The sequence below is a fragment of the Nicotiana attenuata genome, unplaced genomic scaffold (genome assembly GCF_001879085.1).
Source record: "Nicotiana attenuata strain UT unplaced genomic scaffold, NIATTr2, whole genome shotgun sequence".
In the NCBI taxonomy this organism is placed as follows: Eukaryota; Viridiplantae; Streptophyta; class Magnoliopsida; order Solanales; family Solanaceae; genus Nicotiana; species Nicotiana attenuata.
In genome coordinates this window covers 91,285-163,373 of record NW_017671982.1, presented here as the reverse complement: position 1 = coordinate 163,373, position 72,089 = coordinate 91,285, and the positions used below count along the sequence as shown (strand labels likewise).

General features: G+C 39.6%; 2 protein-coding genes across 2 annotated transcripts; one reads left to right on the top strand and one right to left on the bottom strand.

Moving 5' to 3' along the window:
* The first annotated feature begins 27,041 nt into the window (after positions 1-27,041).
* Positions 27,042-28,283, top strand: LOC109211161. Its single transcript, XM_019374664.1, has one exon. The coding sequence runs from the start codon at positions 27,042-27,044 to the stop codon at positions 28,281-28,283; it is 1,242 nt and encodes a 413-aa protein (XP_019230209.1).
* Positions 28,284-29,621: 1,338 nt separating this feature from the next.
* Positions 29,622-48,547, bottom strand: LOC109211162 (myosin-17-like). Its single transcript, XM_019374665.1, has 39 exons — positions 48,448-48,547; positions 43,826-43,951; positions 42,536-42,679; positions 42,270-42,415; positions 42,025-42,181; positions 41,857-41,915; positions 41,582-41,741; positions 41,331-41,480; positions 41,121-41,257; positions 40,885-41,031; positions 40,646-40,747; positions 40,505-40,562; positions 40,248-40,349; positions 40,037-40,074; positions 39,791-39,917; positions 39,538-39,708; positions 38,006-38,137; positions 37,802-37,911; positions 37,617-37,677; positions 37,249-37,426; positions 36,255-36,460; positions 36,008-36,127; positions 35,815-35,913; positions 35,511-35,732; positions 33,806-33,945; positions 33,338-33,455; positions 33,182-33,232; positions 33,011-33,091; positions 32,727-32,897; positions 32,469-32,624; positions 32,154-32,360; positions 31,403-31,540; positions 31,238-31,308; positions 31,021-31,120; positions 30,891-30,947; positions 30,744-30,800; positions 30,498-30,578; positions 30,293-30,375; positions 29,622-30,194 (listed from the first exon to the last, which is right to left on the bottom strand). The coding sequence occupies exons 1-39, from the start codon at positions 48,448-48,450 to the stop codon at positions 30,071-30,073; spliced, it is 4,590 nt and encodes a 1,529-aa protein (XP_019230210.1). The 5' UTR covers positions 48,451-48,547; the 3' UTR covers positions 29,622-30,070.
* Positions 48,548-72,089: the final 23,542 nt, after the last annotated feature.

Sequence of the window (72,089 nt, the reverse complement as noted above, 5' to 3'; positions counted from 1 at the left end):
ATAACAAACGGCAATAAGTGCACGGCATCACCCTTCGTGCTTTAACACTCTCTCACCAAAACAATGCACGGCATCACCCTTCGTGCTTTACACTCTTCCTCACCCAAGCAACAATCACAAAGCAATTAGGGCAAGGGAATCAATAACATCGCCATAAAGTCAAGTAACAACAGAAAATCAGTAAAATAAACGTAAAGAACAACACAACTCAATTATCAGCAAGAATCAGGGAAATCAAGGACAAGTGCACGACATCACCCTTCGTGCTTTTACTCTCGTCCTCACCATAAGAATCAATATAATAGGCACGGAATGGTACATCGTGCGGCACGGCATCACCCTTCGTGCTTTACACTTTTTCCTCACCATGAAATCAATATAATAGGCACGCAATGGTACATCGTGCGGCACGGCATCACCCTTCGTGCTTTACATTCTTTCCTCACAATAAACAAACAATGCACGGCATCACCCTTCGTGCTTTAACACTCTTCCTCACCCAAACAACAATTACAAACAAGGGGCAAGGGAATAAACAAAATAATAATTGAAATCCCGGCAAGGGAATACAATTAAACAATTAAATCCCGGCAAGGGTACAACATCAATAATCTCAACGTCCCGGCAAGGGAAAATAATCAATAAAGCATCAATATCCCGACAAGGGAACAATTTAATAATTATTTCTCTTTCTTTCACTTTTATTTCATAACTCACTTTACCACTTGAGCCAATGCTCCAAAAGGTTCAATCATCTCATAAGCTTTCCAAATTGTAATATAACTTGAGCCAATGCTCCTCGATGATCATGGGTCACAATTCTTTCCACAAACTTTACACAACAATTAGAAATCTTCACCAAGGCATGATTAATACAACGAAGTCATGAAAATCACAATATAAGACTCACGATCATGCTTGACACCAACGTATAGATACTCGTCACCATGCCTATACGTCGTACTCAACAATTACCACATAGCAAATAGGACTCAACTCCTAATCCCTCAAGCTAAGGTTAGACCAAACACTTACCTCGATGCCTTGAACACAACTCAAGTCTCAATGATAGCTTTACCCCTTGATTCCANAACCGTTTGAAAGAAATATAACACTGTTTGTCTCGAATACATGAGATAACAGAATGAAATATAAGATAGAGGAGACGCCAGGCCTACGGACGCCTGCAAGGCTACCTCGGTGTCTCGGTGGACTGAAGGCTGGCTCCTGAGCTACTGCAGTTGTCCGGTACCTGGATCTGTGCAGAAGAGCACAGAGTGTAGTATCAGCACAACCGACCCCATGTCCTGGTAAGTGCCTAGCCTAACCCCGGCGAAGTAGTGACGAAGCTAGACTGGACTACCACATAAACCTGTGCAGTTATATATACATATACAGTGGAATCGAGATACAGAGATAACCAATCAATATGGGAGGGGGAGCATGCTATGGGGAAAGTAACAATTCCAAGTAAAAGTCATCCAGTACGAAGGATGGCGCCTCTTGTGTAGACAAGGCCAGCCAACCAACCCATTTCGCCCTTTTTCAGAATAGTTAATATTAATAAACAGTTTTAGCATGATTAAATAACCACAGTCTAATCAAAAGATTTCTTTATAAAGTGCGGAATACATCCTAATACCGGGGTGTCATAAGTCACGAGCATCTATTAGAGTATAAATACAACTACAAGGTCTGAAATATACTAAACAGGACTGATAAATAAAAGGGAGAAAAGCGGTGCTGCGAACGCTGGCAGTTACCTTGCTAACTCCGATAACTCTGCCTCCGATCAGTCAAAACCCGCTATCGGGTGCAAAAATACCTGCATCTGCACACACGGTGTAGGGAGTAAAGTGAGTACTCCAACTCAATAAGTAATAAAGGTAAATAATAACTGAGCAGTAAGAAATCACGTAAAGCAAACCAACATGCTGTATAGAAGCAGTGTAAAACCCTTTGAGAAAAGCAGTGAAGTTGTGAAATCTTTAGAAATATCTTAGCTCAGTTTAAACTCTTTTGAAAATGACTTTTTCAACAGTTACGCAATGAATGCAAAACAGTTAGTGTCGATAAGCACCGCAAATCCGCCCCTCGGGCACAAATACCACAGTATAACAGGTAAAATAACAAGTAAATATGAAAGATGAACACATAAAGGTTCGCCCCTCGGGCTCACTCTCAGAATAGTATCAGCCCCTCGGGCTCACTCTCAGAACACTCTCAGCCCCTCAGGCCCACTCTCAGAACAATATCAGCCCCTCGGGCTCACTCTCAGAATAATGGGTACCCGCGCTCACTGTGGGTGTGCAGACTCCGGAGGGGCCCCTTACGGCCCAAGCGCTATATCAAGCCACCTCGTGGCATCATCTCTCGGCACTCGGCCTCGCATCACTCGGCACTCGACCTCACATCACTCAAGCCACCTCGTGGCGTATAAATGTATCTCAGGCCCTCGGCCTCATATCACTCAGTGTATCCTCACATATGGCCCTCGGCCGCACTCAGTCAGATATCATCACAAGCCCCTCGGGCATTAGTAAAATAGTAGTTCTCAGCCCAAAACATCATTTAGAAATATCATTTAAGTTTCAAATCTGAGTAAAAGCGGCTGAGTTTGTAAAGCAGTAGATATCAACAGGATAGAGTTCAAGTAATAAGTCGAAACAGTGAGGAAATAGTGATAAAAATCCCCGAAGGGTTCAAATAGTTGGCACGAAGCCCAAATATGGCAATCAGCCCAAATCATAACGATAACAAATAAGTTTTAGTCAAATACGCGGTAAAATCATCAATCGGGACGGACCGAGTCACAATCCCTAGTAGTAAAAGACCCTATGCTCATCATCCAGCGCGTGTCTCACCTCAATATAGCACTACGATGTGCAATCCGGGGTTTCAAACCCTCAGGATATCGTTTTCAATCATTACTCACCTCGAACCGGCGAAATCTCTAGCTCGCGACGCCTTTGCCCCTCAAATCGGCCTCCACGCGCGTCGAATCTATCCAAAATCAGAACGAATACATCACAATATGCTAAGGGAACAAAGCCCAAGCGAAAACAATCAATAACGAGCACAAACCCCAAAATTAACAAAACCCGAGCCCCGGGCCCACTTCTCAAAACTCAGAAATTTTCACATCAACGGGTTCCTGATCTCCTCACGAGTTCATACATACCAAAAGTTCTCAAATCCGACCCCAATTGGCCCTTCAAATCCCCAAATCAAATTTCAAAATCCCAAGCCCTATTTTCTTCCATTTTTAGCATAAGTCCCATGAATTTCTAGGTAGATTTCACAATAGAAACGAGTATTGAGTTCAAAAATATTACCTCCAGGTGATTCCCCTTGAATCCCTCTTCAATTAGCTCTCCCAAGCTCCAAAATCGCTCAACAATGGAGGTTCTTAACCTCAAAATGGCGGAACAACCTTTTTAAAACATTCTGCCCAGCACTTAAAAATCCTTCTTCGCGAAAGCGGTCAACCTCTCGCGAACGCGTAGCACAAAATTGCGTTGACAAACTTTTACCTTACGCGAACGCGACATGCCAGTCGCGAACGCAATGCTTCCACAGCCTTGACCTTCGCGAACGCGTTTGCTCCATCGCGAACGCGATGACTAACTGACCATCAGACCCAATTTCTCCTACGCGTTCGCGTATACACACTCGCGAACGCGATGTAGTCCTCTCAAAAACCTTCGCGAACGCGGAATGGACCCTCACGAACGCGAAGCTCACGAACCCCGGCCCTTCGTGAATGCGAGATCCCCTTCGCGAACGCGAAGGCCAAAATGCCTGCACTGAAACCTTCAATTTCTGAAGTTCTCAAAATATGAAATTGATCCGTTTAACCTCCCGAAACACGCCCGAGGCCCCCGGGACCTCAACCAAAAGCGCTAACACACCCTATAACCTCATTCAAACTTGTTCCAATCATCAAAACACCTCAAACAACATCAAATTACCCAAAACTCATCGAATTCAAGCCTAAGTTTTCAAAAAACTTCCGAAATACACTTTTAATCAAAAACCCAACCAAACCACGTCCGAATGACCTGAAATTTTACACACATGTCCCAAATGACACAACGGAGCTACTGCAATTTCCGAAATTTCATTCCGACCTCTATATCAAAATCTCACGTATCGACCGGAAGACGCCGAAATCTCAATTTCGCCAATTCAAGCCTAATTCTACTCCGGACCTCCAAAACTCATTCCGATCACGCTCCTGAGTCACAAATCACCTCCCGAAGCTAATCGAACCATCAGAACTCACATCCGAGCCCTCTAACTCATAAGTCAACATTCGGTTGACTTTTCCAACTTAAACCTTCTTAAAAGAGACTAAGTGTCTCATTTCTTACCAATTCCACTCCGAACGCAAACTAATCAACTTGATCACATGAAACACGGATAACGAAGCATAAAGAAGCAGAAATGGAAAAAACAAAGCGGTAACTCATGAGACAACTGGCCGGGTCGTCACATCCTCCCTATCTTAAACAAACGTTCGTCCTCGAACGCGCCCAGAGTTGTTCCAAAAGCCAACCAATCGCTGAATAACCTTACCATGCATATACCCGGGGGTGATCCCACGTCACCCTATCTCCATATAGGTCCGATAACACATTGTAACTGATATTTCACAACCCAATCTAGCCCATAAACCTTAGAACCACATTTCCTCTTCCGAAACCATTCACAAGATCAGAATCTCACATCTATACCCAGAATAAGCCCAAACACGCTGTAATCACCCATACTTGCAATCTCCGGTGCAATCACACGATATACCACATAACTCAAACACTCGTAGCGATAACTTCTATTCACAGCAGCTGCCCACAACAACCGAATACCGGTAGAAACCTTTTATCAACTAAATTTTCATTCCAACACTTTCATATACTGCCAACGATAGATGAAATATGCGATAAGCCACGACCATTTTCTCAGATCGACCATTCACGAAGCCACTTCTCTTTTGGCAAATTCCATAGCAATTTTCGAGCCGAACCTCGATATTATCCTTCCAATAAGCTGAAATCAAATCCGTTCGTATTCATTAATGACCCCAACGATCTCCCCCAATCCAATACACCACTCTGGTGACATGACACATCAATAGAGGCCTAAGCCGCAACCAGCATAATACGCGCACCAATAAGCAACGGTCCGAACATACTCAAATCATGAAAGTAACTCAAATGAAAGAGTTGTACCTCAAGCTCACCAGTACCATCACAACGCAAGGCTGAGAACCTGTCTCACATCATAGAAATAGAACACATGAATCTAACACGAAAGGTCATATCTTCACATAGCTTCGCTACAATGCGCGATCCTATCCAAACACTGCTCCACGCGAAACACCTCAAGTCACTATGCTTGAAATCGAAAGCCACGCACAATTTGATGTCTGGAACCCAAAACAAGTCATTACACCCACGGTGAAACAATTAACATACGCCACGCAACTCGATAGGACATAACTGATACGCCATTCACTAGGCAACGCCCAATTACTCTTCCCGCTTGAATTCCACTATGAGACCCCAAATGAACCGCACCATATGTGCCTATAACCAAACAATTCATAACACCTCGCAACATAGAAAGGTAACTCATAGACATCCCCAGATCACTGATAAACTCAACAACGGTCGAATCAATACCTCTCTCAACAATGCAATTCAGAGCCAGCCAAGCCGACTCAAGATAGAACACTCACCCACATTGGCCTGCCAACGAACTCCTTATCAAGGAACCTGAAGCTACTCCTTCCACCTCTATAACTTTGCCGGAGCCATACGATACGGTGCCCGGCACCAAATCAATACCGAAATCCACAACCTCGCCCGACGACATGCCCGGCCACAAGAAACACATCCAAAAAGTCCCTCAACGCCGGAACTGAATCAATGGTAGAAACTTCTGCACTGACATCCATCACGAAGGCCCAATTAAGAAAGGCAATCCTTCCCAGCCGTCCGCTGGGTCTTCGAAATATAAACCACTCTACTAGAACATAATCCGACGCACCTCGCCACTCAACCCGTGGCATTTCCGGCATAGCCCATAGCGCAATGGTCCAAAATAACCCAACACGGAGACAACCAATCTGAACCCGATATCACTTCCAAATCTAACATAAGCAACAAAAGATTTCTCGAGTCTCCAAACCCCCGATAGTCACTAAACAGTGTCGATACACACGATCTACAACCACATCATAGCTTGAATATGAGAACTTTCGTCTCCACATCCATACGGCACATGAATCACCATATCCGATCCCAATTTCGCCGTCCGAACACATGCCACACCTTTAATACTCAACCATTCCACGATAGATACTCTAAAATTTTCCCGTGCCACCAAGCAAACCCGAATATCGCCAGTCAATCTAGCCAGAAAAGGCCGCAATACTACCGAAGTGCCATCAACTTAATCACATTGCCCTTTTCTGAAACATATACTCTCGTCAAATCACTTCCAATCAACAATACCATTTCCTTAATCATCTGAGGCTACCCGCTGCCTAAGAGTTTTATGAACTTCCTTTTAGAACTGAACTGAACTGTAACCTTACACATGCAAGTCTCGATCCTCCGCGGCATACCGCATATACCATACCATCCTAGGATAACATGAGAACTTCATCTCCCTTCCGATCCACAGACATCAACGTACTCAACTAGTCAAGAACTTTCCATTGATCCCATCTAGAAGAAAAATCACTATACCTCCCATAATCCGCATGCCCATAGAAAATATACATCTCCAAACCACGGTAAAAACCATCAAGAACTCTCTGAGTTCCCTTTGCACAATTCATACCTGCCAGGGCTGAATCCTTCTAACTCGACCAAGCTAATCAAGCCATCAAAACCCAAGAGCATTGCTGCAAAATACCTGTAAGAACTCATTACCTCGAACACACACAAGGAGTTAATCATATCCCTACCATACCGATTCGGTCTACTATCAAGCTACTCCATCTATCTAAATTTCCTTCTGATTCATTTTCAACTTGATATTCCCTCTTACTGTAGCACCACAATTCCTCAACCCAAGCTCACCACACGAGACTCAAGCATAAAACCACACTGTCTAAGACCCATAAGCCGCTGAATACTCTCTCAAATATTCCCAGAAACACCACATTCCAGAATACTTTACTCTAAAGAACTTCCTACGAATCTAATCCGTTACCTTTACTTTCCTGATACTGATACATAGAATCCCATAATTAACATAGAAATACCACAAGTCTTGACCTCTTCCAATGAAAATACAGTTTCTAACCGCACATGTAACTTTAGAATACTTAATTGATGTATGCAGACTCTTGAACACATTAGAACCATTCTCGCAAGTCATTTACTCTTATTCAAACTGCAATTTACCTGATAGAACGAACAGAACCACCCGTGCCTCATTAGCACTCTGACACCGCAGGATGTGACCTCATCCCAATACAACCAAGCAACTTCCTGCTCTATGCACCGAGTATTCTTTACCAACAATAACTTAAGACATCCCATGATTCTCTTACCCTATGAAGAATAATACAACCTTTGTCAAAATCTTCCTTCACTCGAGCCATCCTCGACCTCAATCTCCGTAAGCCATAACTGACTCACCAACACGCCTCAAACTAGAACCAACATAGCACCTAGTCGTGCAATCAACTTAATCAATAGCAGACTCCCCCACTTGGCTCGAAGCCATAGATCAAAACACACCCAATAACTCATAACGCATATACTTTATTGCTGCCATAATACCATAGTGAGATTAAACTCAATCCTTCATAAGCTTGTGGAAACACAAATCATCTAGAATTTTAACTCTTCTGCAAATCTCGCATTCACTCACACAACAGTTTAGCCCACTCTCTAGGCGACCCAATTTAGATTTCAACACATATTCTTCACTTGTAAATGAGATCTTCTAATAGACAACATAAGGATCACACAACCTTAAAACACTCCGCAGGAGATAACCCACCTTCTCTGCCTCCAACTAAAATTTCTGCATACCTTCCACCGTCACAAACATTATGCAGTCACTTGATCTTCCTGAGTCTGGACTCATACCGCAACATGAAATTTACTTCACTCTCAACTGGGATACATGAAAAGATCCTTCATACGCCCATAACTCGGGGCTATACCTCGAATCAAGATGGAAATCCAGCACCTAATAGTTCCTCTATCCTTCAGCAGGCCTTTCTTGTCACTCCCACATCATATAGATACATCTCGCAGTACTAACATACTTATCACATAGCCACGACTGTCACTTCCACTAACAGGGACACTACCGAACATATAAGTTCAAAAACACTTGTTCACACAATCAGCACCTCGGTGCACAAGCTATAGGCAAAGATCCGGCCTCAAGTCCTCCAGACTGGCCCAACATCAACTCACAGAGATCACATCTCGCCCCTCGATCGGGGAATCACAATCCATCAAGGCACATCTAATACTGAGCGCTCATGCGCGCATACAAATGCGTGGAAGGAATTTCAAGAGTTACTCTTCAAGCTGAATTAAAGGACGCACGATAAGAATTCAAGAATATGAAGTTTTCCTAAAGTTCTGCAGCCCCTCGAGGATAAAAACAAACGTCTCCGTACCGATCCGCGAGACTCTACTAAACCTGCTCATGACTCGTGAGACCTATGTAACCTAGGCTCTGATACCAACTTGTCACGACCCAACCCCGATCCAGTCGTGATGGCGCCTCTCGTGAAGACAAGGCCAGCCAACCAACCCATTTTGCCCTTTTTCAGAATAGTTAATATTAATAAACAGTTTTAGCATGATTAAATAACCACAGTCTAATCAAAAGATTTCTATATAAAGTGCGGAATACAGCCCAATAACGGGGTATCACAAGTCACGAGCATCTATTAGAGTATAAATACAACTACAACGTCTGAAATATACTAAACAGGACTGATAAACAAAAGGGAGAAAAGCGATGCTGCGAACGCTGGCAGTCACCTTCCTAACTCCGATAACTCTGCCCCCGATCAGTCAAAACCCGCTATCGGGTGCAAAAATACCTGCATCTGCACACACGATGCAGGGAGTAAAGTGAGTACTCCAACTCAGTGAGTAATAAAGGTAAATAACAACTGAGAAGTAAGAAATCACGTAAAGCAAACCAACATGCTGTATAGAAGCAGTGTAAAACCCTTTGAGAAAAGCAGTAAAGCTATGAAATCTTTAGAAATATCTTAGCTCAGTTTAAACTCTTTTGAAAATGACTTTTTCAACAGTTACGCAATGAATGCAAAACAGTTAGTGTCGATAAGCACCAAAAATCCGCCCCTCGGGCACAAATACCACAGTATAACAGGTAAAATGACAAGTAAATATGAAAGATGAACACATAAAGGTTCGCCCCTCAGGCAATATCTCAGAACAGTACTAGCCCCTCGGGCTCACTCTCAGAATAGTATCAGCCCCTCGGGCTCACTCTCAGAACACTCTCAGCCCCTCGGGCCCACTCTCAGAACAATATCAGCCCCTCGGGCTCACTCTCAGAACAATGGGTACCCGCGCTCACTATGGGTGTGCAGACTCTGGAGGTGCCCCTTACGGCCTAAGCGCTATATTAAGCCACCTCGTGGCATCATCTCTCGGCACCCGGCCTCACATCACTCGGCACTCGGCCTCACATCACTCAAGCCACCTCGTGGCGTATAAATGTATCTCAGGCCCTCGGCCTCATATCACTCAGTGTATCCTCACATATGGCCCTCGGGCGCACTCAGTCAGATATCATCACAAGCCCCTCGGGCATTAGTAAAAGCAGTAGTTCTCAGCCCAAAACATCATTTAGAAATATCATTTAAGTTTCAAATCTGAGTAAAAGTGGCTGAGTTTGTAAAGCAGTAGATATCAACGGGACTGAGTTCAAGTAATAAGTCAAAACAGTGAGGAAATAGTGATAAAAATCCCCAAAGGGTTCAAATAGTTGGCACGAAGCCCAAATATGGCAATCTGCCCAAATCATAATGATAACAAATAAGTTTCAGTCAAATACGCGGTAAAATCATCAATCGGGACGGACCGAGTCACAATCCCCAGTAGTAAAAGACCCCATGCTCATTATCTAGTGCGTGTCTCACCTCAATATAGCACTACGATGTGCAATCCGGGGTTTCAAACCCTCAGGATATCATTTACAATCATTACTCACCTCGAACCGGCGAAATCTCTAGCTCGCGACGCCTTTGCCCCTCAAATCGGACTCCACGCGCGTCGAATCTATCCAAAATCAGAATGAATACATCACAATATGCTAAGGGAACAAAGCCCAAGCGAAAACAATCAATAACGGGCACAAACCCCAAAACTACCAAAACCCGAGCCCCGGGCCCACTTCTCGAAACTCAAAATTTTTCACATCAACGGGTTCCTCATCTCCTCACGAGTTCATACATACAAAAAGTTCTCAAATCCGACCCCAATTGGCCCTTCAAATCCCCAAATCAAATTTTAAAATCCCAAGCCCTAGTTTCTTCCATTTTTAGCTTAAGTCCCATGAATTTCTAGGTTGATTTCACAATAGAAATGAGTATTGAGTTCAAAAATATTACCTCGAGGTGATTCCCCTTGAATCCCTCTTCAATTAGCTCTCCCAAGCTCCAAAATCGCTCAACAATGGAGGTTCTTAACCTCAAAATGGCGGAATAGCCTTTTTAAAACATTCTGCCCAACACTTAAAAATCCTTCTTCGCGAAAGCGGTCAACCTCTCGCAAACGCGTAGCACAAAATTGCGTTGACCAGCTTTTACCTTACGCGAACACGACATGCCAGTCGCGAACGCAATGCTTCCACAGCCTTGACCTTCGCGAATGCGTTTGCTCCATCGCGAACGCGATGACTAACTGACCATCAGACCCAATTTCTCCTACGCGTTCGCGTATACACACTCGCGAATGCGATGCAGTCCTCTCACAAACCTTCGCGAACGCGGCATGGACCCTCGCGAACGCGAAGCTCACGAACCCCGTCCCTTCGCGAACGCGAAGGCCAAAACGCCTGCACTGAAACCTGCAATTTCTGAAGTTCTCAAAACATGAAATTGATCCGTTTAACCTCCCGAAACACGCCCGAGGCCCCCGGGACCTCAACCAAAAGCACCAACACACCCTATAACCTCATTCAAACTTGTTCCAATCATCAAAATACCTCAAACAACATCAAATTACCCAAAACTCCTCGAATTCAAGCCTAAGTTTTTCAAAAACATCCGAAATACACTTTTAATCAAAAATCCAACAAAACCACATCCGAATGACCTGAAATTTTATACACACATCCCAAATGACACAACGGAGCTACTGCAATTTTCGGAATTTCATTCCAACCTCTATATCAAAATCTCACCTATCGACCGCAAGACGCCGAAATCTCAATTTCGCCAATTCAAGCCTATTTCTACTCCGGACCTCCAAAACTCATTCCGATCACGCTCCTGACTCAGGGGTGTTCATGGTTCGGTTTGGGTCGGTTTTTCCCTAAAAAGAAACCAAACCAAGTAAGTCGGTTTTTCAAATATTAGAACCAAACCAAACCAACTAAGTCGGTTTTTTATCGATTCGGTTTTTGTCGATTTTTTTTTCGGTTTTTCGGTTTTTTCGGTTATTTATCGGTTTTTTTCTTAAATATGATAGATACACTACCAAATGCATATTCCGGCGACCACATTTTCAACGTAACACTGTCAAATCAATTGGTCTTTGAGAAATCTATCATTTACCAAGATATATTGATGATATTTGAATCAAATAGTGATGAATAATTTAAGTACTCAATTAAAAATCGGTTATTTTTAACACGAAATAAATTCTTGTACTTAGTAAAAGAAAACTACCAAGCAAACTAGAATGTAAAGGCAAAGAATTAGATGATTATAATAGCAAAGAACTAGACTAAAAATATAAATGACTAATATGTACCATAAAATTTTAGAAACTTTATATAAAAATATACATATATATAGGTGTAATAATAAATTTAAATAGCTACTTTTATAGTCGGTTTGGTTCGGTTTTTTTCGGTTATTTTTTGATTAAAACCAAAACCAAACCAATTTTTATCGGTTTTTAAAATTCAAAACCAAAACCAAACCAAACCTAAAAAGTATCGGTTTTTTTCGTCGGTTTGGTTCGGTTTTCGGTTTGATTCGATTTTTCGGGTTTTTATGAACACCCCTACTCCTGAGTCACAAATCACCTCCCGAAGCTAACCGAACCATCAGAACTCACATCCGCGCCCTCTAACTCATAAGTCAACATCCGATTGACTTTTCCAACTTAAACCTTCTTAAAAGAGACTAAGTGTCTCACTTCTTACCAATTCCACTCCGAACGCAAACTAATCAACTTGATCACATGAAACACGGATAACGAAGCATAAAGAAGCAGAAATGGGGAAAACGGAGCGGTAACTCATGAGACGACTGGCTGGGTCGTCACAGCTAGTTAGGTTCATTTTATACAAATGACTATTGTCACACCTCCTTTTTTCGCTACTACACCCCGGGAAGGGGTATAATAAAAGGAGTTTTTCCAATTAAAGGACAATCAAAACGGGATTCGTTTATTAAGAGATTCAGAGTCGACACTTGGGAGATTTATGGTGTCCCAAGTCACCGGTTTGAATCCCGAATCGAGGAAAAGGTTTGACTCTGTTTAACAGTCGCGAACCAGAAATCCGGGTAAGGAATTCTGTTAACCCGGGAGAAGGGGTTAGGCACTCCCGAGTTCCGTGGTTCTAGCACGGTCGCTCAACTGCTATATTTGGCTAAATTTTGATTTTAATACATGTTAAACCTACAATGCAATTTAAAAGTTATTTATCCGCTTTTTGTCAATTATTATTTTATTTAAGAAAGTGAACGTCGTTTAAGAACGTGTTTTCGGATCACGTCACATGAAATGCACCCGGATCCTCGACACATTCTTATTCAACGTTTTCGGATTTGGATTCGGGTCGCATGAAATGCACACCCGAATTTAGGAATGTAATTTTATTAAAATCGCGTCTAAAGAGACTAACGTGTTGTTATCTTTTGGGAAAGCCGTGAAATTTGCTAAACGGACCGTCTCGAATTTCTAAGTATTTTAAGTAATTAATGAGGGCCCCGCAATTGTATATTTGATTTGGCGAGGCTCGTCTCATTTTTATTATTAAAAGGCCAACCTAAAGCAAACTAAAATTTTCTATTTATCATTTGTCTCTAAAAGGTCAATTAATTCACAAATATAAATTCGGGCCTCGAATTCAAGTCCGAATTCAAACAAAAGGGAAAGCCCTTTTAGCTTGAACCCGCTACCTAATTCAAAACCCAATTTTATATTTATGATTTAATTCCCTATATGCTTAATATAATTTTAATAAATTCTGATTTATGGAAATTTGGGGCCTTAAAGGTCTGGCCCAATGACATGATTTGGAGATGCAAAAACTCATGGGTCTGATTAATTAATATTGTTTATGACCCATGCGTAACTATTCGACTGGATTCAGTCCAGTTTGACAATGTCAGTCTGCCATGGGCCCTTGCCCAGGCCCAATCAGAATCAAAGAGTCTAAATAGAAACTTAATGGTCTCAATGTAGGCTGTCAATCCTGGGCTCATGAACAAGCCCAAACGGAATTATAGACAAGGTTCATGCAACTGGACTTGTTAATTGAAATAACACAAAAAGAAAATTTCAACTTCAAACTCCACTATCAATTTGATTCTAAATTACTAAACTCCTACAAGCATGTGATATATTCAAATGACGAAATTAACAGGATTGGGATTCAATTATCAGTCCATTTCGATTCTATCAGGAGCTACTTAGAAGTGGACGAAAAATGGCAAATCATTCTGAACCTGTTTTCTTAAACTTCATATTAACGAGATAATTAAACGCTATCAGCATTACTAACAGTACGTGTAAATCTAACATAAAATTTCCTACAGTCCAGGCAACATCTCAATCTAAAAGCAAACCTGAGATTGACATAATAACCAAACTATAATTGTGAAGCCCTAACCAATATTGTATTGTATCATTCATATAATTCTGAAGTGGATTTGCAACATTCATACCAACTATGACAACGTTATTTCATACAAATATTTATAGTGCCAATAGTCATGATACTAATGAACAGTCCTCAGTCAATTACACATTGATATATACTAAAGTACTGAAGTTAATTACACTTATGTAGGGAATTCAACAGGAAAAACGAGCATCACTTCATTCCATTCCAAAATCCAAGGGATATAGGATATGTACCTGGAAAATAGAATGTAAAACAAATGAGGAATCAACAGCAAGAGCCAGAGAATCAACAGCAGCTCAAAATCGAAATCACAGCCCAGGAGAATGTTATCAAACTCAGTCCAGAAATGAACAGCACCAACAACCAACTCAATGAACTTGAATTAACCAAAATGAAGTCGAAATCAAACCTAAAACAAACTCGGAGATTTCAATCAACCAAACATAAGGATTTTCAAGCTGTTTTCCTCATTAAACTAGCTAGAGATTCNGAAGTACCCAGGCCATGGCCTTTTTTAATCAAATTGGGCCCAAAGGTAATAACAACAAGCAAAACCAGGCGGATTCAAAAATTAACCCAACTGGGCTCGCTGGTTGCTTCAATCTACACTGAAGCCCAGAATTAGCTGAATTAGGAGTAAATGCAAGACTCACTATTAATGTTAAAAATTTACAGCATGATTAATTAATTAGGTTTTGTCTTCTGTTACTTTATTTTAGAGACAAAGTGAGTAGAAAATTGTAGCCACCTTAAGAGTAGCCTTTAAATAAAAATGATGAGATGAGCCTCACCCAAATAAAAATGCAAATTGCGGGGCCCTCAATAAATGCTACGTACATTTAGAATTCGGGAGGACCGTTTAGCAAATTTCACGGCCTTCCCTAAAGTTGAAAATGCGTAGATGCTTTAGGCGCGTATTTTAATAAATTTACCTTCCTAAATACGGGTGCACATTTATGTGACCCAAATCAAAATCTCGACGAAGTCGAAATGAGTTAACAATCACGGGTGCACTGGTGCGACGTGGTTCAAGACGCATTTTCACGACGTTGCAAGTCTCATAATAAAAAATATAATAAAAGCGGTTTAGAACAAAGGGCACATAGGTTAGAATATGTTTTAAAATCAGATAAAAGCAAATACAACAGTTGAGCGACCGTGCTAGAACCACGGAACCCGAGAATGCCTAACACCTTCTCCCGGGTTAACAGAATTCCTTACTCGGATTTCTGGTTCGCAGGCTGTTAACAGAGTCATAACTTCCTCGGTTCGGGATTCAACCGGTGACTTGGGACACCATTAATCTCCCAAGTGGCGACTCTAAATTTTAATAATAAATCCCGTTCCGATTGTCCTTTAAGTGGAAAAACTCCTATACACCCTTTGCGGGGTGTAGTAAATAAAAAGGAGGTGTGACATTACCCAAAAGTCAAAATCGCCCCGGGGCCCACGTGGTCAAAACCCGAGGTTCGAACCAAAACCCGATTACCCATTCCCCCACGAACTCAAATATATAATTTATTTTGAAATCGGACCTCAAATTGAGGTCCAAATCCCCAATTTTTGAAAAACCTAGGTCCTACCCAAAACACCCAATTTCCCCATGAAAATCTTTGATTTTAGGTTGAAATCCTGTTAAAAGATGTAAATGATTGAAAGAAATGAGTAAAAACTAACTTACAATTGATTTGGAAGAAGACTTGTTCTTAGAAAATCGCCTAAGTGTGTTTAGGTTTGTGAAGCATTGTTCGCATTTGCGAACGCTTCAAAAATTTCGGACCTTCGCATTTGCGAGACCTTGGTCGCATTTGCGACATATTGATCGCATTTGCGATCCATGGCCATCATGGACACCTTCGTATTTGCAAAGTAAATTATCGCATTTGCGATGAAGGATCAGGTCTGGGCAGTCTCGCATTTGCGAGGCAGCCTTCGCATTTGCGAGCCGCAGGTCAGTTCATACCAGCTAACTTTTAAGTTCAAAAATGCAACCCGTGGCCTATCCAAAACTCACCCGAGCCCTCGAGGCTCCAAACCAAATATACACACAACCTCAAAAACATCCTACTGACTTATTAGAGCGATTAGATCGCCAAACTAACATCATAAACATCGAATTAAACCTCAAAATCCAAGAATTCTTTCAAACTTCATAAAACATCAAATTTTCCAATTTAGGTCTGAATCACGTCAAACGACGTCCGTTTTCAACCAAATTTCACAGGAATGACTTAAACCATATATAAGACATGTACCCGAAACCAAAATACGGGCCCGATACCAACACGTTCTAATTAATTTTCATTTCAAATTTCCTTAAACAATTTCAGAAAATAATTTTACAAAAAAATTCATTTCTCGGGCTTGGGACCTCGGAATTCGATTCCAGGCATATGCCCAAGTCCCACATTTTCCTACGGGCCCTCCGGGACCGTCAAATCACCGGTCCGGGTCCGTTTACCCAAAATGTTGACCAAGGTCAAATTTTTTCATTTTAACATCACAACTTAGCATTGTTTTCACAGAATTTCATATTTAAGCTTTTCGGCTACGCACTCGGACTGCGCACGCAAATCGAGGCGACTCCAAATGAGGTTTTCAAGGCCTCGGAGATGCAGAATTAAATTAAAAACAGGTGATGACCCTTTGGGTCGTCACATTCTCCACCTCTAAAACAACCGTTCGCCCTCGAACAGACAAAAGAAGGAAGTACCCGAGTCGGGAAAAAGTTGGGGATAACGGTTCCGCATATCAGACTCGGACTCCCAGGTCGATGCCTCAGGAGGCCGACCTCTCCACTGAACACGAACAGAAGGAAAACTCTTCGACCTCAACTAACTAACCTGCCGGTCTAGAATAGCCACCGGCTCCTCCTCATAAGACAAGTCCTTATCCAACTGGACAGTGCTGAAATCTAACACGTGGGCTGGATCGTCGTGATACCTCCGAAGCATGGACACTCGAAATACTGGATGCACGGCTGATAAGCTCGGCGGCAAGGCAAGTCTGTAAGCCACCTCTCCCATTCCATCAAGAATCTCAAACGGACCAATGAACCTAGGGCTAAGCTCGCCCTTCTTCCCAAATCTCATCACGCCCTTCATAGGCGACACTCGGAGCGATACCCGCTCACCGACCATAAAAGCCACATCTCGAACCTTGCGGTCTGCATAACTCTTTTGCCTGGACTGAGCTGAACGAAGCCTATCCTAAATGATCCTGACCTTGTCCAAGGCCTCCTGAACCAGATCTGTAACCAACATCCGAGCCTCTCCCGGCTCAAACCATCCAACCGGAGATCGACACTGCCTACCATATAAAGCCTCATAAGGAGCAATCTGAATGCTCGACTAGTAACTGTTGTTGTAGGCAAACTCCGCTAAAGGCAAGAACTGATCCCACGATCCTCTAAAGTCAATAACACAAGCTCGGAGCATATCCTCCAAAATCTGAATAGTCCGCTCGGACTGACCGTTCGTCTGGGGATGAAATGTTGTGCTCAACTCAACCCGTGTGCCCAACTCTCGCTGAACTGCTCTCCAGAAGCGTGAGGTAAACTGCATGCCCCGGTCCGAAATGAGAGATACGGGCACACCATGAAGGCGAACAATCTCCCGAATATAGATCTTAGCTAACCTCTCGGATGAATAGGAGACTGCCACAGGAATGAAATGCGCTGACTTGGTCAGCCTATCAACAATGACCCATACTGCGTCGAACTTCTTCCGAGTCAGCGGAAGTCTAGTAACAAAGTCCATAGTGATCCGCTCCCACTTCCACTCGGGAATCTCAATCCTCTGAAATAAACCACCAATCCTCCGATGCTCGGACTTAACCTGCTGGCAATTACGAGCCACATATGCTACGATATCCTTCTTCATTCTACGCCACCAATAATGCTATCGCAAATCCTAATACATCTTCGCGACGCCCGGATGAATAGAGTATCGGGAGCTATGTGCCTCCTCCAAAGTCAACTCTCGGAGCCCATCCACATTAGACACACATACTCGACCCTGCAATCTCAAAACTCCATCATCATGTAAGGTAACCTGCCTGGCATCTCCGCGCTGCACCATGTCTCTAAGGACAGCCAAATGGGGATCATCATACTACCGATCACAGATACGATCCAATAATGAAGATCGAGCGACCGTGCAAGCTAACACACGACTGGGCTCAGAAACATCCAGTCTCACAAACTGATTGGCTAAAGCCTGAACATCCAAAGCAAGCGGCCTCTCACCGATCGGAATATAAGCAGACTGCCATATCGGCTATCTTCCTACTCAAAGCATCGGCCACCACATTGGCCTTTCCCGGATGATATAAAATGGTGATATCATAATCCTTTAACAACTCCAACCACCTCCTCTGCCTCAAATTCAGCTCCTTTTGCTTGAACAAATACTAAAGACTCTTGTGATCCGTGAACACCTCACATGCCACGCCATACAGATAATGCCTCCAAATCTTCAATGCGTGAACTATGGCTGCCAACTCCAAATCATGAACTGGATAGTTCTTCTCATGAATCTTCAACTGCCTCGAAGCATAGGCAATGACTTTGCCATCCTGCATCAACACTGCTCCAAGCCCAACACGGGAAGCATCACAATAAACTATATAAGGCCCTGAACCTGTGGGCAAAACACACACCGGTGCCGTAGTTAGAGCTATCTTGAGCTTATGAAAGCTCGCCTCACACTCATCTGACCATCTGAACTGGGTACCCTTCTGGGTCAATCTGGTCATCGGGGCTGCAATAGATGAAAACCTCTCCACGAACCGACGATAGTAGCCTGCCAATCCCAAGAAACTCTGAATCTCTGTAGCTGATGCTGGTCTAGGCCAGTTCTTGACTGCCTCAATCTTCTTTGGGTCCACCTGAGTACCCTCTGCTGATACGACATGACCTAGAAATGCAACTGAACTCAACCAGAATTCACACTTCGAGAACTTAGCATATAACCGACTATCCCTCAGAGTCTGAAGAACCACTCTAAGGTGCTGCTCGTGCTCCTCCTGGTTGCGAGAATATATCAATATATCATCAATGAAGACTATCACGAACGAGTCCAAATAAGGCCTGAACACTCGGTTCATCAAGTCCATAAAAGTTGTTGGGGCATTTGTCAACCCGAATGACATAACCAAGAACTCATAATGCCCGTACCGAGTGAAAAAAGCTGTCTTAGGGACATCAGATGCCCTAATCCTCAACTGATGGTAGCCAGATTGCAAGTCAATCTTGGAAAATACCCTAGCACCCAGAAGTTGGTCGAACAAATCATCAATCCTCAGCAGTGGATACTTATTCTTGATCGTTACGTTACTCAATTGCCGGTAATCAATACACATTCTCATTGACCCATCCTTCTTCTTGACAAATAACACTGGCGCACCCCAAGGTGAAACACTGGGTCTAATGAAACCTTTGTCAAGCAAACCCTGCAACTGTTCCTTTAACTCCTTCAACTCCGGCGGGGCCATACGATATGGCGAGATAGAAATGGGTTGAGTGCCCGGAACCAGATCAATGAAGCAGTCAATATCCCTGTCGGGTGGCATACCTGGCAGGTCTGAAGGGAAAACATCAGGAAACTCACAAACAACAGGCACAGAATCAATAGAGGGAACCTCAGCACTAGAATCACGAACATAGGCTAAATAGGTCAAACACCCCTTCTCGACCATACGCCGAGCCTTCACATACGATAAAACACTGCGGGTAGAATGACCAGGAGTCCCTCTCCACTCTAAAGGAGGCAAATCCGGTAAAGCTAAGGTCACAGTCTTGGCATGACAGATACGGCGCAAAATAAAACCGAAGCTTCTCTACCACAAACCAGAACGGTACCTGCACCTCCACCTCTAATACCTTCACCTCCACAAATCCTCCGAAGATGTAGCTGATCTATCACTGGTCTGTGTTGATGCTCAGCTGAAGAAGCGGTACATGACCTTGCCATTCGCGAAAAGGACAAGAGTAGAGGTTTCAATTTAACATTGAGAGAACAAAATCGCACAACAGGGAAGAATATAAGTGAAACTTTTCCTAACTCTGTAGCCTCTGGGGATAAATACAAACGTCTCCGTACCGATCCCTCAGACTCTACTGAGCTTGTCCGTGAGTTGTGAGACCTATGTAACCTAGAGCTCTGATATCAACTTGTCACGACCCAGATTTCCCATCCTCGGGGGTCGTGATGGCGCCTACTCGTAGAAGCTAGGCAAGCCACAAATCATAAACTCCTAACTCTTTTTATTTTAAATCCTTTTATCAATCATAACAACAAGCGCTAAATATTTAAATAACAGCGGAATATGAAAATAAAGCGAAAGACTTAAATTAAATAAGCTGAACAATAATGCGAAAATCAACATATGCCTCTACCCAAGAACTGATGTCACATCACTCACGGACTACTAAGAGTACTAAATACAACCGTTTGAAGGAAATATAACATTGTCTGTCTCGAATACAAGAGATAACAGAACATGAATAAAGATAGAGGAGACGTCGGGCCTGCGGACGCCTGCAAGGCTACCTCGGAGTCTTGGTGGACTGAAGGCTGGCTCCCGAGCTACTGTTGTTGTCCGGTACCTAGATCTGTGCAAAAGAGCACAAAGTGTAGTATCAGCACAACCGACCCCATATGCTGGTAAGTGCCTAGCCTAACCCCGGCGAAGTAGTGACTAGGCTAGGACCAGACCACCAAATAAACCTGTGCAGTTGCATAATATACAACGGAAAGTAAAGCAGAAATAAACAAATAAAGATGGGAGGGGGAAAACATGCTTCGGGAAATAACAGATAAAGCAGAATCTCAAGAGAATTATCAGGAAACCAAAAATTTAACTTCTAACAAGGATAAGGAAAACAAAGGCAGATTTCAACTCTCGAATTCACGACTCGTTGCAGGCGTGCAACCCGATCCCATTTCTCATATCTTGTGGTAGGCGTACCACCCGCTCCCATTTTATTATATCAACAGTTCTTCCAAATGAAATTTACTCTAACAAACGCAACAATTAATACGAATTCATAAGACAACAAGTACACAATAATTATGATTCACTAAGGAAAATAAATAATGACAAGTAGCAATAAATTATGGACTTTAAGGAGCAATTAGGCAATTTAATATTAAGTATGCTAAAGGTCAAGTAGCAATTAAGTCACATAAACATGTAGCAATTATAGCATAAATTCAAGGCATATTGTTGCGCAAGAACACCTTGATCCAATAATAACAAGTAACACAATAAAGGAAAATATCAACATAAGGAATCATAGTAATAGTAGAATAAGACAATTAATTCACTTGAACTGATAACAACAAGAAATCATAACAAACGGCAATAAGTGCACGGCATCACCCTTCGTGCTTTAACACTCTCTCACCAAAACAATGCACGGCATCACCTTTCGTGCTTTACACTCTTCCTCACCCAAGCAACAATTACAACGCAATTTGGGCAAGGGAATCAATGACATCACCATAAAGTCAAGTAACAACAGAAAATCAATAAAATAAACGTAAAGAACAACACAACTCAATTATCAGCATGAATCCGGGAAATCAAGGACAAGTGCACGGCATCACCCTTCGTGCTTTTACTCTCGTCCTCACCATAAGAATCAATATAATAGGTACGGAATGGTACATCGTGCGGCACGACATCACCCTTCGTGATTTACACTCTTTCCGCACCATGAATTCAATATAATAGGCACGGAATGGTACATCGTGGGACACGGCATCACCCTTCGTCTTTACACTCTTTCCTCACAATAGCAAACAATGCACTGCATCACCCTTCGTGCTTTAACGCTCTTCCTTACCCAAACAACAATCACAAACAATAGGGCAAGGAAATAAAGGAAATTTGCAATAAGAATCCTGGCAAGGGAGCAAAAAGTCAACAATTAAATACCGGCAAGGGAACAACATCAATAATATTCACATCCCGGCAAGGGAGATAAAAAATAAATCAACAATAGCCTGGCAAGGGTGACAATATAATACTTTCTTCTCCTTCTCACTTTTACTTCACAATTCACTTCACAACTCGAGTCAATGCTCTAGAGGTTCAATTATCGCTTACACTTTCACAATTCGGTATACAACTTGAGCCAACGCTCCTCGATGATCATGGGTCACAATTCTTTCCACAAACTTTATACAACAATTAGAAATCTTCACCAAGGCATGATTAATACAACGAAGTCATGAAAATCACAATATAAGACTCACGGTCATGCTTGACACCAACGTATAGATACTCGTCACCATGCCTATACGTCGTACTCAACAATTACCACATAGCAAATAGGACTCAACTCCTAATCCCTCAAGCTAAGGTTAGACCAAACACTTACCTCGATGCCTTGAACACAACTCAAGTCTCAATGATAGCTTTACCCCTTGATTCCACCGCCAATTCGCTCGTATTTAATCACAAATTACTTAATTACATCAATAAACGCTAAATGAATCAACCCCAATGCATAAAAATGAGTTTTCCAAAGTTTTACCCAAAAGTCAAAAATCGCCCCCGGGCCCACGTGGTCAAAACCTGAGGTTCGAACCAAAACCCAATTACCCATTCCCCCACGAACTCAAATATATAATTTGTTTTGAAATCGGACCTCAAATTGAGGTCCAAATCCCCAATTTTTGAAAAACCTATGTCCTACCCAAAACACCCAATTTCCTCTTTGAAAATCTTTGATTTTAGGTTGAAATCATGTTAAAAGATGTAAATGATTGAAAGAAATGAGTAAAAACTAGTTTACAATTGATTTGGAAGAAGACTTGTTCTTGGAAAATCGCCTAAGTGTGTTTGGGTTTGAGAAAATATGAAAAATAGGGTTCAAAATCGTTTAAGTGTAAAATTGCAGGTCTCTGATATAGGAAATGCGAATTGCGAACCCCGACCTTGCAGACATGGGAATTGTGAAGCATTGTTCGCATTTGCGAACGCTTCAAAAATTTCGGACCTTCGCATTTGCGAGACCTTGGTTGCATTTGCGATGGTCGCATTTGCGACATATCGATCGCATTTGCGATCCCTGGCCATCATGGACACCTTCGCATTTGCGAAGTAATTATCGCATTTGCGATGAAGGATCGGGTCTGGGCAGTCTCGCATTTGCGAGGCAGCCTTCGCATTTGCGAGCCAGGCTTCGCAGATCCAAAACTCACCCGAGCCCTCGAGGTCAGTTCAAACCAGCTAACTTTTAAGTTCAAAAATGCAACCCGTGGCCTATCCAAAACTCACCCGAGCCCTCGAGGCTCCAAACCAAATATACACACAACCTCAAAAATATCCTACGGACTTATTAGTGTGATTAAATCGCCAAACTAACATCATAAACATCGAATTAAACCTCAAAATCCAAGAATTCTTTCAAACTTCATAAAACATCAAATTTTCCAATTTAGGTCCGAATCACGTCAAACGACGTCCGTTTTCAACCAAATTTCACATAAATGACTTAAACCATATATAAGACCTGTATCGGGCGCCGGAACCAAATACAGGCCCGATACCAACACGTTCTAATCAATTTTCATTTCAAATTTCCTTAAACAATTTCATAAAATAATTTTATAAAAAAATTCATTTCTCGGGCTTGGGACCTCGGAATTCGATTCCGGGCATATGCCCAAGTCCCATATTTTCCTACGGACCCTCCGGGACCGTCAAATCACGGGTCCGGGTCCGTTTACCCAAAACATTGACCAAGGTCAAATTTATTCATTTTAACATCAAAACTTAGCATTTTTTTCACAGAATTTCATATTTAAGCTTTCCGGCTACGCACTCGGACTGCGCACGCAAATCGAGACGACTCTAAATGAGGTTTTCAAGGCCTCGGAGACACAGAATTAAATTAAAAACAGGTGATGACCCTTTGGGTCGTCACGCGTAATTTATATGACATATTTTGATTGGATATGATTTTTTTTATTTTTAAAAAAACCTTTGATATTTGTGACTGATTATAAATAGTAACAGCAACAACAACTACGTACGACGAGATTAAATAATGGAGTAGTGGCAGTAATAATTCTTATACTCTTGCCTAGGGAGGTGTACAAACTGAACCGGAAAACCGCACCAACCAAAAAGTCAAACTAAACCGATTAAAAAATCCGAGTAGGTTTGGTTTGATTTGATTTGGTATTGAGTAAAAAAACCCGAACCAAACTGACATATAAATGGGTTTTGACACAGTTACCCACAAAACAAAACTATTTACCCTTGTCTACCCATTTGTTTTTCTACCAATCAACTAATTACATTTCTTACCCATAGTAGTTTTTGTGGGGAATTTTTTCTTTATTCTCCAATTCTTTTTTATTTCTATGCTTCTTTTTTTCTTTTTTTTTCTTTTCTCCTTTTCATTTTTCTCGGTTTCTTCTTATTTTTTTTCTTCTTTCCTTTTCTAATTTTATTTAACTTCTTTTTTTATATTTTTTTTTCTCTTTATAATCTAATTTCATTTACTGTTTCACTATTTTTTTATACTATTACTAAAGAAAAATTAAATTGTGTACCAATTAAATATAACTAATAAAACCAAAAAATATTAACTAACATATAATACCAGTATAGTATATAACTATACCAACAGGGTATACAATTGTACGCAAAGAGTAAAAAAATTAAATTCAATTATTAAACTGAAATAATATCAGTTGTCAGTAAAAATTTCAAAAAATTCTAAAAGGATCTAAATGTAAGAGTATACTGTTACATTATATATCATACTATAATATTTTGTTTTATTTTGCGTTTTCAATTTGCCCCTCACGCTGGGTAAAAGCTTAAAGCAAATTAAAAGGGAAAAGGCAAGTGAATTTACGTGTAATAAGTATACTATTATAGTATATTGTATACCATTACAGCATACTATTATAGTATATCACTATATTGCATATTATTACAGTATACTATAACAATATATTGTATACTATAATAGTATATTGTTGCAGTATAACTATATACTCCTATAGTATATTGTAATACTGTAGCGGTATAATGTTAGATAACCGTGTTCTTCTTCGATTATTACAATATACCGTTGCAGTATATTGTAAACTATAATAGTATATTGTTGCAATATAGCTATATACTCCTGCAGCATATTGTATACCGTAGCGGTATACTGTAGCTGTGTTCTTCTTCGATTTTCAACTAGAAATTTCTATCTCAATCACCTCAAATCAGCTCCAAATGCTATCGAATTTCAGTATGAACTTCCAGAAGGTACTATAAGCAATATTTAACAACACCCACTTTGAATCAAACAAGAAATCTTCAAAATAAAAATTTCAAATTCAAGGGTCAAGGCAAGAGCAAGAGCTAGGGAAAGAACAATCAAGAAAAAGTGGAGCAGAATTGAAACTAGCCATTTTCGTTAGTGGAGCAGAATTGATCCACATAATCTTCGTTAGTTTGAGCGTTGGTAATAAGAAGGTCAAAATCTTTACCCCTACCAAAACGCTTGGATTCAAATATTTTTAATTTTAAATTGCCAACATAAATAAATTGATCAAGAGTTGGAATTAAATCATAATCTTTAGCACTTTATACTTGAAATATACAGCCATGATTGAATTCTTTTTCCTAGAAAAAAGAAATCAAGAACAATAATAACAAAGAGGCCCCGTTGTCAAGAATACGATACCATGTTGTCAAGAATACCGGGTAAATAGTTTGGGCTTCATGGGTAGGAGTAGTAAATAGTTTCGGCCTGGGTATTAAAGGGTAAAGTTTGGAATTAATGGGTATAAAGTGAGATTTTCTCCATATGAATATATAATTTATATATAATTTTAAGACTTTTTATAGAATTTTCTTTAGAAAATATCTAAAAATATTTGCAATTCTCTTATGGGATGTAATTTTTAATTAAATATGAAGTGCTACATATTTATTAACTTTAAATTATGGGTTGTATGATCACTTTCTTATTAAGTGTTTGTGAAATACGTCAATCTCTTTGTTCTTTTACATTTCGTATGTCTATTAAATTCTTATATCTTTTTCGAATTTGAAATGGCATTTCGACAATTAAAATTAAATAGAACATATCATTATATAGGTTCATATTTATTTTAATATTTAATTATTAAATTTGGTTAATCTTGAAAGTGTACGTCAACATAAAATTATTGCCAGACGACTAAAAAATAACTATCATGTGTTACTACGAAAATTCTTCCATAAGAATATTTTAATAGATCATATATTTGTCAATTTTTTAATTTTTACTAAACATATATTTACTTGTCAAAAATTTAACAAGGTAAGATTGAAATAATATCCATATTACAAAAAAACCCCGAAAAAATCGAACCAATCTAAACCGATATAGTTGGTTTGGTTTGATAAAAATCGAACCAACCCGGTTCATTTACACCCCTACTCTTCCCCACTTACCACCTTAGCGGTCTTTTTCATACAAAAAAACGAATAATAAAATTGGGAAAATAATAGTACCCAATGATAGTCAATATAAAAAATCTATAAGCTTAGACACAAACTTTAGTACTAATTCAAAACTTCCAATATTTTATAGTATCTCAAGTACCTTATTAGTTTCATTACAAAATAATTACCCTAATCAATTTACGAAACATGAAATTTTACTACTCCTCTTAGCTGTCCGTTTCATACAAAAAAAGAATGATAGGACTGGAGAAATAATAGTAACTAATTATAATCTGTATACAAAAGGGAAAAACATTAGCATAACAAGTTAATTTAAAGAAATAGTTTCCCAGTTAGTATTGGAAAAGTTTACCTGTTTCTTTACCGTCAAGTTTCAGTCACCTCACCTATAAATATTCTTCTCTTACACCTAAAATATACCGTCGAGTTTTCAGACTTTCTCTTCTCTTCCCTCTCAACTCAATTCAATGGCTTTCTCTTCTTTTTCTTCTTCTTCTTCTTCTCCGTTTCCTTCCGATATAATTTTCGAGATATTAACTCGAACTAATTCCTTAAAAACATTAGACACATGCAAAGCAGTAAACAAAGAGTGGCATAATTTAGTTTATGAATCAAATTTCATGCCACAGTTTTGTGACAAAAGCAAAACTATTTCAGGTTTTTTTGTTCAATCTTTATCAAAAACCAAGTACGTTACTGAGTTCATATCATTAAATGGATGTTCAGGTAAAACTCCATTATATCTTCCTATTGAAAATATAAAGCCAGAAAATATTTTCAAGAACGACATTGATATGAAGATTGAAGCATCGTCAAAGCAAGGAATTTTGTGTTGTGTTAGAAGAACAAGGAGAGAGGACAGATATCACATATGTAAACCTAGTACTAAACAATGGATTAAACTCCCTAATCCTAGGATACGATATTCTACTATCAAAGTCGCCCTGATCGTACTGAGATCAAATCCTTTGCAGTTCAAGATCATAAGGTTATCGTCACCTCGGACTCTTTATCATCATTATAGAAAATTAGGGTTGAATTATTATCGTTGTGAAATTTTTGATTCAGAAGCTTGGATTTGGAGAGAAGCAAAAGATTTATTACTACCTCCTGAAGTGTATTTTGACATGTTTGCTCCAGCAGTTAATGCAAGTGGTTTGGTTTATTTTAAGTTAAGAAAAGATGATCAAGTGATGGCTTTAAACTATAATGGAGAAGAAGCTTTTTCAAGATTTTCTCTTCCAAAATCTGCAATGGAGTATAAAGATTATGAATATAACCAACTTGTGGAGTATAAAGGGAAGTTGGGGTTTACTTGTTTGTCAACAAAAGGGATGGAGCTTTGGGTTTTTGAGAATAGAAACCAAAGTTGGGAGTTGAAAAAGGAAGTTGACATTGAAATTTTAAAGAAAGTGACAAAATATCCAAGTCCAATTGGGTTTTATAATGCAGATATTGCTTTGATGAAGGATTATTATGAGGTTATTTTCTACAAGTTGCAAGATAAGAGTTTTAATGTGGTAAAATTGGATAAATGTCATAAAGTTGATGAAATTTTCCCTTTTCGGTCAGATTTGGAGCCACTTGATTTGAGGGTGAAAGACGCTATCAACACTGTTTCAGCTACAAAATATTTCTATCCCTTTTCAATTTCTTTGTTACTTATTGTCTTCGTTTTTCTTTTTGGTACTTTGTTTTCGTACACTTGAGACAGTTGTTTTAATGATTTAGTGTTCTGCACAAATGTATTGTTATGAAGTAGAATTTTTGGAAGTGTTGTTTTTATGTGGTAAGAATTTTCCCAGGCTATACTCTTCCTATTTGTCTGCTATTGTTTTCTTATTTCCCTTTTGCTCCTACGATTACCTTCTTCTTCTTAGAGGTTGCATATTTTTGCATCTCTTGACAATGAAAGATTTTATGTTGCATTTGAGTTATTGTCATTACAAATTGATTTTGGTTTTCATTCGGACCCATGTTAATATCTAACTTTAATGTTAAAATATCACGGGCTAGCAAGTTTTCGGATTGGTCATTCAAAAATAGTCAGCGTTTGCCAAATCATTAAAAATTTGCCACTATTTTGCTGCAACAAAGACCGGTCCAGCATAATATACTGGAGTTCGGTGCACCTGTGTATGAACTTCCAGCATATCATACCGGACCGGTAGACTTTGCTGGCTCCAGTATAATATACTGAAGTTCCAGTATACTTTGTTGTTATACTGGAGTTCCAGCAAAATATATTGAAACTCCAGTATATTATGCTGGAGTATTTTCCGAATTTTGAACAGTGTTTTCGTTCAGATTTAACTTTACATGAAAAGTGGCTAAATTTCGATGACTTTTGAAACTGTGGCTATTTTTGAAAAACCACATGTAAATCTGGCTATTTTTGAATTTCTCCCAACTTTAGTTCCTCAAAATTTTAAAAAGAAGTGAGAAAAAAAATAATACACTACAAGTTTAAGCATAGATAGTCTATTATCATGGAAGGGGACCTTGGAGCAACAGTAAAGTTATCTCACTATAATCTATAAGACACAGGTTCGAGCCGTAAAAATCGTCACTAACGCTTGCATTAGGATAGGCTATATATATCATTCCCCCACCCCCCCAAGCCACCCCCACCCCCACCCCTACCCCTCTTCCCCTTGAGTGCAGTCCTTCCCCGAGCGCAGAACTGCCCTTTTATGGTATATTATCATAATTTTGTTTCTTAAAATCAACTCGAAGGATACCATTTGTTATGAGTATACCAAGTATTATAATTTTGTGCAATCCAATAGAGATTACCGAAAGAGGCAGTAGTTATTTTCCATTATATCCACCAAGTATATTGATATAATTAAGCAAGGCTGGAACTTTATTCAACCACAACCAAATACCCTACTTTTAAGTAATGAAATATGATCTACTTGTGTAGCCAAACATATAGTAACAGAAATAGGGCTTTATATATGATGTGCTGATTTTCTAACTAAGCTCCCTATTTATGAGTCATATTATAAGTTCAACTGATCTACCGATTTTGCAGTTCGCCAATGGGAAGAAAAGAATCACAAATTGCGTTGACAATTTTAACACTTCATATACAACACAACCTTAAACTGCACTTTGCTAAACACTACAGCAAATAAGAACCTAAAATTGACTGACAACTTTAGTGACTTTACAACTCAAAAAAAGGCAAGCAACAAAAAACCAATGCATCTGCCTATACCTGCATATGATCACACTAAAAGCCTTTTGGCCTATTAAAAATACCTCTCAAGTTAAGCATGAGAGGAGAAAAGAATAAATTGAACGGGACAACAAACTGAGACGGTTGACCAAAAACAAGTGGAGAAAAATATACACTAGCCATTAAATGCAACAAGTGATGTAATTATATGCACAAGTTTCTGCATGTTCCATGATGAGCAGGAGAGTCGGCTCTCTGGAGCTACGCGAACATTCATCAAAGTCCATGTTGAGTGATATTCGGAAACCACCATCAACTAGAGCGTTGATGTAAAAATACAAATGCTGAATTCTCACGGATTAATGGAGGAGGTTCAACATCAGCAATGTCTACTTGTTGGATTGATTTGGAGATGTCATCCACGGAGAACGGGATGCTGCATCAATAATTTGAGACAGGATATGAATTTGAGATGGTCAGTAAAATGTACATATATGCCAAATATTGAGAAATGAGTTATTTAATAAACGATACCTCGAGTCATCATCCAACAAAAAGGAACTGCTAACAGCATTATTGGAGTCCTCTGTCATCATAACTCTCATACTTGAAATAACCTATCAGTGGGACGGAAACAGAAACCATACAGGGAAATCAGGAAACAAGCAAACTGTACTATAACAAAACAAAAACTACTGAAGACCTACATCGCATTAAAACTGTAGGTGCAAGATCTTACATCTGTAGAAACAGTGTGGGTTCCGTATTTGTCATCCCAGTACATAGTGCTGATCCTATACAGTTGCTGTATGCTAAGCACCTAATAAAAAATAGCCATGTGAATTAGAAAAGAAAAACAGCGAACGAGAAGTCGATAAAGAAACAGGAATTTTTTTTCTTCTGATAGGTAAAAGAAACAACCATATTTAAGGAACAACAAACTGGAACAAGAACAGAAGAGAAATATAGAACTAAGTCTCCTTACTGGACAAAGTTCATTAGTGATCTCATGCAATGTCTTTTTGGGCTTTTGATGTATAACCTGCAAGAAATTGAGGGGAGAAAGAGTCAGATAAAAGCACGTGATCATGCGAAAGTTTGTTTTGCACAAAGCCACTAAATTAGTTCTTACTAGGAATCCAACTGCTTGTCTAATGTGCTTCAACTCGTCCCATGCTGAGCCTACATACTGGACATGAAAATACAGAAGTAAGATACTGGATAGCACTAAGAATTGAAAAGATACAGTGGAACATGCTTACTTCTTCAGTTGCATAGCAGCACCACTGTTCCAATTCAGCTAACCCAGCTTTCACAAACTCTCCATTACTGAACGAGCAACACTCACGCCGCAAAAGGAGACTGTTTGTAGAGAAAGTTAAAACACAGATACATAAGAAGGTGCCAATGTGCCAAATAAAATATACTTAACGTACAGAATGCACACAGATTTTACAGTCCTTAAAGGCCTGTAGTTACCTGTTGAAAAGTTGAACATTGATAAAGGAGAATATTTGAGTGAAAACCTTCCGAACTAAGAAAGGAGGAGCCTACATGGGTGGAGCAATGGAAACACATAAACATCAGGGAGACAAAATGAATATTGCTATTAATTATTATATAGCTCTCCAATCTTTAACTTACATAGTTTGCTTTCATCATCATCAAGTAGTTGTTCAAACTTTTCACAATACTTTGCCAATGAGCAAATAGAGCTTGCTGGGCAGCAGCATTAGCTTGGGATCTTCCTTTGACTAAACTTGCACGAGATGTTCTCGGTGCCTGCAGACATGATGCAGATAATGTTCATACAAATTAACCCCTTCCCTCTTTCTCTCGGCAGCAAAAATATTCTCACATTGGGAGAGAACATAATAAACATAGGTAACACAATGACCCAAAGAGAAAAGTGGTGCCTTTTTATAAATTTTCCGCTTCAAGGCATAGTACTAAGCCTGGAAAGATCAGCTTGTTCCTAGGCTTGAAGAGAAGTATCCTCACTAGCCATTCTCGGGAGCTCTACTGATGATTGGGGATTTGTCTGATTTATTACTTTAGTGATTTTATTATTTTAATAGATATTAGAAACTAATAACTCTGCCGTGCAGAGACATTCAAGAGCTCGTGTGCTGCATAATTTACAAAACACTAACTTTCTTAAGTGACAATCAATCTATAAGATTTTGTTGCTTTAACACGTTGACTGGTTCAATCATCAGAGAACTTCTCAGTGGTACAATGCATCAACCAATCCAAGTCCTAAAACTTCCACAGTTATCACATCATACTACATTAAGCGTAGGGACTTGCTGAAACTACACATCGAGCAGTAAACATTCTATTTCGTAAGCTTGCTTGGACTTGTGGCATAAGTAGCACACACAAAATAATGTACCTGAATACATAGCCCAAGCAATGGGGAGATCTCTTTCTTCAGATTGTCTCTTATCATTCCATATATTTTCTCCAAAAAGGCAGTGAGCTGCTGCTTGAACAGCAGTGCAGGATATTTGGCCTCAACATGACGTAAGTCATCCAATCTCCCAAGCATACGCCCATTGAGAACTGAAAGTCCAGCACTCTGGGGAGAACCTCGTAAGCCCTACATAAATATTAGAGGTAGCAGAGGACAAAAATAACTAAGACATGACTTATAAATTGGGCAAATGGCTGAAACTGAAGAACTTAATATAAATCACAGAGCTCATACTTGGGACATCCTCCCAAACAAAGAAGCTGAACTGGTTCTCCGCCTCTGCGGAGTCAAACTAGCAGCCCCGCTAGCTTTAAGTGTTTGTTGAAGCAGCATCAATAATGTGGACGTATTGCATAACCAGTACGCTAATACATCATTATTATCTGGGACCTTTAATGAAGAAGTTTCAGAAATTAATTGTCTTAGATATATAAACACAAAGTCAGAGAAAACTTGAATGGTACAACATTACCAAAGTAATAAGCTTTCTACCTCTATGGCTGAAGCAATGGTTTGTATTATACGGTCAAAAACACTAGTTCTTTCAACTTCGAAGGACCTCCAGTGGAGCAGACATTTGTATATGAGACAAGCTGCAATTGGTTTGCCTCCAGAAAAGCCCAAATCTTGTGAAATGCACTTAATCAGCAAGTCTTGGTTCTCCTGTAAAAAAGATAAAATTGTACAAAAATGATTTCTGAATTTAACTGTAACATTATGATTAACAAGCATAAGTGATCTGGTAATTTTTTGGGGCAAGCAAGCAGACCACGCACCTGCTGCTTTTCATTTAGAGACTTCTGTGGTTTCTCCTCAGATGCAGGCTCCTTTGGACTTGCTACAGCAAGACTCATATCCTATGCCATATAATAAGCATATACATTAAAATGGGCCATATGTTTAATTCACATTAAAAGTGAAAATAACAGTCTGACTATTGAACTTACAGAATTAGGCTTCGATTCTCCGTTTATAGCATTTCCATTCTCCGGAGTCCTCTGAAATTTCATCGAGAGTAATTATCTATAGCATCTATGGTATTAAAAAATTCTACTCCCTCAAATAAACTCTAATTAGATGAGAATTGGCAACTATTTGTGCACCTGTATAATAGTAGTCTTTGGCCGTGCAGATAAAGCTTTTCCAGTTGGTGACATGGTCAAAGCTTGTTGACGAAGCACTTGGTTCTCTGATTCCATATTGGAGAGCTTCTCTTCAAGCCTGAAACGAGAGACAAAGAAAGAGTAGATGAAAGAGACAGCGACAGAGACTTGTGCATGGCTTACATTCTCAAAGAATGCAGAATCCCGTGTTTGGGAAGTCCAGTTCACAAAAACGTGATGATTAAGGATGCAAGTCTACTATTACACTGAAAGGCTGGTTGTTCATAGCTCAGAAATCGTAAGAGCAATGCTCATAATAATTTTTAGGTTCAATCAGAAACCAAAAATGACCAGAACCGTGGGAAAGCTATGCAACTTCTGCTGTATGTTTGATCAGAAGACTCTTTAACTATCAGGAGGCGGATAAGTTGATTCGCTCACAGACACAGTCAATATTCATTTACAAACCTCTGCACAGAATCTTGAAGCTGATCTACTTTTCGCTCTGCATCTTCTAGTTTGTTAGCCAGCTCTGCGTTTCTGGCCTCTGCATCCCTGGAAGAATCTTTAGCCTCTTCTGTAGCTTTCTTTTCTGACGCCAGCAAAGCCTGGATAATTCGTGAAAAAACTTTTCAACCAAGAGAAACATAGAGATAATCTTTATGAGTTCCTTTATACAAAAGTATGAACATTTTAAAATCAACGTTTTATTATCGGTCTATTATTAGCATATGCACGGAACTCATTTTTAGGTTAATCCCTCCTCATAGGCCAGCTCAGAAGTGACTTAAGTATGAACTTCAAGGTGGAAAAAGAACTTTAGGAGTACACTTGCAGAAACTATGATTCTGAGTATTCTGCAACTCAAGCACATTCAAGAGATTCAGAAATCCTCCAATAAATGCACTCCAATTATCTTCTCATTGTTTCTGGTAACCCAATAAGAAAGAGAAATTTTGAAACTTGTGGATTTAAATAAGATATAAATATTTGTGTAGTTCTACATTATAAATTTGGAAGTTAAAAGTCAGATTGTTTCTAAATAAAGAAAGTTGGTCATTCCAGAGTGTGAATTTGATTACCGAGGACATGACCATGTGGAGATCGAGAATTAGGGTAGAAGGTTAGGTGGCCGGGTGCTTTTTCTTGTTCTTACTAGTAGCATTAGTACTCTCGTATTGTTTTTAGTTAGGTTTCTATAATTGCCTGTTGTTGCTTTCATTAGGGTCATTTTACTATCTTGCTGTTTTAATGCTTCTTTTCTATGGCTCCTCATTGGTGTGTCTGGTTGTCTTCTTTTTATTACTGTTGTGCTTACGCTTCATTGAGCCGAGGGTCTATTAGAAACAACCTCTCTATCTCCACGTGATAGGGATAACGTCTGCGTACACACTATTCTCCCCAGACCTCACTATGTGGGATTACACTTGGTTTTTTGTTGTTTTTGTTGTTGATTTTGGTAACCCAGAAATCCTCGAGGGCAAGAAGGGCATTGTAGGGCCTGCCCTTCTACCCTTTTCCACTTAAAAGCCAGGCTTTTCTCTATGACAGGGTTCAAAGACTTGCAGCTTGCTATCCTACAGGCGCATTTGGTTGAGGGTGTGTGTTGAAGAGACAATTAAGTAAATAAAGTATGCTCTCTCTAGAAGCTTAAGCTTTAGATGAGATGGTCACGCACTTCAACATGGTAAATGGACCTTGGCCTAACTCAACCCTAAAAGCTAGCTCATAAGATGATGATTGCCCAAGACCATATAAAGAGACCAGAAAACCCTCATCCCACCGATGGGGGACTCAACATCCCCCCACGCCCAGGCCTGCAAACCGGAGCGTGGACAACATAAATGGGGGCTCCAACATCGCTAATACTAAAATGAGATGGGTCTGGCTCTGATATCATGATAAATGGACCTTGGGCCTAACTCAACCCCAAAAGCTAGCTCATGAGGTGAGGATTGCACAAGACCATATAAAGATACCACGAAATCCTCATCCCACCGATGTGGGACTCAACACAAACTACATGTAGAATTGGATGGTTTTTGCAAGGGGGATTTACTTATCATAGTCAATGAGTCACTCACAAAAAAAATAAAACAATTAGTTGGCACGTTTTGCTAAGTTTAGCATCCAACTATGAAGATTATAAACCTTGGGATATTGGAAATCATACCTTCAAATTCTCTACTTCAGCTGACAGGGCATTTATTTTTTCTGTGTCTTGAACTATAACTGGAGTCTCCTTGATGACTGGAGGTGCTTCTTCAATTGCCCTCCGTGCTGCTTCCCGCTCTTGGACTACTTTAGCATTTGCTTCTTCTACCTGCTTTTGCATTGCATGCAGTGCCTCCTGTAGCTTTGCAACTTCTTGGGCTTTAGACTCCTCCAGCTCAGTCTGCAGTAATCCAAAGTACAATGGTGTCATAGTAAAGGAAATGAACCAAGCGGAAACTTTGCAAAGAATAAGAAAAACTTACCCTGAGTCGTTTCTCAAATTGCAACCGCCATGTAAGTTCTTCCACTTTCTTCTCAAGCTTGTCCTTGGCTTCTTTGAGAGCACCTGTTTCCCTTGCAGCCTGCATACATAATCTCTCATTGACAATGATCTACCTTCTCTGAACGATATGAAGACATTACTACAAGAAATGATGACAAAAATGCATAACAAACCATTTTGAGATTTCGAAGCTCCTTCTTGGCAACCCGTCGCCTCCAACCACACTGAGTGATGATGGCAGCTCTCTGAAGACTTCTGTAATAAGAATAAGCGGCATGGCAACGCAAATGCGCCTGCATGATAGCAAGCAAATCATGTATCAGCTATTATTTTCTTGAAAATTTCAAGACATCATGTATCTTCTTCACTAAATTATAGGGAAGATCACAAGAGTGACAATAGCAGTAGAGAGATTAGTACCTGTATTTTAATTGCAGCTTTGGTGTGCTTCCGGTATCTAAATTCATTGCGAGAAACCATGGCTCTCATGCCTGTTTGCAAGGTAATTGCAGAAGAACGCAGTGTTGTATACGCTGTGTGTGCAACATGACATCTGAAGTTCTTCTGAATCTTCAGAGCAGCTGCTTCACGCCTCAGTTGTTCATACAGTTTGCAGGACAGCATAGCTGACATTTACGACATAGGAATCACGATAGCACTACTAAGTCATTAATAGTTACAAGAAAAAACATTGACATGTCAGCTGATAAGTGAGTAAACAATTTTTCCTCAGACAAGACTAGCAGAGTAAAGATGAAACCTAATATGCACTTTTAATAATATATTGGAGCAATTGACATATGTTTTCAAAGTTTCTTTGCCAAGAGAACTCTTGAAACCAGTTGATTTCTCAATGCTAGCTCAGTTTTTGTATCAACTATACCAAATTAGAGCTTTTGAAGAGGTGGGAATAGGATTTTATGTGATTAGGGCGTGTCTTTTGTTTTTGATTAAATTTTGGTGCACCCACGATGAGCTTCCTGTTAGTATAGATGGATGGTGTCTTTAGTAAACAACCATATTGTTGTGTAGGTCCTCTACATTTTTTTATACTTCTTTTATCCAAGGTTTTCCCCCACATCAACAATAAACTATTAGCACAAAAAAAGAGTAAATAATAATGTGTAAATTGAACCATATTAGAAAAGCTTTTGAAACTTGAATAAAGCACCAGCGTGAATATACAAGCATCATAAATCATTTAATACTAAAAACTTTCCTTAAAAGTTGGTTTCAAAACACCATAAAAATGTTAAATATTAGAAAATCAAAATCAAAAATGTAAAGGGAAGCTAAAGCTACTCTCCCATAGGCCAGTCCCAAAAACATGCTTCTCAATGAAGTAGGGAGTCAGATGAAAGAAGTTTCAGCAATCTGAAATGTAGGATTCCAAATGACTGATATTGAAACATACCTCGCCAACATGATTGCAACTGAATAGCAGCATGACGCAACACAACAAAATCTTTTCGCGTAATATATGTACGGATTTGTCTTTGAATAATTTTTGCTGCATTTCCAAGTACCTCAGCTCTTCTGGCATCGAGCTCAGCCATCTGTCCAGCCCGCAAAAAGACCTTTGTCTTTCCTATCTGTAAAGACAGGCATTCAGTTAATGTAAAGACATCGAAATGTCTCTGCACATTTCATGATGCCATGAACGGTATATAAAGAACTTGTCTATTACTTCTCTAGCCTAGATATTCTCTCAGCAATCCAATGACAAACCTACTCTAGTTGGAGGATGAGCACATCTGGTTTAGCACGATATCCAAAATTTACCTGATAGCCCATAAGCCCCATTTTGTCTAGAATCATCTGGCATGCAACCTTGTCATCATAGCTGGAAAAGGGATAATTATAGATATCAAGAAAATCAGAAAGAAACTGATGGGGAAGAAGGAAATTCACAAATGAAAGCAAAAGTTTCAGTTAGAATCGACACAAGACGAGTCTGGAAAACTTACCTTCCAGCTAAAACTTCTGGAGCCAGAACACCAAATCTAAGAAGAAACTCATAAAATGTACGTCTAGTGGGATATCCAGCACAGCTGATTCTAATAGCTTCTAAAACACCCTAGAATAAAAAGAACAACTCAAGTAAGGGCAAGAAGAAGTAATGCATCCATTACATTTACATGCACAATGATGAAGCATCAGTAGACACTTACACCACATCGCAATTGCTGGATCACGTTCACATTCTCGAAAATACAAGGCTTAAGGACATTATTAGGCTTCACACATCTGATGTAGTGAGGCTCTGTTGAACTTAATGTTTCCATTAAAGATTGCAGTTGTAGCTGCATTCATGTAAGAAAGGCTTCAGAAGACTGAAAAATATCTTTATAAAAAATATACTACAATTCCACATACTCTGTAATGAATCATTTTTGCTAGAAACAGGGACAGGGAGAAAACAACAAAACAAATACAGAAGCACTATAACACAACACCATAGAAGAAACATGAATCATTTGGAGAGGTGGAGATGGAGATGTCCAAGCATGAAAAACCAGTGTGCTACGGTAAAAGGTAGCATACGAGTATCAATCAAATGATGCATGGACCTAGTACTTACTCTAATAGGAAGTACTAGGCATACAATTGAATAAGAATGGACAGCAAAAACGTCAGAAATTCCACAGTAAAGCAAAATTTATTCAGTTACATGAAACAATACATTTACTCTGTAATTCCACATGATTCCTGCACATATCTGAAGCTCCTAGTTCGCAATAAAACCAAAAGCAAAAGCTTCTCTTAGACATTTTTTTATGTGAGCGGTTGACTTTGGCAGGTACGAGAAGAGGCAGAGGGCGGCCTAGGAAGTATTGGGGCGAGGTGATCAGGCAGGACATGGCGCGACTTCAGATTTCCGAGGACATGGCTCTTGATAGGAACATGTGGAGGTCGAGCATTAGGGTGGTAGGCTAGGGGGTAGTCGAGTGTTCTTCCCTCTTTGTACCGGGTAGTCTGTTAGAGTTTCGTTAGGTTTGTTAGCGGTCTTTGTGGTATTCACATTGATGTTTTGCATAGTTTTGTGTTATTGTCCTTTCACTTATTTGTTGTGGTTATTTTCTTTCTGGTATCTTTTATTGTTACATATCTTTTCTCTTATTTATTTTCTGATATTATTGCCTTTCCTGTTGTGCCGAGAGTCTCCTGGAAACAGCCTCTCTGCCCTTTTCGGGGTAGGGGTAAGGTCTGCGTACACCCTACTCTCCCCAGACCCCACTAGTGGGATTTTAACTGGGTATGTTGTTGTTGTTGTTGTTGTTCTCTTAGACATAAACATACATTAGTTATTTTCATCCTCAAGAACCCCACTTGTGTGAATACACTGGGTTTGTTGTTGTTGTTGTTGTTGTCATCCTCAAGAACCTTAGTCATGACTGAAATGTTTGCCAAAATAGAAGTCTTGCTTATATGCTAGACAGTTCTATCAAATTAGTTTTTGATTTTACAGGGTCAACATGGATCAGCCATTTGTTTACTTAAAGCCATCAATAAAGTAAGTATACTCGTCAGTCAGAGAGAAAGGAAACCCGCAGAACAGGAAACCTAGATAAGAAATCCATACATGTAATTAAGCTTAATAAAGGGCAAGAAGACAGACTTTTTTAGCGGTGAGACACACATTTTTTAATTGTTTCTAAAATCTATATTAGCCAAAATACTTGATGGAGAAAAATGAATTAACCTTGAAACGTGACCCAATGGAGGAGAATTTGGACGATTTTGATGATTCTTCAGGTAGAGGAGGAAACAAACCCACCACAAAAGGACACTTTGAGGCCGTTAACAGAACCTGATGTTCTGCAACCACATAATCTTTATTCTTATCCAGAAACAGATCTGCTTGATACGTCACCTGCATATCATCTAGGACGCTTTAGCATTACATTGGAAAGATGAAAGTATAGATATTTCCAAAAAGACGAACTAGTCATCACCTCTCCAGCATAATGAGATATCGTAAAACTCGTCCGTGAAAGTTTAGGTTTGATGAAACGCTTGTTTTTAGTGAATGTCTGGTACAACTTCTGAGCAAATGTTTCGTGAGTAGATTTAGGAAACATACTGCAAGGACCAGTCATATGAACATAAATTATATCATAAGCTGGAGAACAAAAAACAGAAAAATAAATTACATAAGATATCTGAAGTAATTGATGAATAAGAAAATCAATCACGCTTACCAGGCTTCATCTAACAGAGCGATAATTCCTCCAGGTTTCTGCAAGGTTTCAACTTCAGCTGTTACGATTTGAAGTTACCAAAAGACGGGCTAGAAGTCTAGAACTAATAACATACTATAGCATCGCATGACAAGTTACTTTGTTCCAGACAAATGAAAGAGAAAAAAAAAAAAAAAAGCATCAATAAACAATGAATCAAGCGGTTGCAGACCTTTTCGATCAAATCCAGCACGTCTTGGTTGTCAACAAACTCTATGTAGCTCCAGTTAATCTTTTCTTTTTCATATTCTTCTTGTTCCATCTTGAACACGTGCTGAAATCATAAGACGGAATAACATTAAAAAACCAAGACAACCTCATAAGCAAAGAGGTGCTGGTGCAAACGCATTACCATTATAATCATATAGCCTTAACAGATAGAAAAAAATATAAGAAATTAGTTTTTAAAATGCAAGAATGAGATATAACCTGGTTAAAATGTTGTTGCAACTTTTCATTTGTAAAATTGATGCAGAACTGCTCAAAACTGTTTCACCCGGGGAAAATGTTAGATAGGCACCAAGGTTTCAAGTAAGCAGCAGCAGAGGATATACCATACTGAAACGTTACCTGTTGGTTTTAAAACTCTCAAACCCATAAATATCAAGAACTCCGATTATGGACTTGGAGTTTGGATCCTGGCCGATGGAGACGTTTATCTTTTCCACAATCCTGGAGTCGATATACGAATTTTTTAAGAAACAAAAGAAGATAAAATTATGGAAAACCAAAGAAGTATATGCATACGTGTCTATAAATGTCTTATGACAGTAAAAGTGACAGTAACATCAGGTATTTGACTTGCTTACCAGTCGAAAAGGCGAGAATACACGGTTTTAGCCAAAGCATCCCTGCTACTCAGAGCAGCTTCTGGATCAAGAGTCCTTGTAATAACTTCCTCAGGTGTGACCATTACACGTGTAATTAGTGCATCTTCCAAGCTCTTGGCATCACACCTATCAATTATTAGTCATAAGATCCAGCAGAATTAACAGATCCAAAATAAAAACGTGCAGTCAAGTTCAAAAGTAGAACATAGACCTACTTGAGCAACTCTGCCGTCATATTGAGATGAAACCGAGACTGCTCATCCTTAATCACAGAAGAGTCGATCTCCTCACCTTTTCCAAATTCGACATTACCAAGGTGAAGAATTGCGGCAACCACCCTGAAAATAGCATCCTGAACAAATTGTTTAATGCATTAGCAACATTCATGTTATCCGCAGAACAAATTAGTCCGGAGGAAAACTAACCTGCTCTTCCTCACTGATTCCCACTATATCCATAGCCCTTCTTGTTGCAAGATATTCATCAGCATCATTTACTCCGTCCAATGCATAACATTTGGACTGATTAAGATAGTGGAATGATTTTGGGTTCCCTAGTTTATATCTCTCTATCTCCTGCAAAGCGAAAGAATATCATAATTATGTGCGCCGTTAACATTAGATCAGCTAAACAGTTAAGGACAATCAAAAACAAAACAAAAAACAAACATAGATACCTCAGCTGGAGCAGCACAAAGAAGATAAAAACAGTGGTAGTTTCTCTCAGGATTTGAGATTTGGCAGACACGAGATCTCTCCAGAAGGTAAGTTCGTATAGCTGCCCCAGATATTCTCCCACTCTTATCAAATTGTATCTCGACAAATTTACCAAAACGACTGAAAGGATTACACCATTTACATCATGACAAAGGAACAGTCACATTTAGAAACCATTAACAAATTGCTGGAACAATTAACATCTTCTGTGGCTTCAATTACAGAAGTTACTAACCTTGAGTTGTTGTTTCTCACAGTTTTGGCATTTCCAAATGCTTCAAGAACGGGATTGGACTGTGTTCAACAATAACATGAATTTTAGACAGTAATTTGATAGACTAAGCCCAGTTTCGTCAGAAACTGCCAATGGTAGATTTAAATTAAATTGAAAAGTCAATCTTACTTCTAGAACTTGTTGTTCTACAGTTCGACCTTCGACGCCTGACCGACCTCCAAGATATGCAAGATAACGCATGAGCATCTTTGTAGTTTCAGTCTTGCCAGCACCACTTTCTCCGCTAACCAAAATTGAATTGCTTTTTCCCTCGTTGATCATTGCCCTGAGACCAAAATGAGAATGAATAAATAAATGTGAGATATCATGCCAAAGCAATAAAAAGAGGAACACGCGTCAGAAAAGAACTCAACCTATATGCAACATCTGCAACTGCAAAAACATGCGGACTCAGCTCCCCAAATGCTGCTCCTTTATATTGTTCCATCATGTGAGTATCATACAGATGAGGCAATCTTTGGAAAGGGTTTACTGCAATCAATATGTTTCCAGTGTACGTCTGGACAAAAGATTAAAAAAACTAAGAAAACTTTCTCCCAAGGATAATAAATTCATGAAATACAACTAGTGGGTATCAACGATCAATTTGCATGATTACAAGGAAAATCAGATCTCTTACATAAATTTCATTGAGCTCATATCTAGTAGCCAGGTTTTGCAGAACTCCAGGTTCATGCAAATAGGAAAGCTTGGTCATATCATCTACACCTCCAGGAGGAGCCTCGGTATCTTTAGGGAACACTTTAGTGATATTTGCAACAACCTGAGATCAATAGTTCGAAACTATTACAACCTTAGATTAAAAAAGAACTCCTTGTACAACCAAAAAAAAAATGCAAGAACTGATTTGTTGGTTGAAATGAAAATGTTTAAGCTTCAAGGACCGGCAGACTGCAGGTGATCTGAAAGGGTCCTCGAGAAAAGCTATTCACGTTTTGAGTAAGTTAACGACTGCACGACTAGAGGAAGTACAACATAAAACTTGACACTACAAGAAGAACACGATTAACAAAGTTACCGAGTAGATGAATCAAACATCCCCGGAAGCCAATACGACGATAGGCAATCAAAATTAAAAAATTTACACCAACTTAAATTAGAGAACAATGATACTTTTGGTGCACAAAGGAGGTGACATGCAAACGTGCATGCAAACTAGAACTAATGCATGAAGCAACAAGCAATAATATTCAGAGAGATATTCGTGGTGTATATGCAAAAGAAAGCCACAAGGTCAATATGAAAAGTTGTTCATCAGCTTTGGCACCCTATATATTTTCGAAGTCATTTATAGTTGGATCATAACAAATAAAGGATTATAAGAAAGTAAAGAAGGGTCAACTCATCTCGGGACATGTAAGTAACTTGGTTCATGATGTTAGTCAAAAAGGTAAACTTCTACCATAGACCTGCCTCAAATTTCTCTCACATGAAGCATTTCACAGTCATTATGGTGAACGGCCGCAGGGGTTAAACTCGTGCATTCCTAGACCTCTTGAAGAATTTAACATATTGTTTGCATAGCTAAAAATTGGGAAGGTGTTAGTTCTTAGTAACATATATTGGTCACAGTTCATTCTAAGAAAGGCTTTAATATGTTAGATAGGGCATCCTTGGATATATTGCATGCATGCATAGTACATACAAATATGCACACATACAAACAGTAGCACGTCATAGTTTATAAAGTATCTCTAGGAAAAGGAACCAATAGGCAGGAAATATTCCTCCCCAAATATAATACAAGAACCGAGTTCTGAATACTACAAAATATCTATTGCACTAGTGAGGTCTGGCCAAATCCATTAAGAAGTGTAGAAAATTTAAGCACATTAATTCATTTTCCATTCAAACTGATACAAAGTATAACCCTTGAATAAATATAGCTGTCACAAAACCAAATACTCACTTCTTTCCCATTTGAGGTTTTAACATGAACATCTTGACCATGTATTCTGATAACTTCTCCATCTGACCATGCCAATTTAGGGTCTTCCACCCAAACATGAGAACCGACAATTATGTTGACTGATGCCTGCAAAAAGGTTTTTGCATGAGATACCAAGAGGACAATGATTACCACGCAATATCTCAGCCATTCTAATAAGACAACAGAAAATTTAATCTTTATAAATTGTATACGAATGAAATGGACCTGAATAGAGTGAAATGGATAGAGAGGATTCATAGTTGATTTAGCAATCGATACACCAGATTAAAGAATTCTTCAACAGAAGTCTTTAGACTATGTTCATGCTAATGCGAAGAGATTAAGAAACAAGGGAGGAAGGGAGAGGAGGGGGTAAGTCATCCAGTGTTGACTTTTTTTGTAATATCACCTTTGTTTCAGAATCTAAGAGACGGAATAAAACAGACAAGAGAAAGCAAGACAAACTTGTGAAATTTATGCATGAACTTAAACCACAGAATCCACCCTGAAATGGAATCATGCATCTAAAATAATACTCTCCTTCAGAGTTAGGCGTAGAGGTCGTTCTCCTATGCGCTATCACAATACCAAAAAAAAAAAGGAAATTTGAAAAGCAACATATATAGCTAGATGGACAGGAGTCACCCCAAGAATGGAACTAGCAGTCTAAACTTCAACTTTGAATACAACTTTTTTCTTCTCTTTGAAGAGGTAAGGTAGGCTTAAATTTGAATACAATTAAGCACCTTACATGTCAAAAAGGCTTTCCAAACATATCGTAATTATCAAAGTGAAGTTAGAAGAGAAAACAATAGCACAACAAAATATATTTTGTTTCATAGAGAGAATGCCTCCACAAACTGAGAGTTGAAATGAAACGCTTAAGTTACAGTATGCCATCTTGGCCACGCAAATTTAGATTACACGCTTAGCATAAGTTACGAGATTTTACATTGATCATCTTGAAACAAGCACGACATTGCCACAATTTCAGTTAAAAAAGCGCTATTATTTGGTTTGCACGACAATACTTCCATCAAAAGAATTTATTCCAATTTTGTTCTTCCGACATTTCTTGTCAATTCGAAATGAAAGCATTTCAATTGTAGTATTCTTTTCATTTAGTCTCTAAATATCTACATGTTGTCTTCAACGAGTGAATCAATCCACGCCCAATTAGAGACAAAACGAGTCAGTTGACTATGAAAATAAATAAAGAACTAAATTTTTTGGGAGGAAGTATAGTGATAGAGATTGACTAGCATATAATTCAGGAGGTTGGGCTGAAGACCAGCAAAGAAAAATATATCTAGGAAGCAGATAACTGATAATTTACCAAGAAATAAATGTATTGAGCCAAAAGTGAACACTAGGGTTTTTAGTCACTTTCAGTTGTCTCTAATTAAAGTCAATCGTGGCCCCAAAAGATGTAGCATCAGTTAGTGGTTCTAGGCAGAGTGGAATATGCAGCAATTAGTTCTGAAGTACTATTGAGTTCTAAGATAGCATGATATTACGCACCATATTCCATGCATGTGTCTTCTACATGACCAGACTGATCTCTAATCCATTTGAGGAAGGGAGAGGGACTGAATTTAACATCTTCATTGAGTCATTTGTTCTCATAACATTGTTTGGTAAAGGGTACGTATAACAGAGGATGAGATTTACTTCCTTCCTATTCATTTTTTGAGGGTTCAAAACTTTATCATTTACTTCCCTCGTCTTTCACTTCCTAGATTAACAAGGGGAATGACTCTTGCACTTCCTTTATTTGTCCCTTTGCTTCCCTTTCTCTTTGAACCCTAAACAAACATAATGTAGTTGTACATGAAATTGTCATTTTGACATATCATCCTAAAATGATGAGATATACCATCAAGGCATTATTACAATATAACAAATTGGACCAACTCCATTTCCAGATTATCTTGTCAACTAAATCCATCATAAGAATAAGATAACATCGCTAAGCTCCGGGATGTAACTTCCTATTTACAAAGAAAACTGGAATCTTAAAACAAAGGATGATATTTCTAGAAAAAATCCCAGAGAGGCAAAAGACCGTTGGGTGATTTCGTCCTATCTATCTAAACCTTGTCCAAATCTTGGTGAATAGAGTTGCCCGATACTTGTGTTAATGGGAGATAGCAGGTACAAGCAGAGGCGGTTCCAGAATTTAAATCCTTTGGGTCCAACTTTTAATGTTTTTAACATTGAACCCATTATATTTTTAAAGTTATGGGTTCATATCTACTATTTTTGCAATTTTAATGAATTTTTACATACAAATTTTTACTCCGCATCGAAAGCTATCGGTTCCGTTGAACCCACCGGTATAACACTACATCCGCCTCTGGTACAAGTGGACTAGCCGAGGTGCATGCAAGCAGGCGTGGCCACCGCCATAATAAAGAAAGAATGGATGATATTTCATGAAAGATCATTAAAACTGATCAAATGTAAGAGAATAGCGAACCTTCCACTGCACTCAACTGAAGTATTTCAGGAAAAGATAGAAGTAGAACGGAAACTTCAGAAATTTACTTCTCTGACTACTTTCTCTTTTTTTTTTTTTTTTTAAAATGGGTTCCTTTATTTGACAACCTATTTAAATCTTCTTTGAAGCAATGTTATGTTGTAATCTTCTTCAAAGCTAACGTAATTAGAAAAAAAGAAAAAGAAAATGATGAGTTGACTTCTATATGTCCTCAGCATCAGAAGCATTGTGAACATATCACTCGTGCTTTTACACATTATTCTAATATTGTTTTACTATATCGAAGTAAAATAGAAATAACTCTTTGTGCAAGTGATCAATACACATAGTCATTTGCTGTAGTGTTTTTCTTTTGTTAAACAAACACACACTTGTTACATTCATATTTAAATGTCTCTGTCCTTTTTTAACTGGCAAATGATATTTTAATCAATTTCTTCCTTTTCTGCTGCCTCAAGAAGTCCCATGATATATATCTACAAATATTTCATCGTGTCACCCATGCCTCACTCATTTTCACAACTCAATTTAGGACCTATGTGATAACACAAGGAGACTCAGCAAGAGATCACATGCTGTAGCTGCATGTGACATTGGACAACCTTGATTTTAGAGCAATGAGGTGCTACATATGTTGATTTATTTTGGGTGATTCAAAATTTTACTTTTTGATAATAATAGCACTACCTTGTTTTGATAAGGATAAAAAACGGCACTACCTTTTTTTGAAAAGATTTAATCCATTCTCTTTTTTACATAACAGAGAAATTCCCAAGGGCAAGTAGAGCAAGGTTCGAAACTCGGTGGATAATGGGCCTGCCTCTTTACCTTTCTTCACTTAAATACTAGGCTTTTGTCGTGACGTACACCTAACCCACACATCACTTGTTGCGCTCTTACCACTAGACCAAAACCCTAGAGCAATCCATTCTTTAAAGGATATATCTAATTTTTATTAAGAAGTTGTGATCCAATCCTTTAGAATATCTAATCTTTATTAAGAAGTTGTGATCTAATCTTTATAGGATACACCTGTTACTGGAAAGGCATGTTAGTTCTCTATAAATACCTATTCCACTAGCCAAAATATCAGATATCTTGTGTCTCCATGTCTTCATCTTTTTGACTCTTCATATTGTCACTCTTTTCAAGAGTCTCCTTTTTTTAATTCATTCTAAATTCAAACAAAAGCTGTTGAGAGATTTAAGAGTTCTACGGAATTTCCATCCGATTGCAAATTAGAAGATTTCTGAGTTGTTTGTTGTAATTTGGGAGCAGGACGTCACTTTGTTATTTGCACCTTGGTAGCGACGGTAATCTACTCTTAAGAAAGCACCTTCCATAGCGTGCCTCAAACCATTTTTTCTATCCAAAACTGTAACTCATCTTTTATTAAATAATTGTTACATCTTATTTGTATTAAATGCTTTTCTATAGTACTTTTATCTCTAATATTGTCCAAAGACATATGAAACCACTAACCAGTTAAAGTTTAATTTTGAAACCCAAAGTTGTATATTTATTTTGCCACATTCACTTCTAAGGTTGAAACTGCATTTTCTAAATTTCAGCTCCTCAAGGTAACACAATAGACAGCCTCCTAATTAAAACTTTATGAAACCTCTTTTAACTTGCCGATTGCTACTACAGTCTGCAACCTCTGTTATTCAATACTAGTAAAACAAATTACTACTAATCAGTAGTTAATTCTACTGTTTATCTTTTTCCGACATCCAATTTCCGGACTGGGAAAAAAAGAGAGGATAAAATCAAATTTCAGAAATGAATTAAAAAAATTGTATTAAGCTAATCCCTGGATATATAGCACAAATTTCTAGTCCTAATAGATATACAAACACACTATCTTCAGTCCAATTCCTATATATTTCACGCATGCACAAAAAATACACTATTTCCTAACAATGTCCGAATTAAATTTCGTCCACACGATAACATCAAAATAAATACTAAATATTAATCCGCAAAATTGACTTTGCGCTGAACAGATTTGACTGGAGCAACAGCAATTAGACTAGACGAAATGAAACATAGCAAACGGCACGAAACGACAAGGAATAAAGTCGTTTCAACAGAGACTTACCATTGACGAGTTTTGAACTATCGATCTCCAGCACGCCAACTCATCAAGGCAAAGAGTAGCGAAATTTTGACTCGGTGAGTCAGATCGGACTCCTTAAGCTTCAAAAATCCCAGCCGAAGTAGCAACGACGCTTATGACGATAACACAGAGGAAGAAGAAAACAAAGCTTGCCTCCGATGAATCAACTAAAGCGAAAACCTTTTCTTCTTGTTTCTCTCTCTATATATATAAACACAAATTTTTTATGTATGTATATGGCTCCGTATATGTATATGTGAAAATGAAGAAGAAAATGGGGAGACTTTCTCTCTCTAAAAAATTTTTTTTTCTAGCTTGGCAGCTATAGTTTGAAGCTTTTACTTCTTTTCTTTAGTAATTCTTTTTTGTATTTATTTGGAATGAATTAATTTAATTTGCTGTGTTTCCGATCAGTTGGGGGTGGTAGGGTGGTGGGACCCCACTCCTCCCTATACGCAAGGCTGTATTTTGGAAAATTTGTAAGAAGGGGGCTCTAAACACAAAAACCGACAATTTAGGGGTGGATTTCTGACACTTATTTGTTTGTTGTTTTTGGGCATCATATTCCACTCATTTTACGGTATTTGCCATCCATTTTGGACAAATTCGAACGTTACTGGATTTGCCATTCATTTGCCTCCCTACTATAATTTGAATTTTACAGCTTGATTTGAATTATTTGTACTACTACTTCCTTTTATCTTGGATTTGAACACAAATTTACAAGAGCCCGTTTGGATATAAGAATTTTTTTATTTATTTTTGAAATTTTTTTACATATTTTTCAATTAATGTTTGGCCATAAAATTTTCATTTTTCACTTGAAGATGAATTTTAGAATTTTTTGAAATTTTGAAAACTCCAAAAAGTTATTTTTCAGAATTTTACTCATATCACTCGCAAAACTACAAAAAAAAATCCAAAATTATATTTTTGTCTAAACACAACTCTAATTTTCAAATACCGATAAAAGAATTTTCACTTTTTTTTTGGAATTTTAGAATTTTTATATCCAAACGCCCGCTAAGTAAAATGCACTCACATACTATTACATGAGGTTTTGAATATCACTTTCTAGTCTAGATCATAATATGAAACGCTTTTTCAGCATGAAACAAACATAGTAGGAGGGCGGATGTACGTGCATCACTATGGGTGCTTATAGCACCCACCAATTTTAGTTGAAACTTTTATGATTACATAGAAATTCCATACAAATTTAATATAAAGCATAGACAAGAGGGGTTGCTCTGATGGTAAGAAACCCCCACTTTCAACCGAGAGGTTGTGAGTTCGAGTCTCCCCAAGAGCAAGGTGGGAAGTTCTTGGAGGGAAGGATACCGGGTTTCTATTTGGAAACAGCCTCTCTACCCCTAGGGCAGTATAATCCCACTTGGTGGGGACTGGGGAGGGTAATGTGTACGCAGACCTTACCCCTCCACGTTATAGTTTCTTTCGCATTTTACCTCCCCATTCATCTCAATTCTCATTCCTTGCTCTTTATTTCATCTCTTGTACTTTCTCCCAGTTTAGATTGAATTTTGTCAAACTAGATTTATTTTTCTCTCCTTTTTTTCTCCTTAACAAGTTAAGTTTACACATAAATAAGAACAAAAATCAATTAATTATTATCCAACTTATGAGAACGCTATTCTGAAGTAGGTTTGCAATTTAATATGAGACTTTTTAAAACCTTTTATTTCTAAATTGATTATTATACTCCAGTTACTTTACTTTAAGCTTTTATTAAAAACTTAAAAAGCTAATAGTTGAAGATAATAAATTGGGATATCAAAGCATGACCTAAATCTGGATATTATATAAAGTTAGAGAAGTATTACTATCTATGTAAATAGAAGAGTATCGTAGCTTAGTCCCAATTTTGACATGTTAAAATATTCAAAAATCTTTACCAATTTTCTCTCTCTATTTTGATTGTGTATACAAAATATTTAACCTGGTGAAAAAAATTGAATAAAACTCATTTCGATTTGATGATTATGAACAGAAAATTGAATTAACTAGACCAAATAAATCCAAAATACCTCTACTATAATTCTATGACTAGTGTTAGATTTACACTAGAGCACCCATTAACTTCAAATCATGGATCCGCTACTGACAATACCTAATACCTATTCGTGCACAGGCACTTGAAATCTTAACACGAGTAAAATCTCAGTGTAGGTATTTAATATTGAGCGCTGGTACTTAAAAATTCATTGCACGAGTACACTAAGCTTGGCATGTGTACTCTGAACCTTAACGTGAATACCCAATACTTACTCATACTTAGCATTATATTATATATTTCTAAATTATAATTTAAAACATATTTAAAGCATAACTATCTCATCATTTAGGAATTTATTATAAATAAAGCTCCGTATTTAACTATTATTTTCTTATATTACGTGCATTGAGTATATATTAGTAAAATTCTCTATTGACTTTTATGGTCAATTGTGCAAGTAAAATTTTAATTTTAATTGGTATTAGTAAAATAATAATACAAACATATTATTTTTATTCTTATTATATCTCTATATACTCATTTATTTTTGTTATTCAATTTCAAATACTTATATACGATTAATACTATTTCTCATATTTGTTTAATTAAAAATAATTATTTGAGCAATAAGTAAATGCATAATTAGGGTATCTAAAAAACTTTCACCATCTTCGCACTTAAATAGTCACATTGTAAGTATCTCTCTAACATTTCTCTCGGCGCACGTTAACGTGGCTTTGCTAACGTGCGCTTGGAAGCCATGGGAGGGAGAGGCAGACCCAAGCGGAATCAGGCGAAGATACCAGTGAATGTTCAGAGATCAACGGAAACAAGGAATGCTGTGCTAGAGCTGTTTGTGTCACCAAAAGGGTTACGAATCGAGGAACCAAGTGGAAATTGTACTCCTAGGAACATGCAAAGTGAGCTGAGCAGAGAAGAAGCAGATCTATCGCTGGGCAAAGGCAAATCGAAGGAAATTGTAGCTACTCCTGCAGCTGAGCAAGCTATAGTTGTCGGATCTGGGCAAAAGGAAGTAGAAACACAAGGAGTGAAGCAGAATATGAATGAAACAGTACCATGCAGCTCAGGTACTGTTAAAGATGGTGAGCAAGGAGAAGCAAGGAAGAAGAATATGGACCAATCCTGGGCAAACGTGGTAGCAGGCAACAAATTGGCTATGAAAGGTATGAATTTACAGTACATAGCTCCAACAGTTCAAAATGGGAAAAAAATTGCAAAGCTAGAAATTGAAGATGTCGAACTAGAAACTGAGAAATGGAGTTCTGCTATTGTCCTATATGTGATTGGGGAAACACCTACAATTGGAGCAATGGATCGATTTCTGGGCTCAGTGGGTAAGTTCTCAGTGAAACCACAAATCTACTATCATAATGAAGGATATTTTGTGATAAGGTTCACTAATTTAGAGGAGAGGGATCAGGTGTTGTACTCTGGTCCACATATGATTAATAACAAGCCTATGATAATGAAGGCATGGTCAGAAGATTTTAATGTTCAAGATGAGGTCCTGAAAACCATTCCCCTATGGGTGAGGTTTCCAAACTTACCCATAAATTGCTGGGGCGTGAAAGCTTTAAGTAAAATAGGCAGCACATTGGGAAATCCAGTATATGCAGATGAATGTACTACTGGTTCAATTAGGATCTCTTATGCACGTATGCTGATAGAAATGGACATTACAAAACCTCTACCTAGATATGTGAAGCTACAGGATCATAAGGGGAGGTTAATCCAGCAGGAAGTCACTTATGATTGGGAACCAAAATACTGCACAAAATGTCTGAAAATAGGACATGATTGTGCTGAGATTAAAACAGTGCAGCCTCAAAGAGTGGTGCAGCAGAGGAAGATAACAAAAAATAAGCAAGTGTGGCTCAGAACTGACAGACAAGATGATAATGTGAAGAAGGCAGATGAGAAGAAGGTTGATGTACAGCAGGAAGCAGCAGTGAATAATCAACATAATGAACCAGAACCAACAAGTAATGATGCCCAGGGGAAGGAAGAGGGGTGGATAACTGTCCTAGGAAAATCAGCAGCTAGGCTAGCTAAAGCCAAACAAGCTGAGGAACAGGAGATATCTGGAAGCAATGGATTCCAAAGCCTAGCAAAGAATCAAGCATATGATGAGCCAGGTACAAGTGCAATGCAGGTGAGGAGTTCAGAGGTGCAGGGTTTGTATCACCACCCATACTTTATACCTGTATGAGTGTGATAACTTGGAATGTGAGGGGACTGAATAAGACTTATAAGCAAAAGGAGATAAAGGAGTTTATAAAAAGGAATAATAAAGCAATAATAACATTAGTAGAGCATAGAGTGAAAGATCAAAAAGAAAATGCAGTGATCAAGAAGATAGCACCTGGTGGGTAATGGATTTCCAATTCAAGTATAAACCATAAAAGCAGAATTTGGATCATGTGGGATCCCAGGATATACACATTTGAGCCAATGGAAATAGAGGAGCAACTGATACATGGTCAAGTCAGAGTTATTGCAAAAGCTGTTATATTTGGTTTCTCAGCAATATATGGATTGCATACTGTTAAAGATAGATTGAAGCTATGGGACAAGATGAGGCAAATTCACAGCATTCAACAAGGACCTTGGCTAGCTATGGGAGACTATAATGCTGTAGTACATCCACAAGATAGACTATGTGGCACAGAGGTTCAAGATATGGAAACAAAAGATTTTAAGGAGTATATGAGGGATACAGGGATGAATGAGTTGCAGTATATGGGGAGGAACTACACCTGGACTAATAATCATACCTATAGCAGAATTGATAGGGGACTTGTAAATGTAACTTGGATGATGACAATGCCAAATGTGAAAGTTCAGGTGCTGGAACCAATGATATCTGATCACTCACCACTGAAGTTAGTAATCTGTCAGGCACAAGGAAAGAAGAACAGGCCATTCAAGTTCTTTAACTGTATTGCTGACCACCCTCAATTCATGCAACACATTGAAGAAGCTTGGAAGGACAGAAGCACAAATGGTAGAATGCAGACAGTATGGAACAATCTTAAAGGGGTAAAGGAGGCCATCAAGAACCTAAACACTCAGCATTACAAAGGGGTTGATGGAAAGATAAAAGAGATAAGGAGGGAGTTGCAGGGAATACAAGAGGAAATGAGCTCAAAACTGCAGAATAAGGAATTGATTGACAAAGAAAAAGAGCTGAAGGGTGAGTTAGAAAAATGGGGAAAGATAGAAGAAAGCATATACAAGCAAAAGTCAAGAGTGCAATGGTTGAAGTTGGGAGATTCTAATTCAGCCTACTTCTTTGCACAAATGAAGAATAGGAGTCACTTGAATGGAATTCAAAGCTTAATAAATGAGGTGGGAGCTCAGCTTATAATGGAGGATGATATAGAAGCAGAAATACTAGGATACTATAAAAAATTGCTTGGATCAAGAGCTGAAAGCATACCAGCCATCAACCCAAATGTCATGAAGTTGGAAGCAACATTAAATAGAGGCCAACAGGTTCAATTAATAAAGCCAGTCTCCAAGGAGGAAGTGTGGGAAGCCATGAAACATATTAGTGATCTTAAAGCACCTGGTTATGATGGGTTTAATGCTTTATTTTTCAAGAAGACTTGGCAGATTGTAAGTGAGGATATAACAATGGCAGTGATGGAATTCTTTGAAACAGTAAACCTATCAACTGTACAGCAATAACCTTAGTGCCTAAAGTCAGAAATCCTGTGAGTGTTAAAGAATATAGACCTATCTCATGCTGCACAGTTCTATACAAAGTGATCTCCAAGAGATTACAGAAAGTTATGGATGATTTGTTGACAACACACAGTCAGCTTTTGTGCCTGGAAGAGTGATAACTGATAACATAATTCTAAGTCAAGAACTAGTGAAAGGCTATGGAAGGAGAGGAGTATCACCCAGATGTATGATGAAACTTGATATGCAGAAAGCCTATGACTCCATTGAATGGCCATTCATGGAACGAGTTCTCAATGCACTGGCTTTCCCAGACAAATTTGTGAAATGGATTATGACATGCATGGAGACTGTTACTTATACTGTGATGATAAATGGAAACCTGACAAAACCATTTGATGCCAAAAAGGGGTTAAGGCAAGGAGACCCTATGTCTCCATTTTTGTTTGTACTGGCAATGGAGTACTTAACAAGAAGCCTCAAAACACTGAACCAGATCCCAGATTTCAACTACCATCCCAAGTGTGCAAAGATGAAAATCTTGCAGCTTGGATTTGCTGATGACCTTTTATTGTTTTGCAGGGGTGATATAGGTTCAATAAAGCTTTTGTTCCAATGCTTCATGGAGTTCTCAAATGCTTCTGGACTGGTGATCAATAAACACAAGAGTTCTATCTTCTTTGGTGGAGTATCACAAGCTGATCAGGTGGGAATCCTAGAGTTTCTAGGAATTCAAAAGGGTGAGCTACCAGTAAGGTATCTAGGTGCCCCATTAAGCTCAAAAAGAATATCCATAGCCCAGTGCCAACCTCTAATTGACAAGATAATGGGAAGAATAGAGTCATGGACTGCCAAATTTCTATCTTATGTTGGCAGAGTCCAACTGATAAAGAGTGTGTTGTTTTCTATACAGACATACTGGGCACAAATCTTTGTATTGCCTAAAAAGATCACAAAGTTAATTGAAGCAATGTGTAGAAGTTTTTTGTGGACAGGAGAGGGAAGTATATCAAAAAAGGCTCTACTGACATGGGAGAAAGTCTGCTTACCTAAATCTGCAGGAGGCTTCAACATTATGAATATAGCTATGTGGAACAAGTCTGCCATCTGCAAACAATTCTGGAATTTGTGCAAGGAGAAAAAGAAACTGTGGATCCAGTGGATACACAGCTATTACATCAAAGGAAGGCACATATGGGATGTTCAACTGAAACAAGCATCTTGGATGGTGAATAAGATCATAAAAGCAAAGGAGACATTCATGGAGGCAGGGCTCAGCTATGAAGATATCATGAATATGCAAAGCTGCTCAATTAAAACATATATCACAGGCTGCGTGGAAGATTTGAGAAAGTTAGTTGGAGAAGGGTAGTCTGCCATAATACAGGATGCCCAAGATGGACATTTATACTAACTGTGGCAGCTCATGGGAAGCTATACACAAAGGATAGATTGCAGAAGTGGGGAATGCAGGTGGATCAGGAATGTGTCTTGTGCAAGCAAGCCAATGAAACTATACAACACTTGTTCTTTGAATGCACATATGCAAAAGCATTGTGGAGCACACTGTTAGCATGGCAAGGAATTAGAAGACCTGTAGCTGGTTGGGATGAAGAACTACGATGGGCTGAGAAGAAGACTAAAAGGAAAACAGCTGCTGCAGAGTTGTACAAAATGACAGTAGCAGCAACAGTATACCATGTTTGGCAAGAAAGGAATACTAGAATTTTTCAAGCAAAGGTGACAGGTTGGGAAGCAGTAAGTAAGAAGATCATTCAAGAGCTACATTGTCGAAGTACCAAACATACAGTGGGAATGCTACATAGACTAGATTGGTACCCAGTGTAATAGTTAGATACAAGTGTAAATAACAGTTCATGGGGAGGGATGTGATGTATAGGAAAAAGGTATCTTGTAAGGGTTTGATTTACTTGTAAATATTTTCCCTGATAATACAAAAGATTTAATTACCAAAAAAAAAAAAACTTTCACCCAAAAAAAGAGTTAATAAGATTAAGGGTAAAATAGGCATTTGAAATATTTAATTGAGTTTGAAGAAGGAGAGTGTCTATTAATTCAAAGTTGGAAGATAATTTTGATTTTTAAGATAAAATTAGGGATCTAAATGATTTTCACCCGGGGAAAACCTCTGGAAAACTTCTCAAAATGAAAAAAGAAAACAGAAAAAGAAAAAGACTATGATGCAAAATTCTTGAAAATATAGTACTAGCATTGCAAATAGTGCTAACTTGGAGGCCATAGTTATGCAAAGAGACAACACATAATTTAGACCAGAAGGGAACGAATTAAGTAGGGAAGTGGACAAATTTGTAATAATAGGAAAGAGTAGTGGATTTTATTTTAAAGTTGGGACTTGCCGATTTTTAGGGATGCTACAATCGGATGTCTGCACACAATTTGCTGGCAAAGAACAACTTTCGTATAAAACACTCAGCACCATTTTAAAAGTGCTCTTCCTTTTTCCACATTGAATTTGTTGCTTATTATTTGTTTTATACGTTAAGTTGCTACACATAATTAATCAGGATATTCTTATAGGGAGCCTAACGAGTTCCATTTCAATCTAAGTTATATATATCGAAATTTAAAAAAAATTAGTACGATCAATATAATTTTATTTGTTATAGCATGTTAGTTGCTATTATATTTATAAAAATATCACTTTATGTTATCTAGTACGTGATCTAATTATATACTATTTTTATGCCGTTTGAATTAAACTATATATATTTTAATTCATGATATCGAAGATGATGGTGTAACATTTCCATCAAATATTTTTGAACGCTATAATTTCTACATGAGTCTCTTATGAAGAACGTAAAATTATATTATAATACTATTTTAATCATTGTGATCTTCAATTGGGAACTAAATAATGGCTGAGCTTTCAAATTAATGGAAAATTTTATATTAAGATAATATTGTAGAGACATATACATCAAGCACAACCGGACATATATTAGTATATGGATTACAAGTATTCGTATTGACTAATTTAACCCCAAACACAGCATCTCATCTGCAAATCAGTAACTAGGTATTCTCCCAAAATATTAAGTACTTACTATAATATGTTCCATCTACTATAAGAAGTTTACTCCTAAAGATGTAACTTTAAAGACAAATCCTGCAATGTGGGATTAGGTAATTATTTGATTTTTGTACTTGCTCCAAGAACAACGACCTAGTAAAATTTTACTTGTGGGGTTTGGGAAGGGTAGTGTGTATGCAGACCTTATCCCTATCCCGAGAGAATAGATAGGCTATTTCTGAAAGACCTTCGGCTCAAGAAGACGAAAAAAGACTATATCAGTACCACCAACAGATACCATATGACAAATAACAACATCATGAAAACCAGAATATAGATGCAAAGCAAAAGCGATAGCCATTAAATAGATCTATCACTATGAAAAACGAAAGAGTAGTAAGACACAACATTAACCACTAGCAGTCTCAAACAAAAATTCTATCAGACTAGCCTCACAAAGGTTCGAAGTAAGAAAAGACTCAATTACCTCCTAACCTACAACCCTAATACTCTACCTTCGTAGCTTCCTATCAAGGGTCATGTCCTCGGAAATCTGAAGCCTCGTTATGTCCTGCCTGATCACCTCTCCCCAATACTTCTTAGGCCGCCATCTACCTCTTCTCGTGCCTTCCAAAGCCAGCCGCTCACAATTCCTTACCGGAGCATCTGGGATTCTCCTATGTGCCCGAACCATCTAAGCCTCGCTTCCCGCATCTTGTCATTAATGGGAGCCACACCCACCTTCTCCCGAATATCATCATTCCTAATCTTATCCATCCTAGTGTGTCTGCACATTAACCTCAACTTCCTCATTTCTTCTACTTTCATCTTCTAGATATATGAGTTCTTAGCAGGCCAATATTCAGCCCCATACTTCATGGCCGGTCTAACCACCGCTCAATAAAACTATCCTTTGAGTATCGGTGGCACTCTCTTGTCACACAGGACTTCAGATGCTAACCTCTATTTTATCCACCCCACCCCAATACGGTGTGTGACATCCCCATCGATCTTTCATCCCCTATGGATTACCGACCCAAGGTACTTGAAACTTTCTCTACTTGGGATGAGCTGTGATTCAAGCCTCACATCCACGCCCACTTCCCGCGGCTCAGCGCTGAACTTGTACTCTAGGTATTCCATCTTAGTCCTGCTCAGCTTGAAACCCTTAGACTCAAGGGCTTGTCTCTAAATCCGGCCTCTTGTTAACACCGCTCGCAACTCATCAATCAGAACTATGTTGTCAGCGAATAACATACACCATGGCACCTCCCCTTGAATATAGTGTGTTAGCGCGTCCAACACCAAGGCAAATAAGAAAGGGCTAAGCGCAAAACCTTGGTGTAACCCCCATAACAACCGAAAATGCTCTGAGTCACCTTTTACTGTCCTAACCCGAGTCTTAGCCCCACCATACGTGCCCTTAATCACCCTAATATAGGCAACCGACACACCTTTTGCCTCCAAGCATCTCTAGAGAACCTCTCTAGGAACCTTGTCATACGTTTTCTCCAAATCAATAAGCACCATGTGCAGATCCTTCATCCTCCCCTGTATTGTTCCGCCAACCTCCTAATATGGTGTATAACTTCCATAGTCGAATGATTCGGCATGAACCTGGACTGCTTGTCGGATATAGACATTGTCCTCCTCATCTTTACTTCAATCACTACCTCCTAAACTTTTATGGTATGACTCAGTAATTTGATACCCCTATAATTACAACAACTCTAGATATCACCTTTACTCTTATAAAACGGAACCACCGTACTCCACCTCCACTCATCCGGCATCATCTTCGTCCTAAAAATAATATTAAACAGCCTAGTAAGCCACTCCAAACCTGCTCTACCCACAGACTTTCAAAATTCAACCGAAATTTCATCTGGCATGGTCTCGCTGCCCCTACTCATCTTACGCATAGCTCCCACGACCTCCTCAACCTTGATGTGTCTGCAATACCCAAAGTCACGGTGACTCTCAGAATGCTCCAGTTCACCTAACACAAACCTGATCCCCTTCGTCATTCAGAATTTTATGAAAGTAAGTCTGCCACATCTTCTTAATCTTTCATCTCCCATCCATATTCTATCATCCTCGTCTTTGATGCACCTCACTTGGTCCAAATACCTAGCCTTCCTCTCTCTCGTCTTGGCCAATCGGAATAACTTCTTCTCCCTGCCTTTTTCCCCCGGTTCCTCGAGCGTACGACCAAAAGCCGCATTTTTAGCCTCCGTGACCGCCAGCTTAGCCTCCTTCCTAGCTACTTTATACCTCTTCATGCACGCTCATCTCTGCTCTTCACATGTGCTCCCGACTTCAAGTACGCCGCCTTCTTCACTTCCACTTTACCTTGGACCACTACATTCCACCGCCAGTCTCCGTTGTGCCCTCCAGGGAAGCCCGCCGAGACCTATAATATCTCTCTCGCAACCTCCATTGTACAGTCTGTTGTAGTCGACCATATAATGCTCGTGTCACCACTTCTCCTACAGGCTCCCATAACCGACAACCACCCCTCTAACTCATGAGCTATATCATTAGTCAAGGCTCCCCACCCGATTCTCGGTCGTCCTCTGACAGGCCTTTTCTTCCTCTTTAACATAATACCAGCATCAATCACCAAGAGCCTACGCTTTGTAGCGAGTATCTCACTCAGGATAACCTTGCAATCATTGCACAACCCTCTATCACACCTCCTGAGGAGGAGATAGTCAATCTGAGTCTTCGCCACCGCATTTTGAAAAGTAAACAAATGTTACTCCCTCTTCGGAAAGCTAGAGTTCGCAATCACCAACTCAAATGACTTAGCGAAATCCAACCTATGATCATGTTAATGATGTGTTGAGGTTCTTCTTGTCCCGTCTGTTTATTAGAATCCCTATTTCTGAAATGATTTTTTGCTCAGCCACTCAGGAATTCTGAAGATGCCCGTTGTTGAATAATCGGGCTACTTTATCCCTCAACTATCGGCAATCCTCTGTTATGTGGTCGTGAGTGCCATGATATTTTCACATCTGGTTTGGATCTCTTTGGGCCGGGTCGTATTGTAGAGGTCGAGACCATTTGGTGTCTTTGATGTGTTCGATAGCCGATACGATGGCAACAACATCAACATTAAAGTTATATTCTAATAACCTTGGTGTTTCTTTAGGCCCGATAGGCCTTTTGAAACCGTTCTTGCTCATGAGTCCTCGACTGCTCTGGCTCAGTCATTTCTCCTTTCATTTTGCTTAGAACTCTGTCTGGACCCACTGCTTCTTCGATCCCTATTGTACGGCTGGTATCGATCCCTGTTCGACCTTGGTTCACGGTCGATATCTCTCTTGACTCTATCGACGGGTCTAACAGGATAAACGGACCCGGAAGGAGCCTCTAGTTGATCATCTTCGACTTTGATTTTCGAATGATATCGGTTATGCACATCAACCCAAGTAACAGCTGGATACTTTATCAGATTATTCTTTAACTGTTAGGAAGCCACCGAACTTCGAACATTGAGTCCTTGGGTGGAAGCTTGAACGGCCCAATCATTAACGAACCGATGGCAGGTCCATCCGTTCCATTTGGAACCGGGACATGAAATCTCCAAGCATCTCATTATCTTTTTGTCTTACTTCGAAGATGTACGACTTTCTGGTCTCGACCTTGATAGCCCCAGCGTGTGTTTTCACTAAAGTGTCTGCAAGCATAGAAAATGAGTCAATAAAATTAGGGGGTATGTTCTGATACCTTATCATAGCTCCTTTCGACATGATCTCTCCGAATTTTTTCAGCAATGCGGACTCAATCTCATCATCTTCCAAGTCGTTTCGTTTGACGGTGCATGTATAGAAAGTGACGTGCTCGTTTGGGTCACTCGTTCCGTTATACTTAGGAATGTCGAGCATGCACATTTTTTTAGAGATCAGCTTCGGAGCCGCATTCGGAGGAAAAGGTTTTTGTACGAACTTCTTGGAATCCAGGCCATTCAGTATCGGCGACGCTCCTGGATTTGGTCGACCCTGGAATTGTAGGTTTCCACCTTTTTGTCGTTTATTTCGATTTTCTTCTCCCCTGATTCTATCCATTTTGTCAGCTCCTCGAGCATTTTTATGATCTCGGGGTTGGTCCCCAACTCGTTTTTGTTCGACCTCTCTGTGACCGGTTCTTCCTTGCGGGTGATTTCCCGGGATGGATCGGGTTTAGTTGTGCTCGGTGCGCGGTTTTGGTTCTGTAACTGAGCTATCGTCGCCTGTTGAGCCTGTAACATTTCAAAGATCATCCGTAGATTTATCCCATCTCCTCCATTGTTTTGAGTATTCTGCGTTGTCGATCGGGCTCTACCGCAGATGTAATTCTCGGGGTTGGTAGGCAGGTTTGTGTCGATAGCCACATGCGAGTTAGCATCCCACGAGTCCGCGAGTGGAATTCCGACGGGGTCAATGGGCGGTACCTCGTTACCGGGCTCCATGTTGTCATTTTCACCGTGGTGATCGGATTCGTTTTCAACAGGTAGAGGTCCCAATTGTGACTTTGACACTTTGAGCTTTAACATGAAATCAGAGATACTTCAAAGAATAAGTGTAAAATAGTATGTGTTATGAAAATTTATATCAAATAACCACTATTATCCTTAATCCCGCGATGGACGCAAACTATTTACCCTCATAATCGGATAATAATTGAATTTGTAAGTGGTTTTAAGGATACGTGGATTAAATTGATACAAAGCGATAAATTAAATTGTAATTGAAATAATGTATGATGAAGTTGGGAGGTGGGCTACTCTTGAACAAAGTGTATTTCTATTAGTATCAAGACACAATTGGATAAGAACGTTTTGATGTTGTTTTGAGTGTTCCGAAGGTTGGAATAAGTTTGAATGGTGATATGTGACTTGTTGGTATGTTTGGTTGAGGTCCCGAGGGCCTCGGGATGGTTTTGAGTGGTTGACGGGAAGTTTGGAACTTGAGTTGTGCTGCAAATTTTGTTGTTCCTGTCATTTCTGCACATGCGGATTGGGGACCGCAGGTGCGAGGCCGCAGAAGCGATGAGGAGATCGCGGATGCGAGTTTGGCCTTCAGGAGAAGAACTGCAGATGCGGTTATTTGGACGCATCTGCGAGACCGCTGCTCGGGTGCAGATACAGTTCTTGTGACTTAAGTGGAAACCGCAGATGTGGTAGTCTTGACCGCAGAAGAGTCCCGCCGGTGCATGAAATAGGCCACATGTGTGAAAGTGCTAGACAGAATGTATGAAAAGGCCCCTTCACAATTTTCAGTCATTTCTTCATTATTTTTGTGCGATTTTGGAGCTCCAAGCAGTGATTTCAAGAGGGAATCAAGGGGTTTCAGCGAGGTAAGCTACTTGGATCTTATTTATTGTGTTTATGATAATTTTTTCACTACCTAATCATGAAATTAGTGGGGAATTTGGGGTGAAGTTAAAGGATTAGGATTTGAGGGACCATTTGAGGTCGAATTTTGATGTTCTTGGTATGTATAGACTCATGAAAGGATGAGGATTCTTGTGATGTGATTTTTATCGAATTCCGAGATGTGGGCCCGGGGGCCGGGTTCGAGCATATTCGGGATTTTTGGTCTAAATTGATAATTTTTGTATGGGTTTCGTTCCTTTAGCGTATATTGATGATAATATACTGATTTTGGTTAGAGTCAGAGCACTTGGAGGCCGAATCGAGAGGCAAGGGCATCGCGGGCTAGAGTTTTGACTTGGTTTGAGGTAAGTAACGCTTCCAAACTTGGTTCTGAGGGTTCGAAACCCAAGCTATGTGTTCTAGGATTATTGTCGAGGTGACGCAAATGCCAAGTGACGGGCGTGTGGCCGTGGACAGTGAGAATCGTGGCCTGGATCATCCATGGCACTGCTTAGTGACTCTTTCTTGCTGATATCTGTGTTGGTAATTATGTGATTAAGTTAATAAGTTGTGAATCATGCTAATTATCATGTTAAGGCTTCACGCCAATACTATTGAGACCCGAGAGGCCGGTTCTTGCTGTCATATCATTAGCTTCTTAGACATTCTGTACTCAGTCATGTTCATGCATATTATATCATGCCTCAGTCTCGATTATTGTTATTTAACACATCATATCATTGTCCAGACTAATATCATGATATTTTGAGCCCGTGTGTGCGAGATATTACCTAATTAGTTAATTAATTATTGGATATTATTAAAATCCCCACCCCCACCCCACGTGGCAGCAAGCCACTATATCAAACAATAACTCTTAGTCATTGTTGATTAGGTGGAAACTAGTTAAAAGAAAAGCCTTAAAAAGCTACATAACTTTAACAAATTGAAAGATATTATTCTTCCAACAATTTGAAAGAATTGCAAAAGCTCTTATGATTCCATATGAAGCTAACGTAAAAGGATCTAACGGTTTCATATGAAGCTAACGAAAAAGGGCAATCTGAAGCTCACTCCAACAAGAACGGACGCTAATCTTGAAACAAAGCAATTCCAAAAAGATTTCTTAGCACCGTAGCAACGTGAGATTTTGCGATTTTAAAGGATTACAATGCAACCTTTTCCAAGAATATCATACGGATTTTTCCCTACTCCAGGTATGTTAAGATTATCCCTTCTTTCTTTTGGCATGATCTATATGACATGAACGAAACGAGAAAATGCAGAACTTCCATAAATGACTCTATTCGTAGAAATGCTAAAGATGTGTATGTTCTTATCCTCCCATAAGTCTTATTATTCTATCGTCTATTCACGGGTCTCAGAAAAATACCTATTTGATCAAGTTTATCCGAAAGGCATATTGAGTTTTATGGCATTCCGAGAATATCTTATTAACGTATTTCTTATGCATTTCATGCATTTATACATGCACATTGACCCATGACTCAGACGAAATTATATATATATATATATATATATATANATATATATATATATATATATATATATATATATATATATATATATATATATATATATATATGTATGTATGTATAGGGGATATGGGAAAGGTTATGGCATTATATACTCATCACCACCTGATCAGCTGGTATACGTTGATGATTTGCCCACAGCGGTCGAGATGATATAATGCGCGCCCTCGGAGGCTGATGATGTTATGAAACATGTACCTATGAAAGATATGACATTCATACGCATATACATAAAACTATAAGTATTTCATGACTTACAAAGTTTTCCAGACTTACAGGTTAAGTCATTTACTCTATATTTCTTCTGTGTCTGTTATGTACTTATTTATGTGCCTTACATACTCGGTACATTATTCGTACTGACGTCCCTTTTGCTTGGGGCCGTTGCGTTTCATGCTCGCAAGTCCCGATAGACAGTTCGAGAGCCCTCCAAGTAGCTATCAGCTTAGCGGAAGATGTTGGTGCGCTCCATTTGTTTCGGAGTTGCTTGTTTGGTTAGTATGATTGTCACGGCCCTAAAACCCAGACCGGTCGTGATGGCGCCTCGCGTGAAGACAAGGCCAGCTGACACACTCCCAATTCATTTTAAGCAATTAAAATAATACGAATTAAGTCTTTAACATCATAATAAACACAAAAGTAAGGTGAAACGGTACAATTGCGGAATAGACATAGCCCGACATCAGGGTGTCACCAGTCATGAGCATCTATAACAATACTACAAGTCTGAAAATGTTTACTCAACTATCACATAACTAAAATAGAAGGAAGTAAGATAGAGGGAGAAGCACTGGGCTGCGAATCGCCGGGCACCTACCTAGTGAATCTCCGGAATCTGCTGGAAGCTCTCTCAACCCTCGCAAGCAGGACCTGATGCGCCTGAATCTGCATACGGGGTGCAGGGAGTAAAGTGAGTACTCCAACTCAGCAAGTAATAAAAATAAATGCAGTTTGAGTAATAAGAAATCACGTAAAGGCACACCAACATGCTATAAAGAAACAGTAAAAACCAGTAATTAAAAACAATGAACCAGTGGAAATAAAAACAATGAAACAGCGGAAATATGTGAAGTCACTTTAGTTCAGTTTAAACTTCTTGAAAATGCCCTTTTAACAATTAAGCAATTAAATAACAGGCAACTAGGAAAGATAAACACATAAAGAACCGCCCCTCAGGCACAAAGTCAACAAAAATCTGCCCCTCGAGCAATATCATAGAACAACACCAGCACCTCGGGCTACATCTCACATCACAATGGGTACCCGCGCTCACTGGGGGTGTGCAGACTCCTGGAGGCCCCCCTTACGGCTCAAGCGCAATATCAAGCCATCTCGTGGCGTACAATCTCAGGCCCTCGGCCTCATAATCAACAAGTCACCTCATGGCGTACAATCTCAGGCTCCCAGCCTCATAATCATAATCAGTGCATCCTCACAACACAGGCCCTCAGCCTTACTTAGTCAGAATCTCATAAGCCACTCGGGCAACAGTAAAATGTGATACTCGGCCCAATTATCATTTAAAATATCCTTTAATGTATTAAAAAGAGTAGACACTACTGAGTTATGAAAACAGTAGTATATAACATGACTGAGTACAAGCATAAAGTCAATACAGTGAGGAAATATCAGTAAATATCCCCTAAGGGTCCAAATAGTTGGCACGAGGCCCAAATATGGCAATCCACCCAAAACATGATGATAATAAACAATTTTTCAATCAAATACGCGGTAAAACAGTCACTCGGGACGGACTAAGTCATAATCCCCAATAGTGCACGACCCCACGCTTGTCATCTGGCGTGTGCGCCACCTCAATATAGCACAACGATGTGCAATCTGGGGTTTCATACCCTCAGGACAACCTTTACAATCATTACACACCTCAATTCGGTCCAATCTCTACCCGCGATGCCTTTGCCCCTCGAATCGGCCTCAACTCGCGTCGAATCTATCCAAAAAGATAGTTACGACATCAAAATATGCTAAGGGAATGAAGCCCATGCGAAAATAATCAATTTACAACATAAATCTCGAAAATATTCAAACCTGACCCTCGGGCCCACGTCTTGGAATTTGATAAAATTTACATCATTAGATTCCTTATCTCCCCACGAGCTCATACATTTCAAAAATTCTGAAATCCGACCACAAATGGTCCTTCAAATCCTCAATCAAAGGCCTAAGTTTCCAAGCCCTAGTTTCCTCTATGTTTAACCCTTAATTTCCCCTAATTACAGCTCTAATCCGTGAAATGATAATATAGGAACGAGTTTTCATGATCCAAAACCTTACCTCAATGGAGTCTCCTTGAATTCTCTCTTCAAAATCGCCCAAAACTCCAGAATTCGCGTTTAAAAATGGTGAAACCCTCTGAAAATCGTGAAGGAAAAATTATATACATTCTGACCCAGGCTTTTTGCACCTGCGGTCCATCCACCGCATCTGCGGTACCACTTCTGCAGTCCAAGGCACTGCATATGCGATTTTAACTTACTCGAACACAATCCGCATCTGCGATGCACCATCTGCACCTGCGCCATCGCAGGTGCTGTTCCTCAACCGCTTCTGCGGTTCCTGCCATCCCCGGGCTCTTCCGCTTCTACGACTGGTCTCCCGCATCTGCGATCCTTCAACCGCAGATGCGGTTATGACAACAACGAAATGGCTTCAGCTCTCAAACTCAACTCCAAACCTTTCGTCAACCATCCGAAATCACCCCGAGGCCCCCGAGACCCCAATCAAAAACACCAACAAGACTTATACTACCATCCAAACTTATACCGATATTCAAAACACCTCAAACAACATAAAATCAACCAAAACACATCGGATTCAAGCCTAAGGTTCTAAAATCTTCCGAATTCCGCTTTTGATCAAAAAGTCTACCAAACAACGTCCGAATGACCTAAAGTTTTGCACACACATCCCAAATGACACAATGGAACTACTACAACTCTCGGAATCCCATTCCGAACCCTATATCAAAATCTCACATATCAACCGGAAAATGCCAAAGTTCCACTTTCGCCAATTCAAGCCTAAATCTATCCCGGACCTCCAAAACACATTCAGATCATGCTCCTAAGTTTCAAATCACCTCCCGAAGCTATCCGAACCATTGGAACTCACATCCGATCCCTCTAACACATAAGTCATCATACGGTTGACCTTTTCAACTTAAGCTTCCTCAAAAGAGACTAAGTGTCTCAAACCTTATCAAATCACCTCCCAAAGCTTCTGAACCGTTGGAACTCACTTCCGATCCCTCTAACACATATGTCAACATCCGGTTGATTTTTTCAACTTAAGCTTCCTCAAAAGAGACTAAGTGTCTCAAACCTTACCAAAACCTTTTCGAACCCGAGCCAACCAACCCGATCACACATAGAACCGATAAACAAGGCAATAAGAAGCAGAAATGGGAAAAATGGAGCGGTAACTCATGAGATGACTGACCGGGTCGTCAGATCCTCCCCCTCTTAAACAAACGTTCATCCTCGAACGATTCAAGAAACATACCTGAAGCCTTAAATAGGTGAGGATATATGCTCCGCCTCGGTCTCCTAGGTTGCCTCCTCCACGGGCCGACCTCTCCATTGCACTTTCACTGAAGCTATATCCTTTGACCTCAACTTTAGAACCTGACACTCCAAAATAGCTGCTGGCCTCACATCATAAGTCAAATCACCGTATAACTAAATCATGATGAAATCCAGAACATGAGACGGATCCCCAATATACTTCCGGAGCATAGAAACATGAAATACCGGATGCACACTCGACAAGCTGGGTGGAAAAGCAAGCTCATAAGCCACATCCTCAATTCTCCGAAGTACCTCAAAAGGCCCAATGAACCGAGGACTCAATTTACCCTTCTTCCCAAATCTCATAACACCCTTCATGGCCGAAACCTTCAACAGAACCTTTTCACCAACCATGTAGGACACATCCCGAACCTTCCTGTCTGCATAACTCTTTTGTCTGGACTGCGATGTATGAAGCCTCTCCTGAATCACCTTCACCTTATCTAAAGCATTCTGCACCAAATTTGCCCCAATAGCCTAGCCTCACCCGGCTCAAACCAACCAATTGGAGATCTACACCGCCTCCCATACAAACCCTCATATGGAGCAATCTGAATACTCGAGTGGTAGCTGTTGTTATAAGCAAACTATGCAAGCGGTATAAACTAATCCCATGACCCTCCGAAATCAATGACACAAGCACACACCATGTCCTCCAATATCTGAATAGTATGCTTGGATTGTCCGTCCGTCTGAGGGTGAAAAGCTGTGCTCAACTCAATCTGAGTACCCAACTCTCGCTGCACAGACCTCTAAAACTGTGAAGTGAACTGAGCGCCCCCTATCTGAAATAATGGAAACTAGGACACCATGCAAACGAACAATCTCCCGGATATAGATCTCTGCCAAGCGCTCTGAAGAATAGGTAGTACATACAGGAATGAAGTGCGCAGACTTGGTCAGCCGATCCACAATCACCCAAATAGCATCGAACTTCTTCAAAGTCCGTGGGAGTCCAACTACAAAGTCTATAGTGATCCGCTCCCACTTCCACTCAGGAATATCCATCCGCTGAAGCAAGCCACCGCTCTCTAATGCTCATATTTCACCTGCTGACAATTGAGACACCGAGCTACAAATACCACAATGTCTTTCTTCATTCTCCTCCACTAATAATGATGTCTCAGATCTTGATACATCTTCGCGGCACCCAGATGAATGGAATACCGCGAGCTGTGGGCCTTCTCCAAAATCAACTCCCAAAGCCCATCCACACTGGGCACACAAATCCGGCCCTGCATTCTCAACACCCCATCATCACCAATAGTCACATCTCTGGCATCATCGTGCTAAACTTTGTCCTTAAGGACAAGCAAATGAGGATCATCTGAATGGCGCTCTCTGATGCGAACATATAAAGAAGAACGAGAAATTACACAAGCCAATACCCGACTGGGCTCCTAAATATCTAACCTCACGAACCGATTGACCAAGGCCTGAACATCAACTGCAAGAGGTCTCTCCCCAACTGGAATATATGCAAAACTCCCCATACTCACCGTTTTTTGGCTCAACGCATCGGCCACCACATTGGCCTACCCCGGATGGTACAAAATAGTAATATCATAATCCTTCAGCAACTCCAACCACCTCCGCTGTCTCAAATTAAGATCTTTCTGCTTGAACAACTGCTGGAGGCTACGATGACTAGTAAATACCTCACAAGACACACCATACAAATAATGCCTCCAAATCTTCAACGCGTGCACAATAGCAGCCGACTCCAAATCATGGACAGGGTAGTTCTTCTCATAGGGATTCACCTAACGAGAAGCATAATCAATAACTCTACCCTCCTACACCAATACACAACCAATACCAATTCTCGAAGCATCACAATACACGGTGTATGAACCTGAAGCTAATGACAAAACTAACACTAGAGCTGTGGTCAAGGCAGTCTTGAGCTTCTGAAAGCTCTCCTCACACTCATCCGACCATATAAATGAAGCACCCTTCTAAGTCAACTTGGTCAAGGGCGATGCGATAGATGAAAATCCCTGAACAAACCGGCGATAATAACCCACCAAACCAAGAAAACTGCGAATCTCTGTGGTTGAGGACAGTTTGGGCCAACTCTGAACCGCCTCTATCTTCTTTGGATCAACCTAAATACCCTCACTGGACACCATGTTCCCTAAGAATGCCACTGAACCGAGCCAAAACTCACACTTGGAGAACTTTGCATAAAGATTCTCCTCCCTCAATATCTGCAACACAACTCTTAAATGCTCCGTGTGCTCCTCCTGACTACGCGAGTATACCAGAATATCATCAATGAAGACTATGACAAACGAGTCGAGATATGGCCAGAACACGCTGTTCATCAAATGCATGAACGTTGCTGGGGCATTGGTCAGCCCAAAAGACATCATCAAGAACTCATAATGACCATATCTGGTCCTGAAAGTTGTCTTAAGAATATCCGAGTCCCTGATCTTCAGCCGGTGATAACCTGAACGGAGATCAATCTTGGAGAACACTATCGCTCCCTGAAGCTGGTCAAAAAAATCATCGATACGAGGCAATTGATACTTGTTCTTAATTGTTACTTTGTTCAACTGCCTGTAATCAATGCACATCCTCATAGTACCATCCTTCTTCTTCATAAATAGAAACGACACACCCCAAAGTGACACACTAGGCCGAATGAACCCCTTATCAAGGAGTTCCTGAAGCTGCTCCTTTAACTCCTTCAACTCTGCTTGTGCCATACAATACGGCGGAATAAAAATGGGATGAGTGCCCGGCACTAGATCAATACCAAAATCAATATCCCTATCCGGCGGCATGCCCGGTAGCTCTGCAGGAAACACATCGGGGAAATCCCTCACAACTGGAACAGAATCAATATTGGGAGTCTCTATACCGACATCCCCCACAAAGGCTAGATATGAAAGATAACCCTTCCCAACCATACACTAGGCCTACAAGAATGAAATTACCCTACTGGGAACATAATCAGTCGAACCTCGCCACTCAATCTGTGGCACACCCGGCATAGCCAAAGTCAGTGTCTTAGCATGACAGTCCAAAATAGCACGACACGTAGATAGCCAATCCATGCCCAAAATAATATCGAAGTCTACCATACGTAACAATAATAGATCCACTCGGGTCTCCAGACCCCCAATAGTCACAACACATGACCAGTAAATACGGTCTACAACAATAGTATCGCCCACCGGAGTAGATACATGAACAGATGAAACAAGAGACTCACAAGGCGTATCCAAATAACGAGTAAAGTATGATGACACATAAGAATAAGTGGAACCGGGATCAAATAATACAGAGGCATCTCTGCGACAGACTAAAACAATACCTGTAATAACAACATCAGAAGCAATGGCACCGGGTCTAGCTAGAAGTGCATAAAAATGGGCCTGACCACCACCTGATCGACCTCCTCCTCTAGGGCGACCACTAGCGGACGGACCTCCACCCCTAGCTGGGTGGGTGGGTAGTGGTGAAGCAACTGGTGTTGAAGCCGACGGCTGACCCCTCTGCTAAGATGAACCCGCAAGATGATGAGGACACTTCCTCCACATATGACCCATCTCTTCACACTCATAGCAACTCCCGGGTGCAAGAGATGGGGATTGAAGGGAACCCTTAGCATCAGAATGACTAGCAGATGCACCTGGCATAGAAGAGCCCTAAACTGATGGAGCACGGGACAGACTCTAAGCTGGAAGGTCACTAATTGATGACTAGCCCTGATGAGAACTGTGAGAACCATGACCCGATGACGCCCCACGATAACCTGGGCGAGCTGGCTGAGCATGCTTGAATGGACGGCCTCTGCCGTGCTGAAACTGACCTCCCGAGGGAGTACCACTATAACTACTAGATCCTCGAGGCCTCTTGTCCTCCCTCTCATCTCGCTCCTAGTGACGCACTGATTCAATCTCTCGAGCGATGTCTACAACCTCCTCAAATGTAGCACCAGAGAATACATTTGTCGGAACCAAAGCTGATAAGTGAGGCCATCAACAAACCTCCTAATCCTCTCTCTATCTGTCGGAACCAACCAAATAACATGATGAGCTAACTTTGAAAACCTCATCTCATACTGCGTCACAGTCATCTCCCCCTGACGCAACCACTCAAACTTCCTGCACAACTCTTCTCTGCGAGACTGTGGTACATACTTCTCCATAAAGAGAACGGAGAACTGCTTTCAGGTAAGGGGTGTTGCACCAACAGGCCTACGCCTCTCATACGCCTCCCATCAAGTGAAGGCAGCACCAGAAAACTGAAAGGTAGTGAAAGTGACCCGTTGGTCTCTAGAATACCCGCTTTGCGAAAAATCCGCTGACACCTGTCTAAGAAACCCTGGGCA

What these genes read in the sequence shown, in the direction of transcription:
- LOC109211161 (XM_019374664.1), top strand. Translation starts at nt 27,042, where the DNA reads ATGGCTTTCTCTTCTTTTTCTTCTTCTTCTTCTTCTCCGTTTCCTTCC.
- LOC109211162 (XM_019374665.1), bottom strand. An exon ending in GTTGCAATCATGTTGGCGAG is followed by an intron (nt 36,461 to 37,248) that starts GTATGTTTCAAT and finishes CGTAAATGTCAG; the next exon opens with CTATGCTGTCCTGCAAACTG. An exon ending in AAGCTGCAATTAAAATACAG is followed by an intron (nt 36,128 to 36,254) that starts GTACTAATCTCT and finishes GCTATCATGCAG; the next exon opens with GCGCATTTGCGTTGCCATGC.